Source organism: Pipistrellus kuhlii, unplaced genomic scaffold (genome assembly GCF_014108245.1).
Source record: "Pipistrellus kuhlii isolate mPipKuh1 unplaced genomic scaffold, mPipKuh1.p scaffold_m20_p_1, whole genome shotgun sequence".
Classification (NCBI taxonomy): domain Eukaryota; kingdom Metazoa; phylum Chordata; class Mammalia; order Chiroptera; family Vespertilionidae; genus Pipistrellus; species Pipistrellus kuhlii.
The window spans coordinates 102,942,557-103,014,645 of record NW_023425404.1 but is presented as its reverse complement, the minus strand read 5'-3'; the positions used below and the strand labels follow the sequence as shown (position 1 = coordinate 103,014,645).

The window sequence follows — 72,089 nt, the reverse complement described above, 5'->3', positions numbered from 1 at the left end:
GGGGAGCAGGCCTGCAGGGGAGGGTAGTTAGGGTGACTGGGACTGCAGAGGAAGGCATTTGGGGGTGGCTGGGCTGGCAGGGGAGGGCAGGTGGGGACAACCAGGCCTGAAGGGGGTGAGGGGTAGTTGGGGGACCAGGCCTGCAGAGGAGGGTAAGTTAGGGGTGACTGGGACTGTAGGGGAAGGCAGATGAGGGCAGCTAGGCTGGCAGGGAAGGGCAGTTGGGGACAATTGGGCCATCAGGTGAGCATTAGGTGTCAATTAGGCTAGCAGAGGAGTGGTTAGGAGTTATCAAGTGGCAGGGGAGTGGTTAGCAGTTATCAAGCTGGCAGGTAGAAACTGTTAGGGGCAATCTGGTAGGCAGGCAGGTGAGTGTTTGGGAGCCAGCAGTCCTGGATGGTGTGAGGGATCTAGCAGACCGGAATCAGGCCTAAACATGCAGTCAAACATCCCTTGAGGGGTCCTAGATTGAAGAGGGTACAGGCTGCACTGAGGAACACCCACCATGGATGAATTTTGTACACTGGGCCTCTAGTCAATATATACTTGTTTCTCTTTCTCCCGTAACTTCAAACTTTGGTATAATCACACTTTTTAAAATTTGCCAATCTAGTGGGTAAAAATAGTTTCCATTTGCATTTCTTTGAGTACTAGTGAGATTGGGCAGTATCTTCTTGTTTCACCCAAGAAATGTTTCACTCCTCAAGCCTCTGCCCATATTTTCTACACTTATAATTTTCTATTGTGTGAATATATATATTCATGTTTATTTGTTTTCTCTCACTACTAATCTTTTGTTATATTTTCAAATACAAAATGGTTTTTTTACCTTTGGTATTTTTCTCTACCTTATAAAGTTAATCAAACTAGCTCCTTTAATTTCTTTAGCCCTCTAAATTTTTCTGTAAGTACATTTTAGTTTCTCCCAACAGATTTTGTTTTGTAATGCTTTCAGTGAAGTTCTTTTCCAAAACTTTCATACATTTTCTCTGTATCTCTACATTACTCAGGGGTGACTCAGTGAAATATGGGTGGGTATTTTTTTTCTTCTTACAGAGTTTTCAAAATATCTTTATACTATTGATTTTTAATTACATTGCATTGTAAACTAAGAATTTATCCTGTAAAATGAAAATTCTTAGTACCCTGTTTCCCCCAAAATAAAAGAGTGTCTTATATTAATTTTTGCTCCCAAAGATGTGCTAGGTCTTATTTTCAGGGGATGTCTTATTTTTCCATGAAGAAGAATACGGTACACATTTATTGTTAAATGAAAATAAAGGAAATTTATTACCTGTTTACGGTACGGTAGTACAGTAGTTGTCAACACAAACCAGACAAACTGAATCCTACAGTATCAAGAATTTACTCATTTATTCAATGACAATCATTTTATCATCTTCTGGAACATCATCATAACAATTCAATTTCTGAATTTCCTGGTGAATTTCTTGTGACTCCATTTCTTTCAGAATCAGTGGACCAAATCTCTCATGTTTAGCTTAGGGGATGCCTTATATTTCACTCAGAAGGAAACCTGTAAGTAGGTCTTATTTTTGGAGGATGTCTTATTTTCGGGGAAACATGGTATTTCTGGAGAAAGCCACTATTTTCTAATATATGGCTTATATTTCTCAATATTTTATTATGTAATAAAACATTTTGTTTTCTATTCCTGGGTATAAATTTTATAGAATAACAAATCAAAGGTCATGTTACTATATAATTTCTAATTTTTGGTCTGTTTGATATTAGCTTATGGGTCAAGTATGTTAATATGAAACTAACCAAGGTTCCCTTTATGATACCTCAGGTGCTGCTGCTTCTTCTTCTTCTTCTTCTTCTTCTTCTTCTTCTTCTTCTTCTTCTTCTCTTCTTCTTTCTTCTTCTTCTTCTCTCTCTTTTATTGGATAATATTTACCTCATTTATTTTTTTATTATTTTATTTTCAAATTCTAAAAACATTTTAACTATAGACTATCTCTTACCATATTTTTCTATTTGTGCTTATTTTAAATACTAGAGGCCTGGTGCACAAAATTCATGTATGGGGGAGAAGGGGTGTCCCTCAGCCCAGCCTGCACCCTCTCCAATCTGGGACCCTTCGAGGGATGTACAACTGCCTGTTTAGGCCCAATCCCACCAGGCAGTTGGATATCCCTCTCACCATCCAGGAGTGCTAGCTCCCAACTGCTCACCTGCCTGCCTTCCTGATTGCCCTTAATTGCTTCTGCTTGCTGGCCTGATTAATGCCTAACTGCTCCCCTGCCAGCCTAATTAATGCCTAACTGCTCCCCTGACAGCTTGTTTGCCCCTAACTGTCCTCCCCTGCAGGCCTGGATCCCCCCTAACTTCCCTCCTCTGCCAGCTTGGTCACCCCTAACTGCCCTCCCCTGCAGGCTTGATCTCCCCCAACTGCCCTCCCTTGCAGGCCTGGTCACTCTCAACTGCCCTCCCTGCTGGCCATCTTGTGGTGGCCATCTTGTGTCCAAATGGAGGCAGCTATTTTTATGATGGAGTGATGGTCAATCTGCACATTACTCTTTTATTAGATAGGATTAGTTCTCTTCTCTTTGGTCCCTTACACCTCTTACTTTTATCTTTTTCCTTTCCCAATATAAATCCATTTTTTAACTTCTGGCATTTTAGTTTTGAACTTTTATGGACAAATACTATTACTATTGTATAATCAGTAAACAAATTTTAGTAATTTATTTGCTCTTCATATGTGTTAATTTTACTCGTGGGTTCATTTTCTTTGTATGTTTTTTGTTTTGTTTTTTTCTTGGATAGCATCATTTAACAGTCATTTAAGAAAGGGTCTCTCAGAGACAAACTCCCTGAAAATAACTACTTATACTTAAACTAGAGGCCTGATGCATGAAATTCACACAAGAGAAGGCCTTCCGTCCCCTGGCTGCCAGCACTGGCTTTCCTCTGACACCCGGAACCTGGGCTTCCTCCAGGCTCCCAGCAGGCCTGTGACCCTGGCTTTCCTCGCAGACCTGGCATCATCCAGAAGGTCCTCTGGAAGGATGGCTAGTCTAATTAGCATAATGTGCTTTTATTATTATAGATTATTATAGATAATATTCTGAATGGAAATATACTTGTGTTTTCAAAGTTTCCCCCCCCAACTTTTATGCCATTGTTTAATTGCCTACAATGTTGTTAAAAAGAAATCATATCAATCTTATGCTAATTAACTCCAAGTATCTTAGCAATTTCTTTGATAACTTTTATGCCATCTGTGGTAAATATAGAGTAAATATAAAATTTCTGTTTACAAAAGTGGAAAAAATCATGATGACTTATATGATTTGCCACATATGCCAGTTAGAAACAGGAAGAATCATTTTTTCTGGCACTGTAATGATTCACTCATCAAATATCTAGTTGGTTATTGTCCTGTACACTAGAAGATTTTTTCGTTTCTGGGTGACACCACTTTATCACTGTACTTCTTATTTCACAATTATGGGTCCTGAAAATTGTCATTGAAACTATGCAATAATAGTTTAGCAATAATATCTGCTTAATTTCTGAAAGGATTATGATATATTTTGGTTTGTTTTTTACTTATTTGTTTAGGAAATTCTGTGGACTGGTGACTAAATTTTGAAATTTCTCTTAATGTAGTAGTCAGTGCTAGAGTTAATATATGTAAAGATGCTTACCTTTAAATGTCTTTATTTTTTATATTTATTTTTGTTTTATTTTTTTTACATTTTTAGGTGGGAATATAAAAATATATATGCTTAAAATTATAATTTTATAGTTTCAAAATTAGTTTCCAAAATAATGAACATTGCATATGTTTTTTACATTTTAAATTGTCTATATTCATAGTTAAAATATTAATTCCTTCTAAGTCTGTACATTTTTGTTTTTGCCTTTGCTTTTTGGATTAGACTGGCTGAAATACATCATATATACAGTATGTAAAATAAAAAAAATCTTAAATTCAATTATGCTACCTTTATTGTTTTTTTATTTAAAAAAATACACCTGTGTCTGTTAGCTGACAGCTCCATAAGTCCGAGGGGTGGCTACCCCTCCTCAGCTCTTGTCAATATCATAAGAAAGATTTCAGATTACAAACATCAGCATTGAAGCAAAGTAAGTAAATGTATTAAGGAAGTGAGCCAAGTAAATTTATTAAAAATACACTTGGCATTGCCTGGCCGGTGTGGCTCTGTTTGTTGAGTATTATTCCATGCACCAACAAGTTGCTGGTTCAATTCCTGGTCAGGGCACATGCCCAAGATGCAGGCTCCATACTTAGTAGGGGGTGTGCAGAAGGCAGCCAAACAATGTTTCTTTGAGTCAGTGTTTCTATCCCTTCTTCTCTCTCTAAAAAAATCAATGAAAACACAATGTTAAAAAATACACTTGGTTGTAGAGTACATGGGCAACCCGCCTAGTCTAAGCACACTGCTTGGTGGGGCTTAAGGTTTTAAACTCTTCTGTCTACAGATTTCAACATTCCTCTGCTGGATATTTTGGGCAACAGACTAGATTTCAAGGCTCCCCTCCTACTTTGTTGTGGCTTTTCCCAGAATTTATGAAAATATCTTCACAAGTCCCAATACTGTTGACTTCTATGTTCAGTGTGTGAGATAACCCCGTTTTCTGTCCCCCTCCTCCCTTTCCTGTTGACTCTGGTTAGGGAGGAGAGGTATTAACTATTTACTCTCAAGCATCAGTCAGGGAGGATAAATTCTTGTGAGTCACAAGCTGGTGGCAAACTGCACAAACTATTTGGCCCTAAGTTTCTTGTCTGTTTCCCCATTCCACTTGTCTAGGAATTTTCCTAATTTCTCACTATCCTGCCACATATCTATATATCTTTTAATATTGCTCAATTCTACTTCAGTTACGTATGTTTAATTATAAATATTAAAACTAAGTTCAATTTTAGTTATGGTTATTATTATTTTTAACAATAGAAATGAATAAAGACCAAATTTGTCTCTGAATATAGTTATGGGGAAAGTCTCTAAGCTTTGGCAGTTTTTATTATTATATTCTTAAAATTGTAATTTACATCAGGATTTATACTTTTAATTTGAATCTTAATGCACTATCATAATTTCTTATTTTATAGCACAAATCATTAAATATTACATATTTTTATCAGAGTACAGTTTTGGAAAAAATCTGTACATTTTGATGCTTTGTTTCCATTACTGTTTATCTAAAAATTCTATAATTAGTATTCAGATTAAAATAAATAAATTATTGATCTGGGAGAGAGGGAAAGAAGGGAGAAAGAGAGGAGAGGGGGAGAGAGAAAGAGACATCACTATGTTGTCTTGACAGGCAGATATTGAACCTATAACATTGGCCTATGGGATTGACACTCTAACCAACTCAGCTACCCAGCAGGGTAATTAATATTAAGATTTAACTCATTAATCCAGACATTAGATGGATTTTTTTTCTTTAAAATATTTTTTCTCTGTTTATATTTTCGTTATTAACTTTTATTTTTGCCCTACTTTTTTTTTATTTCTTAAGCCAGTAAACTCTATATCAATATTCTACATGTACAAGATTAACTTTGTGTCTTGGACACAGAGTTTGATGTATTTTTATTTAATAAGACATATTTTCTTACTCATATGACCTAAATTCTTAGTAGATTTTGCTGCTTAATATGTACAGTAATATACTGAATGAGTATGTTATCTTCAATATTTTGCTTTCCTACTTTGTTTTCTATCTGTAGAGAAGTACATATGCATTGATGGACTGACTGGTTGCTTGGCTATTTTGAAGCCCAATGGTTCCCAGCAGTAATAACTTCATTATGGACTAACTGCTTTATAGAATTTTACACGTGCAAATAGTAATACTGCAATTCTTGATTTTTTCTTTTTAATATCCCATGGAATTTCTTAGCTGTTTTTTAAAATACTGCCCTTAAATTAGTGACTAAGATTTATATGATTATCAAAGTAGCACATTAATAAATTAGTGAAATTTTCTTTACTGCGGAACAATAGGAAAACGAGGTTAGGAGACTCAAAAGTTCTTAAACTGAGTTTTCAAGGCTTTAGGGAACTTTGAGTGGAAGACACATGTAGTTAATGATAAATAATATTCAATGTAACTAGTTTAGAAGGGCATATGAATTCTCAACATACATGGATTTATTCAATAATTTAAAAACAAACAAAACACAGATGCATCTCTTGTGATTCCACAATGAGTAGGTCCCAGGGCAGACACAGGAGGCTGCACAAACACGATGCTAGGGCATCTTCTCTAGACAGAATCTGTAAAATGTAATTAGAAATATAAATAAGAAAACACACAAAACAGAATTTTTCCTGGTGCAAGAAGAAAAGAAGATTTCCCTTTTCTTAGAGCACTTACTTTATTTTTTTTAATTTAACTTTATTTTTATTGTTAACTTTATTTTTATTGACAATAGATATCTCCCTTGTCCTCACTTTGCCCACCTCCATCCTGCTGTCTCTTCCCTCTGGCCATCTCCACCTTGTAGAATACTAATAATTATAACTCCTTCTCTGCCCAAATGAGATGCACTGTATATGCAAGCATAATTTTACTTCACTTTATTGCATATCATAGGGGTTATAATCTTTTTGCTGGTGGAGGATCTTGCCTTCAATTTATAAAAAACACAAACCTGCTTTATTGTGATATTCTTTATTATGGTGGCCTGGAACCAAACCTACAATATCTCTCATGTAAAAACCTTTTAAAATGCTAAATGAAAGCCTCTTGTTAGACTAACAATTGAAATGGCTTTCTCAAGGACCTGGGAGCCATCATTTGAAAATGTAATTTTTAAGGAAGATAATGTCCCCATCTCCCCATCCCCATGAGAACTTAACATAGGTCATCTGCTCCAAATTATACTTTACTTTATGGAGATGTGACTGAAAAGTTTTATTATTCCTTCGTATTGCCTTGTTTTTAAATCTTTATTGTTGAGAGTATTACCAATGTTTCCCCCCACCCCCACTGCCCCTTTCCACTAGATTTCTACTCTGCCCCAAGCCTTTACTACCCTATTGTCTGTGTCCATAGGTAATGCATATCCTATATAGTAAATAGGTAATATGCAAATTGACCATCACACACTCATAAGATGGCTCCCTACTACTAGGCTGGCAGGGGGGTTAGTGAGGGACAAGCAAATGGCTGAACATCAGACTGCAGGGGGCAACCAGGCTGGCAGAGGGGTAGTTAGGGATGACCAGGCCAGTGGGAGGTGGGGGGGGGTATTTGGGGGAAATCAGGTCAGCAGGGGAGGTAGTTGGGGGCGACTAGGCTGTCAGGGGGGCAGTTAGGGGTGATCAGATTGGCATGCAGAGGCAGTAAAGGGTGATCAGGCCAGCGGGGGGGGGGGGGGGGGGAGGCAGTTAGGGGTGACCAGGCAGGCAGGCAAGTGAGCGATTAAGAGCCAGCAGTCCAGGATTGTGAGGGGGATGTCCAATTGCTGGTTTAGGCCTGATCCTGAGGGGTTCCAGATTGGAGAGGGTTTAGGCTGGGCTGAGGGGACTTCACCCCACCCCCTGTGCACATATTTTGTGCACAGGCCCTCTAGTATGCATATAAGATCTTTGGTTAATCTCTTCCCATTCCCTTCCCACTCTCTTCCCTCTAAGGCCCTATCTTATTTGGTTCAGTGGATAGAGCATTGCCCTGTGAACTGAAGGGTCCTGGGTTCAATTCTGGTTGAGGGCACATATCTTGGTTGCAGGCTCTATTCTCAGTTGCAGGCTGAGCCAGAGGCAACCAATCAATGTTTATCTTACATTAATGTTTCTGTCTTTCTCTGTCCATTCAACTCTCTCTAAAAGTAATCAATAGAAAAATATCCTCAGGTTAGGATTACAAAATATTTACATTTACATTATTATTATTATTCCTATTCTTATTTAATTCATTTGGATACAAGCAATTAGCAAACAAATGGCCAGCCCAATTGCCTGGTAAATTTAAGGTAAACTCTGTGTGATAAATGGTGCTGTCAAATCTTCTTGAGGACTAATGTTTACCTTGGCAACATGTGTGTAATGAATTATATCTGGTTAAAAGAATGAGATTTTTGTTTCTTTGTTTATAAACTCTTCAGATGGACATCATATTCTGATTCAATGCTTATTCAATAATAAAATGGTTTCTCTCTCTTCTATTGTGGAGAGGTTTTCTGAAATGGAGGATTTTGTTTTTAATTATATTCCCCACCCCCAACAATTCCCACGCAGTATTTACCAGGTAGTGAGTGATAGGTGATCAACAATTTCCAACAAGGTGCTGAGAGCCAGTTTGAAATCAATAATTGATTTGACTCCATAATGGCTAAGAGCATTTAACTTGACTAATAGATTCATTTGGTCATTTGCCTATGATGTTCTACCAACCTCCTTACGTAGAGATTAATGAGTTTTAGAGGATGAGAGAGTCTAGTGCTTACTTCAGAGATGGAAAAGAGGGCTCGTCGGTGTCCACTGGCTTTAAGTAACTTTTTCCCCCAATTAAAGATGTAAATCTTGTGCTTGCTCATTGAGAAGCCACCCATTCTCCAGTTTAAAAGTGTATGAAAAAGGACTGCATTGCAGTAAAACTCTGAGTTGCAATGCTTACAAATCTCCAAAAGAGAATGTTTAGCCTGTTTAAAGGAAGGAAAGACAGATGTTGGGCTATCAGTGGAAGGAATACTTGGGAGTAAAGTACTCGCATAAAGTATATTTTTAGGATCTGCCAATCTTTTTCCCTGCTTAGCCAAACATGGAGAGAGATAAGTCTTTCTAGAAGAGCAATAAGAAAGAAAAATATGTTTTCTACTTTGGAGATATGTGCATGGTGAGGAGCTTTCAGGACTGGGAGCAAAACATGCAACTAGAGGAGAAGAAAAAGTGGTAGGATTCAGTAAAGGGTGGTGACTTCCCAGGTTCAGCAGAGGTTTAGCTGGGATGCAAGAATGAGCATAATACTATAAAATAAAAGGCTAGTATGCAAATAAACCGCACAATGGAACAACTGAACAACAAAATAACCCATCTCTATGATGTGCACTGACCACCAGGGAATGCACGCAGGACACGGCAGGTGTCGGCTGTGGCAGGATGGGCAGGATGGGCAGGATGGTGGAGCAGGTGAGCGGGGCTACCAGACCAAAGTGGGGTGCCGATCACTGTCATCAGGGTGGTTACTGAAAATTCTTTGCTCCCTCACGGGTGCTGTGGTCCTGCCCAGCGCTCACACCTGCTTCCAGTGCCAGAGCTGCTGCTCTTAACCCCTGCTGGCACCCAGCACTGACCCAATCACTCAATTCCGTCAGCAGGTATGAACAGTGGCTGCCAGCCCCAATTGCCCTTCAGGACTTTTCCAACTCCCCCTATTTTTGAAGGGTGATGAGGGCAGCAGCCGCAATTCACACCCACTGCCAGCGCCCAGCACCAACCCCAATTGCTCAGTGCCGGCAGGTGGTGTAAGCGGTGTGTGTGTGGGGGGAGGGACGGGGGGGGGGGGGGAGAGTTCAGGCTGCTGGCAGATAGGAGTCTGGGGGCCTTGGTGGGAAGGGTCTGGTGGGGGCCTGGAGAATGGGGTCTGGTGGGGGCCTGGAGAATGGGGTCTGATGGGGGCCTGGAGAATGGGGTCTGGTGGGGGCCTGGAGAATGGGTGGAGACCTGCCCCTGTGCCCACTGCAGTCTTGAGGCCCACAGTTCCTTTCAAGGTGCATGGATTTATGCAGTGGGCCCCTAGTATAGTATAAAACCTTTCCATACTAATCCCACTTACTGTGAATTGTTAACTTAAAAACATTCAAACCTATAAATAATTTTTTTGTAAGTTTACTTGAGTCAAACTGTGAACAATTGCCAGGAAGCAGAATCTCAATGTATTAGGATAATGCTCCAGAGAATGGCGGTTTTTCACCTTGTTTTACATATTACAATCAAAGGAGGAGAGATAAGTGGGTTACATGAAATCCATTGGTGATAGATTAGGGAGTGGAGAGATGAAAGCAAAGTGGGGAAACTTTGAGATTGGATAAAAAGCAAAATGATAGACACACATTTCTTTTACTTAGGGTGCAGGATAGTTAAAAGTCAACAATTAACATCTATACTAATATAAGGATAATATGCTAATGTGAAAGAAAAGAGGCACAAGCTCACCTGACAAGCTCAGGGAAGGCCTGCGTGGCAGTCTTGCAAACCCAGAGACCTAAGATAACCACAAAAGATGGTTTGAAAATTAAATATCTAACAGGTTATAGTAGGTAACAATGTCCCAGATATTTTCCCAGACAAAGATCAACTTTGATCTTTTTTACTGAGCCCATTTGCCTTTTTGCCTCTAAGATAACATATCTATGAGGTGTCTGGGTAACTTGTAACCTCCCTTTTTCCGGAGCCCCTGGGGAACAACCAAATGTGGTGGGCGCCAGGACAGATGCCTCAAATTCCTTCTTTATCATGTTAATTGTTCCTGCACTCACCTGAGTACATGTCCATCATTTTACTTTTTATCCAATCCCAGGAGTTTCCCACCACTTTGCTTTCTCCCGCCTCCTTACTCCATCGCCAATGAATTTCATGTAACTCACCTATGTCCCTCCTTTGATTTCAGTGTATAAATAGAGAAATGTAATCCACCATTCTTTGGAGCTTTATCTCAATCCGTTGAGGTTTTGCTTCCCGGCAATTGTCGACAGTTTTGGCTCAAATAAACTCATTAAAAAATTCTTTACAGGTTTCAATGGTTTTTTGTAAACACTAATTAGAGTGGACATCCACCTGAACAAAGACACAGTGGTGGATTGGGGGGGTGGGGGCACTGAGGCAGAGTTAGTTAGGAGTAATTAGGCAGGCAGGGGGGGCAGGTAGGGGAGATCAGTCTGGCAAGGAAGCAATTAGGGCAATCAGGCCAACAGGCAGAGGCAGTTAGGGACAATCAGGTTGGCAAAGGAGCAGTTAGGGGCATCAGGTCAGCAGACATAGTGGTTAGGTGTGATAAGGCAGGCAGGTGAGCAGTTAGGAGCCAGTGGTCCCAGATTGTGAGAGGGATCCCGGATTGAAGAGGGTGCAGTACAGACTGAGGGACACCTCCTTACCCTGTGCATGAATTTCATATACTGGGCCTTTAGTCTATAATAATAAAAGGGTAATATGCTATTTAGACCAGGGATCTTATGGATGTCATTCTGGACATCCTTCCTGACGAAGCTGGGGCCAGAAGGAAGCCAGCTGGAACCTGGGTACCTGAGGGCAGCCCAAGGGAGCCAGGACCCACCAGCCTGAGTCCTGGGTGCCTGTGGGTGGACTGGGGGAAGCCAGCCGTGGTCCTGGGCGAGTGCCCCTGGCTAGAGGAGGGAAGCCCAGCTCCTGGGTGCCTGGGGGAAGCCAATGCTGGCAGCCAGGGAAGAAAGGCTATTCTTGCACACATTTTCCTGCAGCAGGCCTCAGTGATAACAGGAACAGTGAAGGAATAGATGGTCTCCATGGTGCTGGCCTGGTGCCAGGCACCTTTGGTTGTGCCCTCAGGAGTCCAGAAAAGGGGAAGTTGCAAGTTACCCTGACAGTTCAGGCATGTTATCTTAGATGAAAGAAGACAATAGGCTCAGTTAAAGATTGATCTTTATCAGGGAAGTACTGCCCCAGGACATGATTATCCACTATAAACTGCTTTTAGTTCAAGTTTTAATTTGAGACCATCCCTTGTGGTTACTTTAGGTCTTTGAGTTTGCAAAACTGCCTTGCAGGCCTTGCCTGAGCTAGTCAGGTCAGCATGTGGCCTTTTTGTCATCCACAGAACTGAGCCTCTTTTCTGTGAAGGCTGCAGTTTGCAGCACCTGAAGGCAGGCCCCTTTTCTGAACTTTAGAGGGCAGGACTACAATATAGCATAAAACTTTCTGCACATGCCCTTCTTTGTTCTGAGAAAAATAGAAAGAGCTTACTATATATATAATGTTCTCTTTTGTGTGGTACCATCAAATCTAGACACCCGTGCATTTCAAATGACTTGATTTTTATTTTTTATCCTGGACTCAGCATAAATTTCTGTTTAGAGATTTCAAGCTCCATTGTGTGAGTCTCAACTGGTTGTCAGTTATCTCCTTCTGGGCATATCATAATCTTTCCATAAATATCTTCACCGGCTTTGCCAGACAAAGCAGCAACAACACTGTAGTACAAAACACCCCAAGGGCTAAACATGAAAATAAGAGGATGTAGAATTTCCTTATCTCTTTGTCTTGTCAGTTTTATCAAGCTGGTAGGCAATAGCCAGCCCCACCATTTCCCATCTGCGTCTGAAAGTGTACCAGAGCATTCTGAATAGAAATTAAGGTCATTTTATCAGTGACCCTACTGAATGCAATGCACAACCTTTTCATCTTAGTGTAGCAAATATTTTTTTAAAAATCATACTTCACAATGCATTTATCTTCTTACTTTAGTTATAAGCATCAAGGAATTAAAACTGAAATAAGTATATTTTTCAGATAGACAACCTGAAAAAAAGTGTGGATGCATTGCCGCAAGGGTCAGTGTGGGAAACCTTCATATTTCTATTCCGTATAATGGATCTAGATCATGAAACGGGTTTATAATTCTATTAAATTAACTTGTTTAAACAAAACAAAACAAAACTGGGAAAACCATTTGTCCTCAGGGGGTATACAGTTATTAATGGTTTAGACTTATTACTGGTGTTGAGAGAGGTGCTTATTCCCACCTATTGAGAGTAGGAATGGAATTCTTGAGTTATTCTAAGAAAAAGAACTTTTTCAGACTCTAATGGTAGGATGAGATATGATAGAAAGCTTTATGTATGTGGAATCAAACTCCTGAGTTCCTTCAGGGGTCCTTTAGTCTACACTGGTCCAAGGTTTCATTTCCCTTAGTCCTGCCAAGGAATTAGTCTAAGTTTGCCTTTAGCAGGGCTACCATCGGAGCCAGTGTCCAGAGTTTCCATTCCATATTTGCACACTCTAGTCCAGCATCAGGCTAGCCTAGCTTGTGTTCTCAACTGCAGTCCATTACTTTGTTGCATGTGGGTCCCACATGACTGTGGGCCAAATGGGTGAATGCCAGGGAGCCAAGAGCCAAGATAAATAAGAGAGTTCCAAGAACAACCAGAGAGAGAATCCCTTTGTTTAGGGTTTTATGTATTCCCATATTTTCCAGTGCTTACAGTGGCCATGCCCATTCTGGCCAATGATCTCTGTTCCTAGGTGTAACTGACAGATATCTTCCCTATGCCACCCCAATTTCACTGCATCGTGTATCTATCTCCCCTTTGTCCAATCCCTTCCCCTGGTGTTTTGCAGGGAATAGGCTGGTGGTTCCCTGGGGGAGTGTGACATTCTAGTTTCCCAATGAAGTTGCCCAAATGATTTATAATTTGCTACAACATATTCAGCATTTTAATTTATTGACATGTAAATTATAATGTGGCAAAATTGTACAAATAGGTAACATGGAAATAGACATGAATAAAAGCAGATAAGTCTAGATTATTTTAGAACACATTTGTTGACCAAATAAGATCTGTATGCTAAATATGGCTAGTTACTTGTTTTTGTAAATAAAGTTTTATTGGAACTCAGCCACATTGATTCTTTAGGCACTATGGCTGATCTCAATAAAAAACAACAGTGCTGAATAGTTGCTACAAAGACCTTATTGCTCACAAAATCTAAATATAGTCCTTTATAGAAAAAGTTGGCCAGCTTTTGCTTTAGGGTATCTTTTAAAGCCAGATAAAGAAATTCAGTAATAGTTAAGTGCTTAAGGAGTGTTTGCTTCAATAAATATGAAACTCATATACTGAAAACTTCTTCATTATGACACAGAACTTTCATAGGTGCTGAATTATATTAAAATATAATTCTATGAAGAGAAAAATACAGCATGTCAAAGCCATTTTAAAATGGGAATTAGATAATTATAAAAGTAACATATGATACAATATTCAAACAGCAAATAGAGTAAAATTAAAAGGGAAGTGGCAGCTCCTCTTACCTAGAGATCCATCCCTTAAAACAACTATTATTAATTTCTTCTTTATCTATGTGGCTGTACCCTGTAGTAACTTTAAATATTCTTATTTTTATATCCCTTTAATATCAATGTAAACAGCTTTTATTTCCCCCTTTTGACGTATTCTATAATAGACCAGTTCTTCCCTTCAGGTCCTACCCCATTGTCTCTTTAATTGTATATTAATTGTATTTGTTTTGCACTTTTTAGTTACCTATGATATTTTTAAATGTACTAATTGAGGTATAAATGACAAATAGTATTTTGATTATTTGCTAGAAAATATAATTTTTAGCCTGTATTTTGCTTCTAGGTTAGTGACAAAATTTAGAAACAACAAGTAGAATGAAAAATTAAAATTATGTAAATATTTTTCATTAAAGAAGAATCTTCAGTTTCAGCAATCAACACATATTCTAAAACCTGCTAAGTAACTCTGTGTTTTTTTTTTGTTTGTTTTTTTAATAAATTTTATTGATTTTTTACAGAGAGGAAGGGAGAAGGATGGAGAGCCAGAAACATCGATGAGAGAACATCGATCAGTCACCTCCTGCACACCCCCCAATGGAGATGTGCCCGCAACCATGGTACATGCCCTTGACCAGAATCAAACCCGGGACCCTTCAGTCTGCAGGCCGACACTCTATCCACCGAGCCAAACTGGTCTTGGCTAATTTGTTTTTTTTAATCCTAGGTTCTCAAAATTCTTGGTTTTCCAGCTTTTTAAAACATTGTTTCTAGTAATTTAAAATTTATATAAATCTAGACGTTTTTCTTTCAAAATTTGTAAAAAGATTGATCAGGCAAGAAATTCTGGTTTTAATATAATTTTGTGTCAGAACTAGCTTTCAGTTCTGCTAAATAAAATTCTGGTGCTTATTTGAACCATTCATTTAAGAAATTTTGTTTGTGTTTTCCCCCCCATTAAAAGTGTTGTTCTCTCTGAATGTTTAGAATGAAAGTTTCATAGCATTTTATCTGTGTTGTGCTCTGCTCATTGATCCTGCTGGTCTATGTGAGCCCAATCTTGTTACCTTTTTCCTACCTTTGAGGACTTTCTTCTCTTAAATCTTCTCCTGAGTTTGCTGAAACTCTGAGTTTGTAGGTGTTGGACTCAATGACTCGATGCTGGACTCCTTGAATATTAGCTTTCCTCTTATATTTTCTATTTATATCTTTTTCTCTATGTTCTAGTAGTGACTTTTGATATTACTCATATCACCAACTTGTTTCTCATTTGTGACCATTTAATTATCTTAGTTAAACTATTATATATATATATTAATTTCTTGTGTATTTTGTTTGTTATCTGATTGCTATTTTTCCTTAGTAGTCTGTGATTATTTTATGGATACATTATTGTTTTAAATATCTTGGACATTAATAATTTAAATGAATTAAAAGTTTTTTTATAGAGGATGTTAGCTCTGTTTGTTCACATTAATCTTTGTCTCTTTTAAAATGTTCAAATAACTATTGATTAATAGAAATGGCTGGTACTATCTATAATAATAAATGTATACAATGATAATTAGACAGGATGTCCTCCTGGACCACCTTCCAGATGAAGCTGGGGCTATGAGGGAAGCCGGTGCCGGCAGCCGGGGGAAGGAAGACCTACACTTGCATGAATTTTGTTCACTCGGCCTCTAGTTTCATCTATAAAACATTATGAATGATTTCTCTGCAGGTCTCCTTGAATGAGATAGTGACTGCACAATTGCCTAAATGAACAAATGGTGATATTAAGTGGTTAGATTCTCTGGAGAATTTTGTAAGATATATTGTATATACAGTGGTGCCTCGCATAAAGAACACCTCGCACAGCGAACGCTGCACACAACGAACTTCATTTCATGATTCATACAACGAACTTCGTTTCACACAACGAAGTCGCCCGAGCTTCCACGACCGCTTTGCCCGAGCTTCCACGACTGCTTCGACCGAGTTTCCACGATCGCTGCCGATGTATTGCATCCTTCCGCGCAGGCACTGCAGGCAGTCCTTAGTCACTGCGCTTAACTTAAGCACGTATCGCGGCAATCGTTCTTCATTACGAATTAAATCACGCACGTATCACGGCAGTCGTCCTTTTAAGTTAAACTCAATATTTTTTTTATATCATGATGTATCTAAATAAAAATAATAACAAAAAATTTATCTTTTTTTATGTCATCTTAGCATATTTTATGCTACAGAACGAATTATTTTTTTTAACATGTATTGTTATGGGAAAACACGTTTCACATAACGAACATTTCGCATAACAAACTTGCTCCTGGAACGAATTAAGTTCGTTGTGTGAGGCACCACTGTATAGGCAGATTTTTTTTTCCTACAGCTAGTGTAGAAGTAAGAAATGTTTTTACTTCAGCTGAAACCGGTTTGGCTCAATGGATAGAGCATCAGCTTATATCTTTTTCTCTATGTTCTAGTAGTGACTTTTGATATTACTCATATCACCAACTTGTTTCTCATTTGTGACCATTTAATTATTTTAGTTAAACTATTTTATATATATATATATATATATATATATATATATATATATATATATGTATATATATTAATTTCTTGTGTATTTTGTTTGTTTGAAGGGTCCCAGGTTTGATTCCGGTCAAGAGCATGTACCTTGGTTGCGGACATATCCCAGTAAGGGGTATGCAAGAGGCAGCTGATCAATAACTCTCTCTCATCAATGTTTCTAACTCTCTATCTCTCTCCCTTCCTCTCTGTACAAAATCAATAAAATATATTAAAAAAAGAAAAAGAAATGTTTTTACTTGGATAGTGGAGATATCTGAAGTTTTCACCCTTAGCTAGAGCTGCATTTTCTTTCTTCTTTCTATTCTATTTTTCCCTCTTTCCCAAATATCCATAATAGGAATATCAGGTTGATTTCTTATACTCTCTAGAGGCCTGATATTGGCAGTTCAGACGAGATCGGGCGCGTTCAGGGTGGTATGGCCGTAGACCTGATATTGGCAGTTCAAAGAGAGAATGGCCTGAGTGACTCAAGTTTTTTTTTGCTCAGTTTTTCTGTTACTTATCTTCTTATTTCATCACTGATGCACAACTGCCTTTCAACATGTTGATTCTGACCTGAAGCATTTTCTAGGGATTGCTGAAAGAATTTATATGAGACTGTGGGTGCAGCTCTAATATACTAACTTATTTGATTTTTACAGCAACTTTTAATACTAGTACAGTATTAACCTTTTTTAAAAAATTAGTTGACTGAAAACACTATGCACCTATGATTTGTCACAAAGAAAGTAAATAGCAGAGACATGATTGATATATTAGTGCATGGTGTGAATATAAGTGTTTGCAATTATTATTATTAAGTTGCTCTAAAAACATACAATATTCTTAGCTAGAAATTATAAAATTTTCTTAAATATTGTTTTTAAGTAACTATTTCTTAAGAAATTGTGTCAATAGAGGTAATTTCTGATGTCTGTTGTCTTCGTTGTATATGTTGAACTATACAGTATGGCAGCAACTAGCTACATATGCCTATTTCAATGCATAGTTAAGTAAAATGAAATGAAATTAAAAGCTCACTGTTGATTAAGAGAGACCTCCTTGCTACAAATCTTGCTCATATAGGCCTGGTCAGTGTGAACATCAGAATAAGTATGCAGAGAGGGTAATCAAGAGAGAAATGGGAACGGTAAAGATATTAGAAATAGATCCTTTATTTTATAGATTTACCCAGGACAAGCTTAACCCTGCATGGACTTTATACTCATTGTTTGTATCATTATATTCCAAGGCACCAGATAATATTCAGATTTCTATACCCAATATTAGACCTATGATGCTAAAATTATTATTTTTAAATATATTTTCATTGATTTCAGAGAGAGAGGGAGAAGGAGAGAGAGAGGCAGAAACATCAATGATGAGAGAGAATCACTGATAGGCTGTCTCCTGCACTCCCCCGACTGGGGATCGAGGCCACAGCCCAAGCATGTGCCCTTGACCGTAATTGAACCCAGGACACTTCTGTCTGCAGGCAGATGCTCTATTCACTGAGCCAATCTGGCCAGGGCAAGCTGAAATCATTAAGTGTTGGACTTGGGGATCTGTGTTTTTAACCAGCTCCCTTAGATTTTTTATGTACTCTTCAGTTTTGAGAGCCATTGGACTAAATAGTTACTGTGATAAATAGATGAGACATTTGGAATTAGTCATTGTTTATGAGAATTTTGTGTACCACTCACATTCTCAATACTTCACCATTTTTCAGGTAATTAGTCTTAGTTCTGTCACAGTGATCAATATTAGCTATTAATTTATGCCATTGTTTGGATGCTAGCAAAATAAAACAAATTATACATGTGTAATTACTATTAATTTTATCAGTCATAAATTTGTTTTGGCATGTTATTAATTTAGTAGATTTTTAGTTAAATAATAATGTCTATTTAACATGTGTAATGGCATTACTTCTGATTTTAGAAGACATTGAATAGTAATGTTATAGTAGAAATTAAGCTATTGTAAATATTGCTCACAATATTTACATTCTAGAAATAACATTCTAGAAAATAACATTCTAGAAAAGGCAAATAATTTCTAATAGTTGAGTTCTCATATAATATATGATTGCTTATATTATTTAAGCTATGTTTGACTATACACAATTTGAAAAGTCACAGTCATTAAAATTAAAATTATGAAACTTCATTTTCTAAATATAGCTTGAGAAAAAAATAATTCAATACAAATACCTGTTATAAAAACATAGCTTCTCTGTGAAAATTTATGTAAAGTACTAGGAAAGGTTGATAATATTGAAAACTATACTTAAAAACCAATTAATACAAGATTAAAATATATTTGTCAATATAGGGTATGATTTACTTAAAAGAGTATAGTAGAATTTTTTTTGTAAACTTTGGATAAGGAAATATTCTTAGAACACAAATATGTGTTAATTGGAGAGAGAGATTGGAACTAAGATCTCATATTCATCTATTGACACACAGCATGATGGTGGTAAAACTGCAAGAAACTAAACATAGTTGCAAAATATGTAAGCAACTTTATTGCTTCGAGAAAAAAAAACTATATAAATTTAAAAGTAGAAACAAGCCATCCCACAAAATAACTCAACAGTTACTTCATGAAAACAGATAGATACCAATAGCCAATAAATATATGAAGACATTTTTAACCCTTGAGTCATCAGGAAAATTAATACTAAAACTACAATAAATATCACTACACACACATCTGGATGACTAAATTATGGACATAAACAATTAATTACATGAAAAATTAAAAGAGACAACAGTGAATGTTGACAAGAAGATGAAATAATGAAAATTTTCATACACTAGAAGTGATACTATAAGGTGGTGCAAAATTCTACCAAATTCTGATAATGTAAACTGGTTCGACTTCTTTGGAAAACTGTCACTGTCTTCTAAAAATGAAAATATAAATAATTTGTTACTAAAGTATTTCACTTCCAGGCATACATACTACTCTACCACAGAAGCACACACAAATATGCCACATGACACATACTTGAGAATGTTTATGGCAGATTTATTTGTATTAGTTTCACATTAAAAAACATCCAGATTTCCATTATCTACAAAATAAATTATGCATTCATGGAATGAATACCATGAATTCAGCTATGAAAAAAATTTAAAAAACACAGATGAATTACACAAGTACAATATTGGACAAAAGAAGCAAATACAAAATAATATAATATTGTATAATCTCACTTATATAAAATCCAAAAACAGCTTTTTTACAATGGGTTTGATGACAGACACAGGTGTGAAGAACACCACTAAATTTAAGCCAAAATGGGAATGGAAAAAGTCCATATCAATATAATCGTCATTGGACACATAAATTTGGGCAAGTTTAACACTACTGGCTTTCTGATCTACAAATGTGGTGGGATCAAAAAATCTGAGGAGTCTGCTGAGATAGAAAAAGGATCCTTCAAGTATACCTGGTTGAAAGCTGAACATGAGCATGGTATATGAAAATTCAAGATCAGTATTATGTGACCATCACTGATGCCTCAGGACAGAGATTTCATAAGAAACATGATTACAGGCACATTGCAGGCTGACGGTGATGTCCTGGTTGTTGATACAGGTGTTGGTGAATTTGTAGCAGGCATCTCCAACACTGGGCAGACCTGTGAGCATTGCCTTCTGGCTTACATATTGTGTGTGAAACAACTAATTGTTGTTAACAAAATGGATTCCACTGAGCTGCATTGTAACCAGGTGAGATAAGAGAAAATCGTTAAGGAAGTCAGCCCATACATCAAGAAAACTGCCTAAAACCCTGTCCATAGCATGTAGCATTTGTGCAAATTTTGGGATGGAATGGTGATATGCTGGAGCCAAATGCTAGCATGCCTCGGTTCAAGGGATGGACTGTCACCCATAAATATGGAAATGCCAGTGCAACCATGCTGCTTGAAGCTCTGGATTTCATTCTGCAACCAACTTATTCAATCCACAAACCCTTGCACCTGCCCCTCCAGGATGTCCACAAAATTGATGGCATTGTACTGTCCCTGTGAGCCCAGTGGAGATTGGTGTTCTCAAACCTGGCATAGTTGTCACCTTTGCTGCAGTCAACGTTACAGCAGAGGTAAAGTCTGTTGAGATGCACCATGAAGCATTGAGAGAAGCTTTTCTGGGACCTTGTGGGCTTTAATCTCAAAAGTGTGTCTGTCAAAGATGTTTCTCCTGACAATGTGGCTGGTGACAGCAACAATGACCCACCACTAGAAGCAGCTGGCTTCATGGCTCAGATGATTATCCTGAACCAGGCCATATCAGTGCCGGACAGCAGCTGTTTGGGGCTGTCACACAGTTTGCAGTGCTCTCAAATTTGCTGAGCTGATGGAGAAGATTGATCATCATTCTGGGAGAAAGCAGGAAGATGGCCCCAAATTTGTGAAATATGCTGCTGCTGCCATCGTTGATATTCCTGGCAAGTCCATGTGTGTTGTGAGCCTCTCTGACTATCTTCCTCTGGGCTGTTTTGTTGTTTGTGACATGAGGCAGACAGTTGGTGTGGGTGTTGTCAAATAATGGACAAGATGCAATTGGAGCTGGCAAAGTCACCAAATCTGCCCAGAAAGCTCAGCAGGCTAAATGAATCGTATCCCAATATCTGCCACCTAGTCCTAATCAGTGATATAAAGATGGTCTCAGAACTCTTTCTCTCAATTGACCATTTACGTTAAATGGTGAAACATTGGCTAATGGTTACAACGTGTCATGAAACCTTCAGAAGGAAAGGAGAATGTTTGTGGACCACTTGGGTGTTTGTGCATGCACATGTGTGTGTATGTGTGTGCGTATGGCAGTTAAGTCATTCGTTCTTAAAATCAGTACTTTTTAATGAAAACAGAATTTTGAGACCCATTAAAACAGTTTGATGAAGAAAAACAAAGTAAAAAAAGACAAATGTGTATTTTGAAGGAAGTCAGAATCACGGTTTCCTGAGGAAAAAAGCATGAGTCTGGCGTTTGGGACGGAGCAGGAGGTGAGGTCCTCTGAAGAAACTTGTTTCAATTCATTTAACTAGTTAGTGACCTCATAATTTTATTCACTTTGTGATGACTCACAAATAATAGACTTATTATTTGCACCTTTATTATGGAGCATATGCTTCAATGAAAAGTTAAATAATTTAGCTTATGCTATTATTATTGTGCAACTCAAAAACTATACTTCAAATACCCCCCACCCCCCCCCCCAAAAAAAAATCAACAAATTGTACCAAACAAAATTTATACTGTGGGACATTTAATGAAAATGATTTCCTTATTGCCTGAGATAGTTTCACTTATACGTTTAAAACAACATAAAATAAGGTAATATTAAATTAAGTAAAAAAGATAATAGTATAAAAGAATCTCTAAATTTTGTCATTTAACTGAATATATAGAGTTCTTCTCAATGATTATGTTCTACTTTAGTAAAAAAAAACATTTAATTCACAAAATGTTTATTAAAGTCTTAAATGTGATTGAGAAAAATATAGTACAGCCCTTACATTTACCTCAAGGAAGTAGTCACCTGTATGGATATATAAAGAACATTCACTCTTTTATATTTAATATAATATTAGAGGCCCAGTGCACAAAATTCGTGCGGGGTAGGGGAAGAGGGGACTTTCAGCCCAGCTTGTGCCCTCTCGCTATCGGGACCCCTCAGGTAGGTCCCTAGGCCTGGTTGGTGATCAGGCCCTACTAGGCTTTCCTTTCTCTGGCTGCTGGCAGCTGGCCCCACCCCCATTGCTGCCATTGCTTGCCATTTGTGCAGCACTGCAGCCCTCTCCTCTGATACTGGTCGCCTCCCTCTGTGGGTGACAGGCGTGGGGTGTGATCTCTTGGCTGGCCTGGGCTTCCCTCTGCAGGGCTATTGATTGCTGGCCGACATGCACACCCGCTGCAGAGTCATGGCCAGTGGCCTGGACTCCCTCTCTGGGGCGATCAATCACAGGGCCCCCAAATCAATTGCCCTGCAGAGGGAGGCCCCGCCCACCCATTGCAGTGCTGCCAGCCAGGTAGCCTGGGCCTCCCTCTTTAGGGCAATTGCAGAAACCACATCTCTCCTAGATCAATCATTTTTCTGGCTGGTGGCCTGGCCCTCCCTCTTCGGAGTAATCAATCATGGAGCCCCCCTATCAATCACCCTGCATAGGGTGGCCTGGGCCTCCTCTGTGGGGAGATTGTGGGGCAATGGCAGGGCCCCCTAACCAATTGCATGACACCCACCTATGCTGGCCTGGTGTCAGTGTGTGTCACAGCCTGTTAGTCTGGAAAGTCGTCTGGAAGGTGGTTCTGCTGTTCAGTTGTTCGGTTGATTTGCATGTTACGTTTTTATTATTATAGATATTTTCACATTTTGATATATAATTTCAATACAAGGCACAAAGTAATCATTATTACAAGGGTCCAATATCTGTGTCCTTCTTATATTTAAAGGAAAGGAAAATCTCTTTAATCTAAAGGTGAAATTCATACTGGTTTAAAAATTATATCAGTGTGAAAGCTATTGGAAAGGATTTTAAGGGATTGGGGAATGTCTGTACTTGTTACAGGAAATAATTAAGGATAAGAGTGAAACAAGGGCTCTCTAGGAAAAGATGATTACTTGAGCTGAAAAGGAACTGTTGAAAACTGTTGGATATTTCCAAATAACAGCTGTTCATACTGTTTGCCAGCTTAGTGAAATAAAAATCTGAAAAAAATGTAGGACAAGATTTAGAATTTAGTGGGGCTAGTTTATAAGGATTTTTTTAAAGTAGGATAAAGATTATGTATTTAATTTGTTAAGCTCTTATAAAGGTGTCTCTGAAAAGTTTTGATTTAAGATATCCTGTTTAGAGGTAGTAAACTACTACTGACATTTTAGGGATTAGAAAAGAAGGCTTATATAGTAAATTGCCATTTTAGTAGGATATAACAATATCTTATACATGAGAGTAAATAAGCAAATCACTTTGAACAGCAAAATAAAGAATAGAAAAAAGAACCCATTGTAGAATATGTTGGTCTTGGTGTTTTTTATAAATTGAGGTATAATTGATATATAAATTCATATTAATGTAAAGCATACAACAAAATGATTCAATATTTGATATATTTTGATGTGATCACCACATAATTATATTCCAATAGTTTTTATTCATCACCATCTATAGTTTGTTTTTTTTCTTGTGTGAACTTTTAAGACCTACTCTTAGCAGCTGTCAAATATGCAATACAGTATTATTAGCTTTACATTATATCCTGTGACTTATTTTATAACTGGAAGCTTGTATCTTTAACCCTTTACCCATTTTGGTCAACCACCATGCACCTCCTCAACTGTCACCAATCTGTATCTATGAGCTTGTTGTTTTGTTGTTGTTGTTATTGTTTTTCTTTTCTTTCAAGATTCCACATATAGGAGAGATCATATGGTATTTGTATTTCTTTGTCTTATTTCACTTACATAATGCCCTCAAAATTCAAGGTCCATAATATTTCATTGTGTGTGTGTGTGTATGTGTGTGTGTGTGTGTATGTGTCTGTGTGTATCACATTTTCTTTACTTATCAATGGGCACTTTATCCATCAATGGACACTTAGGTTGTTCCCATGTTTTGAATATTGTAAATAATGCTGCAATAAACAAGGGGGTGGTGCATAATCTTTTTGAGCTAGTGTTTTTGCTTTCTTTGGATACTCAGAGGTTTTAGAGTTTGACTGAAAATCAGAGAAGAGAAACTGGGGTCTAAAATGGCTTCACAGTTTGAGATATATTTGATTAGGCATCAGGTATAGAAAAGGATAGACCTAGCCAAGTCAGCAAAATGATTTTTCTTCTCATTCATAGGAGCTCGCTAAAGAATGGAGAGAAATCAGAGGATAAATGAAATTGAAGGCAGAGAAAGGTCAAAGTAAAATATTTTATTTTAGAGTTAAATCAATGCTTTTCTTTTTATCACAATTTTTAAAACATTCTTTATTTTGTTGAGAAACAAGTTAATACTCGGTATGTTTTCAAATACTTTTCTGGAAAGCATCATTCAATTTTACTTGCATTACAATTACATATTTTTGTGAAGCTAGGGTTTAATAAATCTAAAAGAATCTAAATAGATTTTCATATTGCTTGAGTTAATTATTTAATTTAAATTACTCAATTACTTTTAAATGTACTTCAAATATCATTATAACCAAATATGATTGCCTCTTATTTTTTTCTTGTGAAATCTTTTTTTTTTTAATTTTACCCATTCTAATTTTTTGCCATTTACCTCAGAGAAAGCTAAATAACATCTCATTTTCAAGGTAAAGCGTTCTTACCCACTTCTGTGTTGAGTGCTACTCATCATCGAGTAGTTCCAGGAACATGGTGTCTTGTAACCAGCTTAGTTGCTTGTGCTTTTGATTTTTTTCTCTATTTTAGTGCTTTTCCTTTAGATGGCAAAGAAGCTTATATTTTCCAAAGTCTCTGTTTGCCTTGCCACATTTCTGTTCATTCAGTGAAGAATTTTGCAAAGGCCAGAATTTATATAATTTTACTTTCTTATAATTTTTTTACTCTTGAAAATTTTGTAATATGACTTATTTTCTTGTCACTTTTAGGAAACTATTAGTTATTTTAGTCTTTGAATGGGAGGATTTTGTAATTCTTCCTTCTTTGACCCCTTTTAACATGTGTACCTGTTGATTTACCCTCTCCTTCTTGAAAACCAGTTTTATGTAGGCTTAGGTCTTCTTCATATTCTCTGATGATTCTCTTATTTCAGATTCTATGTTGGGTCTTTTCTTTCTAAAGTTTTCCATTGATAATTAGGTTACTAACTATTATTTTGTGTGACAATCTGGCACATTTCATTCTATTAAATTCCAATATGAATGCAAATTTGCAGTTGTATTAACAGCTTTATGTGAATAACCTACTCACTTTCTGAACTTAATAAGTCTGTAACCAAACTTATTTTTTCAATCTCTGTTATTCCTCTAGTTTACTTTTATTTTCTAAAGGACATCACTCTTTGTCTTGCTTTTATTTGTTAATTTTTTCCAAAATATTTTGAGATCATTATGTCTGAAAGATTGGCAGGAGAGACAGCTGTATCAATTCTCAGCCAGAATGAAAGCAGATTAGAGTTGGTGTTGGAGACTATCTATGATCATGTGATTGGAGGACTTCTGAGAAACTGTATGGTATGTAGCTAAACTTCATCAACTGGAAGAATGGAGAGATAAACATTTAGCCAAATTTCATGCTCTATTTGATAAGGATTGCTTTACTTGTAAACTCTTCCAGGCTCTGAGCTGTATGCATCTGAATGCCAAGGAATTCTGAAGTTATCTGACTTTCATGTCTCTGAGGAACCTCATGGCAGAAAGAAAGAGACTCACAGTAGGCAACCAAGGCAGGCACACTTGAGTTACACTTACAAGATGGTCAAACATGCTTAGAGTTAGTTGCTGCAATCATTGCTAAAATAAGAGATGAGTGGAGAGAATATAAAGCAGTGAGTAAGAAATGTCTGGCCAAATCTGGTTTGGCTCAGTGGATAGAGCATTGATTTGTGGACTGAAAGGTCCCAGGTTCTATTCCAGTAAAGGGCATGTACCTTGGTTGCAGGCACATCCTCGATGCGAGGTGTGCGGTAAACAGCTGGTCTATGTTTCTCTCTTATCAATGTTTCTGCCTCTATCCTTCTCCCTTCTTCTCTGTAAAAAAATCAACAAAATATATATTTTTTAAAAATGTCTAGTTCATTGTAATTATCCTACATTTTAACAGGCCAGATTACTTTCATACTTGCCTATTTTAATCAAGCTAATCTTTCCTTTCAGGTACTTTCTTCCCAGCTCTGCCTATCTTAATCCCACGTACTCTTTAATTCCAAACTCATATTATCCTTCCTTGATTTTGTCCCATTAATAAGAAGCTATTTCCTCTTCCTAACTCTTATATCCCAATACACTCATCTCTGTATTGGGATATAAGAGTTTGCCCTAATGAAATGAATTTTAGCTAAAGACAAGGATATTTTTCTCTTCCTTGTAATGTTTGATTCTATCCAAACAAATAAGTTGGTAAAAGTGAGTCATGATGATGATATCATATCTATGACAAGTTATTAATCCCATTTGAACTACAGTTTCCTTACCTATATAATCTAGGTTAATATTTATTCTGCTGGGTTATTTGAAACCGTATTGGGCTAACATCTAAGCCTCATCTTGACTAAAAGAACTGCATCTTAGAGGTTTGAGGGTGACTCATTGGTTTCAGAAAAATTTCAGTTGAAATGAACCTAACCACAAAGACAGTATGACAATAACATCCTTTCTTATCATGTTCTGCAAAAATAGTTGTTTTGTCAGTTTAACTAGAATATTTGTGCGAGCATTGTTTTATAGGTCCTTGGAGTGGCCCACTGACCCTGGGAAACATCTTATGAGTGCCCTGGGATCAGCCACCAGCAGGTGGCAATGGATCATAATGGTGAGTCAACTGAATGAGTCAACCTGGTTCATGAGCCCTGCACCCACCCTATGGCCCCCATATGCCTCCACAAAACTCCTCTGGGAGCTCTACTTCTCTTTTCTGCTTGGCTCCCCTGTGCCCAAGCTCTTTTCAGTGAACTTTATCTGCTTGATCGTGTACCAAGTTCCATTCCTATAACACTGAAACTCAAGAACCTGACATTCAAGGTCCAGTTTTAAATAATAAATGATAAGCAATATGCCTTCACAAAACAAATGATATCTGAAAGTTATCATCCTACTTGCAAGACCACACTAGAGATTAGGCAATTGATTGTTTTTTTCTTTTTTTCTTTGTGTTCTTCTGAAGTGATTCATTGCAGTTTAGTTGCTCACAGTTAAAGAATAATTTTTCTCCAGTGAAGATGACAATTTCTTTCAGTTTACCCAATTCCCTAATTGCCACGGAGATCTTATGGTAAGCCCTGTGGGGAGGGGTGGTGCAGACTTGGGATACAGCTGATGAAGAGGCAGACAGGAGCAGAAAGATACCACTGACTGTCCTGCTTCAGGAGCCTGCTCTACTGGACTCCTAATGAAATAATGCACTTCGTCATTGTTCAGGCCTATTCGAGTTGGGTTTTCTGGTTCTCACTGTTTAAAGCTTCTAAAATAACACATACTTTGATTTAACTTTACTGATGCTTAGTCTTTCCATTTATCTCAGATTCTGTTGCTGCTCCCTCATTAAGTCAGGTGTTGGAAAACATTAAACTTCAGGAAACACAACAGCCATAGGGAAATATGGTTCATCCTCCAGGATGGAGCAGTTCTGGGCCCCTCCACTGAGCACAGCATTTGTTCTGCTTTCAAGACTCCCCACAACATCTGAAGCTTTACATCCCTCGAGGCCACTGCCCATATGTTCACCTTTCTTACCAACCTGCAGTTTCCAGGCAGCTGCTAAATTACGATTTTGAGTGCTCAAATGTGATTTCACTTGTGGAGAAAAAGAAGATGTTTGCCCCTCATTAAGTTAGAATGGCATTGCACCACAGTGTAGACTTTACATATAAGTATGTTGAAGGACTCCATAGAGCTAAAAGGATTAGATAATGTGTGCAGTTAGAGGTGAGGAGTCAGGTTGTGTTCATTTGTGCTTATTGTTGTTGTTGTTTTTCTCACAACAATAAAGTAAATAGATTCTCTCCTCTCAGAAAAGAAAGTTTCAATACTGTAGAGTTATCTTTGCTTCTGTCTAGAATCTATATATATATATATATATATATATATATATATATATATATATATATATATATTTTAACTCCAAGGAACATATCACAGAATATATAGAACACTGGCAACATATAAAAGGCTATGAAGGCCACAGAGCTACAGATGTTCCTTTATCCATTGCAAGTTGGTCCTTCAAGGTAGCTTCATTTTTGCAAAGCTGCTAGCTTGTTCTGTTGCAACCTGATTCGACAGCAGTGCCAGCAACCTTGTTGGCTGTCCTTTCTTTCCTTGGTTAACTTCTCTTGTCAGTGCAGTTGAGTTATCAAAGGGTGTAAGTGTTATGCCAATACCGTTTCAATGTTAAACACTAGCCATGCAAAGGCTAAGGCAAATTGCTTTCCAGCTAACTGTTGGCAGCTTGCTCTTATAGATTAAGACCAGGTCTCTCCACAAAGCATTGAAGCAGCAAATTCAAAAGGAGTCAAGTAGAATATAGGGTATTTGGCATCAGAGATAAAACAGTTCATTACCTGGTTAATGTTTGCATTTTCCTGGTATAAAGCAAGCATAAAATTACAGTAAACGAAGTGACATTTAATGAGCACTGGACATTTCAAGAGAATTGTAGCCTTTAAAAATGTTTCTTTCCCATTGCTAGGAAAAATTAAGAATATGGGGCTAGGGATTGTATTAGGTTCACATCTCAAAGCCAGAAAAAATAGGGAAGAGAACTAAATTCTAGCCCCAATTCTATTAGTTATAAATTATGGAAATGCGGGAAAGCCACTTTCCCCCTTGTGGGGATTTAATTTTCAACTGTTATACAAAAAATAAAACAGCTGTCATTTCCACCTCACAGGTTGGGGCAACATTGAAATGAAATCACATGCGTAGAAATGTGTTAAAAATTCTGAAGCATGGTAGCAAAATGTAAGCCTTTCATTTAGGTGAGTTTGCAATCTCAGTGCAATACCCTGATAGCTACAATGGCTTAGAACATGCAACTGAGACTGACATAGTCATGATTTACAAAAACATTACGTTTAATGTAACTAAGCCTCTCAGAGTTAAGAGGTTCTTTTTTTAAAAAAATAATCTTTCTTATTGAATGAGGAGCCCACTATGCAATTCAAAATTGCGAGGTACTGCCTGCCCTCGAGTCCCCGGTCTGGCTCTGCCTCGCTCTCCGGCCCTTGAAGCAGCCTGTGATGGGGGAGGGCCAAATCCACAAGCTTCTCCTGTTCAGTTGACCCGTTATGGTGAGCCAGTTAATTGGCATATTTTTCTTTATTATATATATATATATATATATATATATATATATATATATATATATATATTACAGATGTCCTCTTACCCCACTATTAACCTACCCTGCTCACATCCCCTCTCCAGGTCTTCCTTACACTACTGTCTGTCCATATATGCATATAAATTCATTGGTTAATCTCTATTCAACTGCCCCCCCTTCCCTTTGGAATACATTCTTTCTGTTCAATGCTTCCATGTCTCTGGATCTATTTTGTTCATCAATTTATTTTGCTCATTAAATTCCACATATAAGTGAGACCATGTGATACTTATCTTTCTCTGACTGTCTTATTTCACTTAGCATAATACTCTCCAGGTCCCTCAATGCTGTTAAATGGTAAGAGAGCCTTCTTTTTAATAGCTACATAGTATTACATTGTATAAATGTGCCACAGTTTTCTGTTTTGTTTTTTAATCCATCCATCTACTGGTGGGCATTTGGGCTGTTTCCAAATCTTAGCTATTGTAAATAAAATAACAATGTTATGAGAATAGGGGTAGATATATATTCTTTCTGATTGCTGTTTCTGGTTTCTTATGATATAATTCTGGAAGTAGGATCATTGGGTCAAATGGCAGTTCCATTTTTATTTTTTTGAGGGAACTCTACACAGTTTTTCACAGTGACTAGACCAGTCTGCATTGCTACAATAGGGTTCCTTTGTCTCAAATCCTCTCCAGTACATGTTATTTGTTCATTTATTAATCAATGGTAGCCTTTCTTGAAGGTATGATGTGGATATAAACAAATGGAAGAATATACCATGATCACAAATTGGTAGAATTAACATAATTAAAATGTCCATACTACTCAAAGCAATCTATAGGGATTCAATGTAACCCTCAACAAAATACAAACAGCATATTTCATAGTTCTAGAACAAATGCTCCAAAAATTTATATGGAACAAAAAAATGACCCTGAATAGCTGTGGCGATCTTGAGAAAGAACAGAGATGTAGGGATCACAATACTAGATACCAAGTTATACTGCAAAGTGACTATAATCAAAACAGCCTGGTACTGGCATGAGAACAGGCAAATAAATCAATGAAACAGAACAGAGAACCTAGAAATTAACCAAAGCCATTATGTTCAATTAATATTTGACCAAGGAGGCAAGAGCTCACAGTGGAGTAAATTCAGTCTCTTTAATAAATGATGCTGGGGAAATTGGACAGATACATGCCCCTGACTCAATCAATAGGTATTTCATGTTTCAACAATTCTTCTGGCACATCAGTGTGTTGTGGCACACAGTTTGAAAATCACTGTTCTAGAAGTTTATTATAGGAAAACAGGTCGCCACCTGCTATAACCAAAATAAAGGTGCTTTGATTTTCAAGTTTCCTCAACGTGTCCCCTTCTACATACACACAAACAAAATCCATGGGCAGGAGCTTTAACCTAGCCTTAGCTAGTTAGAAATACTAATCCAAAATATTGAATTAGGAGCTACTGATGCAGAGAAATAAGAACGCTAACAAATTCATCTGGCATGCCATTAATGATGATCTCAACACCCAGCCACACAAAATAGATCCACAGAATAGACCTCCTCTTCCACTTATTACAAGGATTTTACCTATGTTTAATGATTTATATAGATTTTATCACATTCTAATATTTATTTTCAACTCTAAGATTTCCCGTTTTATTTATTTTGATCTGAACATTATTTTACTTTTATAAGTGTCTTGACAAATTTTTTATCTTGAAAAAAATTAAGCTCACCTTTACGTACTGCCAGTTTCCTTATCAGTATTTGCCTATTAATTAACATAATGCTTAGCAGGGCAGGTATGATTAGTAAAAGATCCCAAACTGATGAAATAATTGACCCTGTCTCATTGGGATTCCTATCATTGCAGTAGTTGTTTAGTATGTTAAGGTCCTATTTAATGCCCATGTGGCTTGAGTCATAAAATCATGGTTGTTTACCTGATTATAAGACCTGAGTTTCTGTACTAAGTAATTGGCCTTGAAATAATGACCAGCTATTCTTGAAACTGTAACATTAAAGATACATACTGTAAATAATTTTCTCCAAAGACTCCTGTGAATATTCTTTTAGTTTCTGGATATACAACATATCTATATATATAAAAGATTAACATGCAAAGTGTCCCCTCGGGAGTTCAACCAAAAGACTGGGAGTTTGATCACTCCCTATGACATGTGCTGACCACCAGGGGATTGGCCCTGTCACTGGCCAGGCCTAGGGACCCTACCCATGTTCGAATTTTGTGCACCGGACTTCTAGTGAGCATATATCATTAAAGAAAAAACAGCCTTTGCATTTTCACCGTATAAGCGTCCTAACAACATTTTCCTGAGCTTCATTCCACTTTTGATTTGAGAGCTCTCAGTTCACCAATTGTTCTTTTATACACAATTAATTATTATTACATACTGTTTTATTGACCTGGTTTTTTAATATTTGTATTTCTGTGGTTTTTTTTTTATTAAATATAGAGTAAAAAATCTAGAAATAGGATATTGATATACAGGAGTGGGCAAAAGTAGGTTTACAAGTGTTCATAGGGAAAAAGACACATGGGTTATAATTATTACAAAAGCTTTATTAACTCTGTGATTTGTATACTCACAACTACAAACCTAATTCTGACCATCCTTGTATAACACCATAACATGGCAAAATCAGTATTATTTCACTGCTTGTTTAGGAAAAAAAAAAAAAGAATAAAAGTAAATAAAGTAAGGTTAGAAGATCCTAGAAGTCCCTAGATTTCACCTTTTAATAAATAATAAATAAAAAAGTATTATCACATTTCTGAAGGAATGACAGAAATTAGTGTAACCATCAAAGACTTGAGAGATTCAGATGTGATTGTTTGTATCTCATTGACATTTAATTCTTCTCTCTGCTAATTATAGAAGGTAAGTAACAATAATGATGGACAGTTTTAAGCCTAATCTGGTGGTGACTTTCATTACAGACCTGCCAAATGTGGTATTTTTGGTGGAACAAATCTTACCGTATTTTTCGGACCATAAGACGCTCCGGACCATAAGACGCACCAGTTTTTAGAGAAGGGAAATGAAGAAAAAAAGATTCTGAAACAAATAGTGTCCTAAAATATTTTATGTGCATTAAAACCCAACATCACAGTCATAAACACATATAATCAACCCTGTAAAGTAAACAGCAGCATTTAGAACCATTTTAGAGCTGGGCAAGCACACAGAGACCACACAGAGCCGGGCAAGTAAAAAAACTTTTTTTTTAAAGTATATGTGTAGGCTATATTTGGACCATAAGACGCAGGGACTTTTTCCCCCCACTTCTGGGGGGAAAAAAGTGTGTCTTATGGTCCGAAAAATATGGTATATAATAAAGAGGTAATATGCAAATATACCATCACTCCAATGCACAAGAGGGCCTCCCCCATGTGGTCAAAGATGGCTGCCCCCATGAGAACACTAGATGGCTGCCCCAAGATGGCCAGAAGGGGATAGCAGTTGTGGGTGATTAGGCCAGCAAGGGAGGGCAGATGAGAGGAACTAGGTCTGTAGGGAAGGGAAGTTAGGGGTGACCAGGCCAGCAGGGACCAGTTAGGTGTTAATCAGGCTGGTAAGTAGGGGAGTGGGTAGGGGTGATCAGGCTGCAGGCAGGTGAGTGATTGGAAGCCAACAGTCCTGAATGGTGAGAGGGATCCCAGATTGGAGAGGGTGCAGTCTGGGCTGAGTGACACCCCCTCCCACGTGCATGAATTTTGTGTACCAGGACTCTAATCAATATTATATTAGACACCTGAAATGGAAGCACTGATCTCACCTTTTTTTGTTTTTCCTATTCCAGCTTGAACTGTAAAAGTAGTTTGTTTTCACCCAATGGGATTAGCAATACACCGTCACCATGATGTGTTAGAGCGTGGCTACAACATATTTCTGTTTAGACTCATGCCAAGGCTTTGTGCAGTTTCACTATTTTAATAATATACTGATTATGGGAAATGGAGAGCAAGAAGTAGCAGGAATAAAGTTTTCTTGGTAAGACATAGTTAGTAAAGTTTCTGTTGATCACTATAATGGGCATATAAGGATATCACCACTAAAGTCAGTGACCAGTTCTTCGAAAGAAGAAAAATAATATTATCCTATATTAAAAGGGTAATATGCAAATAGATTGAATGGCGGGACAACTGAACAACGAAACAAAGGGTAATATGCTAATGACATGCTAAGGTTGCTCAACCGCTCACTATGATGTGCACTGACCACCAGAGGGTCCCTTCATACTGGCTTGTGCTCTCTCCCAATCTGAGATCCCTTGGGGATGTCAGAGAGCCAGTTTCAACCCATTCCCGCAACCACTCCCATTGGGAGGGTGCCAGACACAGGGCTCATGGCTGGCAAGTGCTGGTGTGGCAGCATGAGCCTCTCCCAATCAGGACTGATTGAGTGCGAGCCCATGGCAGGCACAGTGGGGCCAGGATGAGCAGGAGTAGCAGGAAGGAGCTGCAAGCCCATTCCCCGCAGGCCACCCAGAGGGACCCCACCCATGCATGGATTCATGCACTGGGCCTCTACTCCTAATAATAAATAGCTAATATGCAAATTGTCCCCTAGACTAGGAGTTCAACTGGGAGTCCAACTGCCTGTGGCCCCTACCCCTGGCTGGCCCAACTCAATTGGCCTTGATAGGGCAGGCCAGATGGACCCCATCCATGCACAGATTTGTGTACCAGGCCTCTAGTATTGATATATTTGATTTTGTGTGTAGCATATACTAGGTTTAAGAGTGTTGCTGACAGTAACTTACCTAGTGTTCTAAATGTTACTGGCTTTGATAGATTAAGAAGAGTTCTTAATTGCTCTAGGCTGCACTATAATCTATACTAATTTATCCTTCATGATCCACTGGATCTTATGGTGATTGATGGTTTTGGCTAATTCTGCTGTTGTAGAGAATTGGTAGCAAACATAATAGGAAAAAATCACATTGGAATGACCTGGTGTTTTGAAATGATGCCAAGTTTTCTTGAGTAAATAACCATTCTGCTCTTCAGAAATATACCTTGGCTTACTGCTGCTACCTCACATATACTAAAGAGTTAACTATAGCATAGCAGATAAGCCTATTATTCTTGTATCACATCCATCTAGTCATAAATAAGCATCCCTACTTTAGGACTTCAGTATGTGTAAGTAGTTTGCATAATAAGCAGGCTCTTCCAAACATTCCTTCCGTCATAGTGCTGGCTCTACCTTAGTGCACAGGTATGTTTTCATGGAGCTGTTTATTTGTTTGCTGTGACTATTTGACTAAGATGGGGAAGAACCTTAGCCTGTATATCATGACTCTGCATGATATACTGGCACCAGCACAGGTAACTCTGACAATGATGGAAAGGAAAAGTTACACCGAAAACAGACCTCTGAGCATTCCATCCGACTGTTCATCTTTGCTTGCTGTAATAGAATGACTTCAGGATTTAAAGTACAGGTCAGATGAACCAATGTGAGCTACCCCAAATTCAATAATATTATATTCATTACTCTTATTGATAGCAGATCTATGGAAAAATGTAATATTTTGTGATATTTGGTAGTGTTTATTTTTGAGTTGAAAATTAACCTTAGAATCACATCAACCCTATAAGGGTCATTAAAGATAAATGGGTAAATCTGAGCATAGATTTTAAGGATAACATATTATGAAATTCAATTCCACTGATAAACCGAGGTAGGAGTTATTTGTGTCTCTGATTATCCTTATACTAGATGCCCAATGCACAAAATTTGTGCACTGGGGGGAGGGGGTTGCCCCTCAGCCCAGCCTGCACCCTCTCCAACTAGACTGTTAGCTCACAACTGCTTGCTTGCCTGCCTAATTGCCCCTTACTGCTTCTTCCTGCCAGCCTGATCATCCTCTAACCCACATGTATCAAACACAAGGCCCGCGGGCCAAATCCGTCCCACCAGGCCTTGCAATATGGCCCGCACTGCGCTGTCATCACTGCACTCCGCTGCGTTTCCATCACAATGACAGTTTATGACTGTTCAGTAAACCATTCGGCCCGCGATTTAGGCTGGATTTTAGATTTTGGCCCCTTCTCTGATTGAGTTCGACACCCCTACTCTAACCACTTTTCTGACAAGCCCTATCTACCTGCCCTCCCCTGAGGGCTCAATCACTCCCAACTGCCCTCCCCTACTGACCTGATCAACCCCAACTATCCTCTTCTGCTGGCCTGATCATCCCTAACTGCAATCTCCTGCAGGCCTGGTCACCCCAAAATTCCCTCCCCTGACATCCTGGTACCCCCCCCCCCCAACTGCCCTCCCCTGCTTGCCTGATCACACACAACTGCCTTCCCCTGCCAGCCATATTGTGGTGGCCATCTTGTGACCACAAGGGTGTGGTCATCTTGTGACCACATGGGCATAGCCATCTTGTGGCCACATGGTGGCAGCCATCTTGTGCAATGGTGTGATGGTCAATTTGCTTATTACCTCTTTATTATATAGGATATAATTAGAGGCCCTGTGCATGAAATTTGTGCACAAGGAAGGGGTCCCTCAGCCTGGCCTGCACCTTCTCCCAATTTGGGACCTTTTGGGGGATGTCTGGCTGCCAATTTAGGCCTGATCCTGCAAAAATTAGGCTTAACCTGGCAGTCAGACATCCTCTCTCAATCTGGGATTGCTAGGTTCTAACCACTTGCCTGATCACTTGCCTGCCTGATCATCTGCCTGATCACCATTTCTGTCTCAGCCACTGCCATGGCAGCTTCATCCAGAAGGACATCAGGTTGTTTGGCTGTCCAGTCTAATTAGTATATTATGCTTTTAACATTATAGATTTTTTTGAAATGACTCATTGAAAATACTTGGAATGCATGTCTGCAGCTTCAGGTCTTATATTTGACTGAAACTCTATTGTAAATAACTTCTTTTAACTGGGATGGTGTACAGGTTCTTCCTGGGTGGCAAACTCATCTAAATGTTGTGAGACAATTGAAGGTCTTTCTCTAATATTATAAAATGGATCCAAAGTCCTTAGAAAGTGATTTTTTAAAAATAAACAGAAAAACAACAACAATGTTCTGGTTGAATATAACAGCCTAAAGAACTCATTTTTAAAATTTTTAACTTTCATACGTTGACAACTAATTGTTTAAATACAAACAATACTTGTAAATATTTGAGCATAAAGCTAACCCGAGGTTGTTATCTATGCACACAATAATGGTTTTGGTAGTTGATGTTAGACTTAGAACGAACAAGATTAGAGTATAAATGTCACAGAAGTTTGGGCCTGAAGTGTGAGTTTCTATGGATACTTTATGTAAATGCATTTAACATTGCCACTATATTAGGAATTTTAATGCTCTACTGCAGATGTTGGCATCTACAGTCTGCAGGTAAAGTCTGAGCACCTGTATTCAGGGGTGAGTTTCTGACAAACAGATTATGTGAAATTCAAATTTCAGTGTCAAATATAAAGTTTTATTAGCCCACAGCCACACCCATCCATTTATGTATTGCCTATGGCTACTTTTTCACTTTAAAGACAATTAAGTAGTTGTGACAGAGTCAAATATAACCTTACAAAGTCAAAATATTGTCCATCTGATCTTTACAGAGAAAGCTTGCTCTGACCCCTGACCTGGTGAATAACATAACATGTTCTGTGGGTTTCATTCCTTACTACACATTCTCCAGAATAATAGGACATTTATTCTGGATTTGCACATGTACAACTTAATCCCCTTTAGTTTTTCCATGCCTTCTCTCAGGCTCTTCCCCTTTGGCAGTCATTAGATTATTCTGTGTCTATCTCTGAGTCAGTTTCTATGTTGTGTCTTCGTTTCATTTGTCTTTTAGATTTTACCATAGAAGTGAAATAATACTGTTCGTTTTTGTTTTCCTTGTCTAACTTATTTCATTTAGCATAATACCTTTCAGGCCATTTGTGTTGTCATAAATGACAAGATTTCATTCATTTTTTGGAGGAATATGCCAATGTATATATGTACCACGTTTTCATTCATTCATTTATCAATGACATTTAATTTGCTTTCATAGCTTGGTTATTCTATTTAATAAAGAGGAACTGTGCTAATTGACTCTCATGCCATTGCAAAGATGGTACCACCCACAGCCAATAAGGAGGGAATATGTTAATTGACTGCCTCACCCTCAAATATGTCAGCACCCACAGTGGTCGAGGTGCAGGAAAGCATTGGATGGAAGCTGCCCAGCCAATGCCCGAGGCACAGGCCACAGGCAAGCCTCAAATGGCAGCTGCCTAGTTGCCCAGGGCTGCCCAAAGCTCAGGTAACCAGGGCTGGCAGAGGTTTGCACTGCCAGCAGCAGAGGTATGATGGGGGCATCACCTTCCCCTGATTGCCAGGTCAACTCCCACCCCTGAGGGCTCCAGGACTGTGAGAGGGGGCAGGCTGGGCTGAGGGACCGCTCCCTGGGCCTCTAGTTATAAATCAAGAAAAATGAGCATAAAGGTGCATTTATTGTTTTGGATTAGTGTTTTCGCTTTCTTCAGATAAAAACCCAGCAGTGGAATTGTTGTCTTATAGTACTTAATTTATTAGTCTTAATAGCCAATTAAACTAATTGTAATTACTAAAATAAATTACATGTTTGGCCAGTATTCAAAAACTTTCTTATGAAAAATATATTAACTTAAGGAACAGTAAGAAAATTTTAACCTATTTTTTTTGACATCTATAATAATAAAAGCATAATATGCAAATTGACTGAACAGCCAAACAGCAGAACAACCTTCCAGAAGACCATGTTATGACATTCACTGGTGCCAGGCTAGCCAAGGCAGGTGAGATGGGATTGGCCTGGGGTCCCTGCCATTGCCCCATGATCATCCCACAGAGGGAGGCCCAGGCCACCAGCTGACAGGGCAATCAATTGGGGGAGAAAGGTGGTTCTGTGGTCACCCCAACAAGAGAGGCCCAGGCCAGCCTCTGCAGGGTGATCAATTGAAGACCTCCATGGAACCAGGAAACTGAGGTGTGTGGCAGCAGATATGGGCAGTGCCAGACATGGGCAGCTCCAGCTAAGGAGGGTGAGGGCAGGGGGTGGGGCCACAAATCCAGGGTGGTGAAAAGGTAGCTGGGGATGTGAAGCCAGCAGCTGGGGGAAGGAAGGCCTGCCCTTGCATGAATATCTTGCATCAGGCCCTGGTAGAAAATAAAGGGCCAAATGACAGTAATAGAAAAGAACTCCCAATTGTGGAACAATAAAACCAAGTCTGAGAGTGGAGGAACTTAGAGTATCTGAGAAATAAACTATTGAAGAAGGCAAAGGCATGTGTAGAACAAAGATTTACTTTTTTACTATTAATTTAAGAAGTGAGAAATTTTTACTCGATAAATTGCTTTACATTTCTGATGGAACACCTCCACACCTTTTTGAAATGCGATTTGAAAACTTGTAAAATATTGATATACTTATAAGATGGTCTTAAAGTTTTCCTACTTAAGGAGGCACTCCACTTGCATAGCTAAGCAAAGAAACACCATAAAGAAACCATTCTGTATTTCTGATTCAACAAATGGAAAAGATTTAAAAAATGCAACAAGATTGGTTAATCTCTCTTTCTGCACCACCCACCTTCCCTCTGAGATACTTCAGACTGTTGCCTGCTTCCCAGGTGCAGGAAAGCATTGGATGGAAGCTGCCCAGCCAATGCCCGAGGCACAGGCCACAGGCAAGCCTCGGATGGCAGCTGCCTAGTTGCCCAGGGCTGCAGTGGTGTGATGGTCAATTTGTGATGTCTTTGAAGTGGTTTTCTATCCTGATTTTGTATTAGAATCATTTAGGTATTGAGAGCTTTGAAATCATACTTATGGCCAGGACTAATCCTTGCCCAATTATAATCAGAATCTCTGGCATGGGCCTATGGTTTGGTAATTTTGAAATGTTCCTTGCCTATTTGAATGTGCAGTCAGGTTGAAGAACCTCTGTTCCTTGTGTATTTGGAAAATGAAAAAAAAAAAATCTATCCTCCCCCGCCCCCCGCTTCTGCATTTACCCACAATGCTATTGCTTTTCTTTGGAGAATAATTTTGAAATATCAATTGAAATTGAAAATGCACATAACATACAAGTTAGCAATTGTATTTTGAAATATAACCATATAAACATCTTACATGTCCACAAAGTAATCTGAAAAAGGATGTTTATTTCATCACTGTTTGCAATTGAAAAGAGTAAATATGATACAGTTTTCAGCTGAGGAATGGCTAAATTGTAGGATATTTATAAAATACTACTCATACTTGTGTTTAAAGTAAACAATATATCCCTGGTCAGCGTATCGCAGTTTGTTGGAGTGTCCTCTTGTGCACTGAAAGGTGAAAGGTTGCCAGTTTGATTCCAGGTCAGGGCACATAGCTAGGTTTTAGGTTCATCCCCAGTGGAGGTGGGAATGGGAGACAACTGATAGATGTTTCTCTCCTACATGAACATGCTCTCTCTCTCTCTATTTCTCTCTCTCTCTCCCCTCTCAAATCAGTAAAGCATATCATTGCTTAAGGATTAATAATAATAATAATAATAATAATAAAAATAATATAAACTAAATCAAAATGAGCTACTATAATGATGAATAGACACAGCCACTTGAAAAACATCATAATAATTTTAGTAAATCTTAAAAACACACGAAATAACTCTACATCTACTTTATATTTTAGTGAATTGCATAGTTAAAATTTAAAAGCAACCAGCACAGAATGATTTGTACAACTTCAGCAGGTGAGTTATTTCTGTGGGAACTAGAATAGGGCTAGAAATTGAGAAGCTTAGGGATATCTCTACTATTTTATTTCTTCAAAGAATCAGTAAAGCAAGTATTAAAAATGTGGTATTTTAAAATCAGGCTAGAGATTGCCACTTGGAATTGGGACTACTGTCCTTCAATTCCTTCAATTCAGTGCAGATGCCACTAAGCTGGCTTCATTTCCGTTAGAGCACTATCTTAGGCTTCACAGCAGCAGTTCTCAACCTGTGGATCATGACCCACAGGTTGAGAACCGCTAGCAGTATCACCTAAGACCATCAAAAAACACGGATATTTACATTAAGATTCATAACAATAGCAAAATTACAGTTACAAAGTAGCAATGAAAATAATCTTATGGTTAGGGTCACCACACATGAGGAACTATATTAAAGGGTTGTGGCATTAGAAAGGTTGAGAACCACTGCTCTAGGTGGAGTGAGAAGAATGGTGTTTTTCATGTGGCATGACCAATGCCTGATCTGTAAGATAGAGTTGCAGTGAGGAAAGGGGCATAAGGGAAATCATTCTTTAAAAAAAAAAAAAAAAATTAATATATTTTATTGATTTTTTACAGAGAGGAAGGGAGAGAGACAGAGAGCTAAAAACGTCGATGAGAGAGAAACATCAACCAGCTGCCTCTTGCACACCCCCCACCGGGGATGTGCCCACAACCAACGTATTGGGTCGGCAACTAGGTAATTGCGGGTTTCACACATATATGGCTTCAGTTGAATTTTTAGGTTTGCAGACGTAGTACAAATGTAAAACACATTTTGTTATTTGATAGTTGGCTATTCAGCTGTTAATCAGTAAAAAAAGTTTTTTGATATGTTTTGCAGTTTTCGTTTGGCGTTCGTTGAAAAATGGAAAATCAAAAGGAACATTTTCGTCATATTTTGTTTTTTTATTTCCGCAAAGGGAAAAATGCATCGCAAGCTCATAAAAAGTTATGTGCTGTTTATGGTGACAAAGCTTTAAAAGAACGACAGTGTCAAAATTGGTTTGCCAAATTTCGTTCTGGTGATTTTTCACTCAAAGATGAAAAACGCTCTGGTCGTCCAGTTGAAGTTGATGACGCCCTAATCAAAGCAATAATCAATTCAGACTGTCACAGTACAACACGTGAGATTGCAGAGAAGCTTCATGTACCACATACATGCATTGAAAATTACTTAAAACAACTTGGCTATGTTCAAAAACTCGATACATGGGTTCCTCGCGAACTGAAAGAATCACAGTTAACGCAACGCATTAGCAGCTGCGATTTGCTAAAGAAACGTAATGAAAATGATCCATTTTTAAAACGACTGATAACTGGCGATGAAAAATGGGTTGTTTACAACAATATCAAGCGGAAAAGATCGTGGAGCAGGCCAGGTGAACCAACTCAAACAACATCAAAAGCTGATATTCATCAAAAGAAGGTTTTGTTATCAGTTTGGTGGGATTACAAAGGAATTGTCTACTTTGAACTCTTACCACCCAACCGAACGATCAATTCTGATGTCTACATTGAACAACTAAGGAAATTAAACAATGCAGTTGAAGAAAAGCGGCCCGAATTGACAAATCGAAAAGGTGTTGTATTCCATCATGACAATGCAAGGCCACACACATCTTTGGTCACTCGGCAAAAATTAATGGAGCTTGGTTGGGATGTTTTGCCACATCCACCATATAGTCCTGACCTTGCACCATCTGATTACTTTTTGTTTCGATCTTTACAAAACTCCTTGAATGGTAAAAATTTCAATAATGATGATGATGTCAAATCGTACCTGATTCAGTTTTTTGCTAATAAAAACCAGAAGTTTTTTGAACGTGGGATTATGATGCTGCCTGAAAGATGGCAAAAGGTCATTGATCAAAATGGGCAATACATTACAGAATAAAGTTATTTAGTTCCATGAAAAAATTGTCTTTGATTTTCTTTAAAAAATCCGCAATTACTTACCTGCCGACCCAATACATGCCCTTGACCTTTCAGTCCGCAGACCGACGCTCTACCGCTGAGCCAAACCAGTTTCGGCAGGGAAATGATTCTTGATGCTTCTCCTGCTACCCTGTGTGCTGTAGACTGGAGGTGGACAGGAGGAAGCTGCTTCATGGGATTGCACACATGGTTAAGCCTAATGGTTATGTTGACTGCATCTAAGGCTTAGGGTTCTGACCTCACCATAAATAAAATGTGAGTAGGAATCACCAAAGCCAGTATGTCAGCAACTAATCCCATGAAAGAAATATCACACATATCAGTTGGAGAAATGTTCTTGAGAACTACTGTCCCAGCTGACTCAGAAGCATAAATTCCAAAGATCCTAATTGACCCCAGGTGGTGTGATGTGTGAAGGGAGGGGAAGGGACAAGGGTGGAGCTGAAGGTAGAGAACCAGTTGGGCAATAGGTCAGTCTCTGGACACCCTGCTAGATGGCACTATTAGCCTTATTAGTCCCAGCTACCAGAGGAAGACTTAAATTTTTTTAGGAAAGACTTCAAAGCACAGAGTCCTTAAGGCATAAGACCCAAGATAGGGCCTCACTTGCCCATTCTAATGGTAGTAGTGACCACTTAACTAGATCAAAGAAGTGGTGATATTGACCTTATGGAGATATAACATATACAAGATTTATAATTTATAGTTCTCACATGAAATGAGACGGTGGGAAAAGTCTATAATTACATGGTTTCTGACTTTGTTAAATTATATTTGAGGAATCATTAGTCTGGATAGAAAGAAAATTGTCACTTGATCTGGAAGACAGATTTATGTACTATCAAGTGTGACTTCATTTTATCAGATTACTTATTCTTACATCTATGTGAAAACTAATCATACAGGGATCCTGCTAAAATGCAAATTGTAACTTAGCAAGTCTTTGTGGGCTGAAATGCTGTATTTGTAACAAGTTTCCAGGTCACACTAATTATTGAAAAGTATAATTTAGGGGAGAAACCAAGATGGTGGTCTAGGTAAGCACCTAAACTGCCGCCTCACACAACAATTTCTAAACAACAACTAAAAGACAGAATGGACATCATCCAAAACCACAGGAAAGCTGGCAGAGTGGGAAATCTACAACCAGAAAGAAGGAGAGAGGCTCACAGGTCAGGGGAGCTGCAAAGCGCCGAGGAAGGGTAGCTGAGTGCCTAGCTGGCAGGAGGGGAAAGGAAGCCCCCAACTGCACTGAACACCAATTCTGACTGCACTGAACCCCGTCTCCAGCCAAAACTCCATGGGCCCAGGCTCATATGGGTGGAGTCTGGGCTGTAGAGAAAGGCAAGTGGAGACTCAGAGACTTGGAGATTCAGGGGAGCTGGGAGTCGCAACGGACAGGGTCTAAAGTTGTGAATGTGAGAGTGCGCGCAGAGAGACCTGACTGCAGAGGTTGCCAAAGCTTCTCCATAGCAAAAGGAGTCAGAAGCACTGAATCCCAGTTCCGAATGCACTGGGATTAAAAATATTATACAGAGACCCAACCCAGTTCTGGGCGAGCCCTTGCTCTTACAGGGGAACTCTGGACTGTCAGGTGGAAACTCAGGGGATCCGTGGAAGGCAGAGATCTGAAGTGTGTGCATAAGGGCAGGGCTGATGGGAAGCCAAGACTGTCGGCTCAGCCCAGAGACTCCGCCCATCCAAGCTGAGCACAGAGGCTTTTGCAATTTTGCAAGTCTGATTCTATAAGACTGTCTCCAATACAGAAGGTATGCTGGCTTAGACACAGCTGATACTCATATCCAATTGGCCTGGAGGTCAATTCCTTCCAGTGATTGACCAACACCAATCAAGACTTAACTACAACAAGGCTGTATACACAGTCCACAAAGGGGATCACCAAGAGTGTCTACCTCAGGTAGTGTAAAACAAACCATTCCAAAATGTAGTGTGTTAAAATAGAAATTTGTTATCCTCTCATGTTTCTGTAGGTTTGTTCTGTTCTGGTCCATGTAGTGTCAGCTAGGGTGTTGGGGTTCCGACAGTCATCTGCAGGCTCAACTGGGATCTCAGCTGGGTAGATCAGTCAGGAGCTATGGTTCTCCTCCACATGGCTGCTTGGGCTGCCTCGTAGCATGGTGGATGGATTTCAAGCAGGGGCTTTTTTAGAGAAAGCATTCTAAAGAGGAGAAAATGGAAAGTTGTCAGGTTAATTAAGGGTTAGATATAGATCTGGCACACTGTCACTTCTACTGCTTTTTTTTCTGTGTCAAAACAGTCAGCAGTAAGAGGAGTGTTACATAGGCTAGAAATCTGAGTAGCATGATTCATTGAAGAATCATCAAAGTAACAGTCCACCACAGGTGTTCAGATAAATGAGGGTAGTTACTGAGAAGTTGAGTTTGATTTTTAGTTAATCATAATTTTTTTTAACATTTATTATTTTTATCTACTATTTAATATTAGAAAACAAAATATGGTCCTCTTACTTGAAATCCTATATAATAAAAGCGTAATATGCTAAGTGTCTGACCATTTATTTGAATGTTCGATCAGTTGCTATGATGCACACTGACCACCAGGGGACAGATGCCCTGGCTGGTAGATTAGCTTGCTGCTGAGGTCCAGCTGATCAGGACTGAGCAAGACAGGCTGGACATGTCCTAGAGCCCTCCCACAATCCCCTCCTGGCCCCAATTGTGCACCAGTGGGTCCTTCAGCCTGGCCTGCACCTCTTGCAATCTGGGATCCCTTGGGGGATGTCAGAGAGCCGATTTTGGCCCAATCCCTGCAGGACAGCCTGAGGGACTCCACCAGTGCACAAATCCATACATTGGATTCTAATAGATATATAAAACAACACAAGAGAATGAATGAAAAGAAAAAGAATGTGATAGAGGTGTGAAAGCACACAAGCATATATACACTGAAATAGCAAAATAAAAATTAGGACTGTATTTGTTCCATTTATTAAGTATATATAACACTTAATTTATTATAATTATATGCATCTGTGACATTTTAGGGTTATGTCTTGCTTTAAATTATGAAAGAGTTCATTTAGTTGACTCTTAATACTTAGATCTTGACTATCAAAGACAAATTTTATGCAGCATTCTTTTACACAATCTGTAGGTCCAAATCTGTGGTTTAGTAGAATTAACACTTAAAGTGAAAATGTAATTTCTGGAACATTTTGTAACCCAATAAGATTATAAGACATAAGTAAAATTTCATAGAAACAATACATGCTGAAACAGTGGCAATATTAAGCTAAACTCTTTTTCTAAAGAAATAAAATTGCAGAACTGAAATAGGTTTCAAGAAATGTTGAGAGAAATAAAATTCCATTTATTAAATTTGTAATAAAACAAATAATTTAGACAACTGACTTCCTTCCTTTGCTTCACTTAGACTCTCAGATACACAGAATAGTAAAAACAAACAAAACTCTCCAAAGGAATGTTTATGTAAATGGGTTTTAGTTTCCATGCTTAATGTATACCCAAAACAAGCATCATACATGTCCTTAGGTAGCTGCTTTGGGAATAGTATAAAATACAATTTTACTTATTGGTGAAAAGCAATTGGGTTTTAATGGCTTTCACATTTCCTTCTTTTTAAATTATACTTTTTAATAGTGGAAAAAGAAGAAATCTCTGTGGTGCCTGTAATAGTTAAATGTGTTTATCCTTGTTTTTTATACTAAGAGGAATGTATTTTCAATTACATAGATTTTTAAATGACCTTTTATTTCAGAATAATTTTTGACTTTCAGAAAAACAGCAAAGAGTACACAGAGGTCCTGAGTATTCCTTGTCCAGTTTCCCATTGCTAACATTTTACATTTCCATGGTACATTTGTAAAATCTGAGAAACTGACTTTGGCACATTAATTTTTAACTTAACTACAGCTTTAGTTTCAATTTTACCAATTTTTCTATAATGTTCTCTTTTTTGTTCTAGGACCCCCTGTAGAGCACCACATTGTGTTTAGTCCTCATGTCTCCTCAGACTCTGCTCAGCAGCAATTTCTCCATCTTTCCTTTTTTTTTTTTAAATGACTTTTAATGTCTAGAAGGTACTGACCGAATATTCTGTAGAACATCCTCTAATTTGAGATTTTGTGATGTTTTTCTGATGATTAGACTGAGTTTATGGGAGGAATACCAATGAGATGAAACACTTCTTTCATTATAGAATATCAGAGGGTTCATGATATGTACTAGACATCACTGGGGCTATTATTTTAATATTATTTGGTTAAAGATTGTTTGCCATATTTCTTTAACATGAAGTTATTTCTCTCCTTACCTATTCTGTTCTTTGGAAGCAAGTTACTAAGTCAAGATCACTCTAGAGGGGTGTGTGTGTGTGTGTGTGTGTGTGTGTGTGTGTGTGTCCAAATTCTGAAAGCACAAGTATCTACATATATGGAATGGAATTATTCTGTAAGAAAGATTCACCTGTTTTCCACCATTTATCTATTCAATTCAAAGGAGTTTTTGGGTTAAAATAGGAGGTTTGGGGTGAAATAAGATTAGGAAATTTAAAAGAAAATTAAGGGGTTAAAAAAATTAAGGGGTCCATGGAAAAAGCACAAGTCAACGGAGCTGCAAAAGGTACATTTCCATAGAATAAGAGGACTGGGGGCTGCAAAAGGGTGTGCATTTATAGAATAAAGGGAAGGAATCCCCTCATTCAAAGAGAAGAAATCCCAGAGGGAATAGGGCAACAATGAGGGATGAGGGAAGGAGAGCCTCATGTGTATCATGTGAGGTTCCATCTTTGAGCTCTGAGTTGCAATAGTGACCAATCAGAGGGGATATCAAGGCACTAAGATCCGCAGCCTTTATAAACTGTAGGGAAAAGGGACTCAGTGGGAATCCTTCCCTCTTCCCACGTGGGAGTCTATGCTCATTTTTTAATAATTTCCACCTTTTGCTATATCACCTTTCATCCATGATTTCATTCTTTGACTCCACCAGACAAGAGCCCAGGAACCACCCTGCCCAGGGGAACACCGCACATTTCCAGTCCAAAATTCCTGTATCACGACCATTATTTATATCACCATAGACTCATGTATACTATGCCTTGGGTTATAATTTAACATTATGTTATTCCTTTTTCTGCTTATACTGTTCCAGTTTTGGTTAGTGGTGGTTTTTTATGCTTGGCTTTTACTAAAACATGCTCTCAACCTTTTGTACTTGAGCACTTCCTTTATATAAATAACAGCAGTGTACCATATATATCCAAAGGGTTGAGAGCATAAATCTTAAAGTTCACCTTATATTTTGCCTGCCTCAGCACTAGAACCAGCTATTTCTCCAAGGGGCCTAGCTCCTTTTATTAGAGAACTAGAAATTTATGTACTGGGGATGGAGGGTCCCTCAGCCCGGCTTAGGACCTCTCAAGTCTGGGACCCCTTGAGCCTTACCTCTGCTACGTAGTGCTGCTCCTTAGTGCTGCCACAGAGGCGGAAGAGGCTCCCCCCATGGCCACTGCACTCGCCATCCATGATCATGACTTCTCACTGAGTGGTGCTCCCCCTATAGAGTGCATTGACCACAAGGGGGCAGCTCCTGCACTGAATATCTGCCCCCTGGTGGTCAGTGTACATCATAGTGACTGGTTGTTCTGGTCATTCCATTCTAACAGTCACTTAGGTTTTTATTATATAAACTAGAGACCTGGTGCATGAAATTTGTCCTCTGGTTGGGGGGTCTCAGCCTGGCCTGTGCTCTCTCACAGCCTGGTAGCCCTTTGGGTACCAGGCCTAAGCTGTCAGTCAGACATCTTTAGCGCTACTGCCACCTCCACTGAGCTCACCATCTGTAAGCCCAGTTTCTGGCTGAGTGGTACTCACCGTGTGGGAGTGCACGGATCACCAGGAGGCAGCTCCTGCATTGAGCATCTGCCCCCTGGTGGTCAGTGCACATCATAGCAATTGGCCCTTCCTCCATCTAGCTGAAACTGGCTCTCCAAAATCCCCTGAGGGGTCCCAGATTGCGAGAGGGCAGAGGCCCAGAACAAGGGACCCCACTGGTGCACCATCAGAACTGGGGAGAGACCACAGGAGGACTTGAGGGAGTGTCCAGCCCATCTCACTCAGTCCTGATTGGCTGGACCTCAGCAGCATACTTACCTACCGGTCAGAGTGTCTGCTCCCTGGTGGTCAGTGCACATCATAGAATGCAGTTGAGCTGCTTTAGCATATCATTAGCATATTACATTTTGATTGGTTAAACAGCTGACTGAATTACCAGACACTTAGCATTGTAGGCTTTTATTATATAGCTTGGAATTTAGAAACTAAGATCTGGGCACTGGGTGTGCTTGTTGCTGGAGTATCCTTGTTTCAAAGTCTTATATGCAGACATTATAAACATATGGAGGTGTACAGTAATGCACTGTATAATGTTTATGTCAATGATGGAGTATATATAACAGTAGTTTACCATTTAATATAGCTTAGTGTATTGTAGGTTATACCATCTAGGTTTGTGTAAGTATACTATATAATGTCTTCATAATGTCAAATGGCCCAACAACACGTTCCTCAGAACATAGCCCTGATGCTAAGCAGCACATGACTGTAATAACATATGTGAAAAAAGTTATTTGTAATTGTTTTGACACCTATCTGTTTATATATTAATTAAATATTTGCTTATTCTGTTGTTCCTAACTCTAATTTAGTACCACATGGTTTATTTTAACCTTAATTTTAATGTATATGTATAACTTTTCTCTCTGAAAGTGAGAAACTTAGCTTTATTTTAAAAGTTTGATTTCAATTTTTTTGTATTTAATATTTTTTCATACCACCTATTATGAGTGGGACAAACGTTAGTTATATAAAGTACGTGATTACAAATTAATAAAACACATTTATCCTTTGAATTGTATCATATTCATATGTAGGCTTTTAATATTTTATCATTAAGTACCAGCTGTGCTTTGTTTGCAAAGAAAGGAGTATAGCGTGAATCTAAAAATAATGCTGAGTGAATAATCAGACTTAAGAAAATTATTCTCATGTGAACTGCATGTGATTTGAAGCTTTAGATCAGTGGTTCTCTGTCTCAGCTGCATATAGGAATTACCTGAGGAGTTTTTAAAAGATGCTGATGCCTGGTTCTCACCTCCAGATTCCGGTTTAATTTGTGTGGACTTCGGAATGAGCACAGGGACTCTAACAGCTCCCCAGGTGATTCTGATTCGCAGCGGAGGTTGAACCAGGGTTCAGAACCTCTGCTGCGCTTGGCCAGCTTAATGCTGATTGCAGCACCTTCTGTGATGTCTTGTTCTCTAAACGGACATATTCCAAGCTAAGCAAACTGTGAACAGTAATATATGTTTGAGTTTGAACAATGGGGCACATTGTGCTGCTGTGTAAGTGTGGTCATGAGAGCACCGCTGTGGCTGTTATAACAGGGCTAACAAATGTATATGGTGAGCTGTGTCTGAAGAGTAGTGTGATCCGTTGCTTTTTATTTTGAATTATAAAACACAGGACCGGCACTATAATAAAAAATCTTCAAAATAAAGTACAGCAGAAATTATAGTCTCATAAAATTATGGGCATGTAAAGGTTTATGCCGTCCTTAACCCAAAAGCCCCAAGCAATTTTCAGATATCCCTTTTCATCAAAAAGCATAGAGACCATGACCCAGTGTTACAGACTGTCACCCCTTATTCGAATGTTGAAGCCATAACACCCTTCATGACTGTATTTGGAGATAGGACATTTAAGGAGGTGTTTAAGGTTAAAGGAAGTAATAGAATAGAGCCCTAGTTAATAGGACTAGTGTTGAGTGATTCACAAATTTATAAGAAGAGGAAGACATACGAGGAATGGACACACAGAGAAAAAATCTATATAAACTCACAGCAAAAAGGTAGATGGATGTTTGCAAGCCAAGGAAAGAGGCTTCCCCAGAAACCAACTTTGCTAGCACCTTGATATTAGACTTCCAAACCCCAAAACTGTGAGAAAGTACATTTCTGTAAGTCACCCAGTCTTTGGTACTCTGTTATGGAGGTCCTAGCAGACTAATACACTCAGCAGTTTCACTTCTCCATATATAATCAATAGATATGTAAGCATATATTTAAAGAAATGCTAAAAAATATCCATTATAGCTATTTTAATAACAGACAAATTGAAAACATCCCAAATATTTCATCTTAAGTGTACAATTCAATAAGTTTGACATATACACATAGCCATGTTATCCACACGTTTTTCACAAAATAGATAATTTCTTCTGCATGTGTCTTTCTAGTTAATCCTTCACACCCAGAAAAACTTAGTTTTTATTTTTTTCCCATTATGGGTTAGTTTTACCTGTTGTAAATCATAATGTAAAGGAAATTATAAAAATATGGAGACCAGAACTACAAAGTTGTTTGTCAGAATACAGATTTCTAGTGTTTCAACAATACTTTTACTAAAAAAAATTCAATATTTTTACATATCATAGTCTATAAATATTCAAGAGTACAAATCTAACTGAACAATTTTGATAAAGTTGATACTTTTCCCATAGTTATTTATTTTTATACTTCAGGGTACATCCTTACCTTGAAAGTATAGTATTTATCATGGACTACCTTATAAATCTTATAAATACCTCCACAATTCACTCAGAATTAAAATAATGCATCATTCTAACATGAATCAGTGATTTACAGCAGGGAATAAAAATAATTTGGAATTGATGATTTATTCTATTTAATAATAGTCATGATGTACATAAGTGGTTGATGATTTCTGTGTTTTTAACTGTTTGTTTGTGACAAATATGGATGTTCATAATATATGAAATCAATATGTTTTAATGTTATAACCTTGAGGCATTGATATGTCACTGAATTTACTGTGATTCTTACAACATTAGAAGAAAATAGTGCAATACTAAGTATACATTTTTTTTTCAAGCATGGTGACTTTTTAGAAGATGAACTTCCAGTTTAAACAGCTTACCTTTAAAATCAACCAGTTTTTATTTAAATAAATCCTATTATTAAATAATAAATAATAAAAATTAGGATGCCAGCTACTTTCTGGCTATATGCTAAAGATCAATGTTTTGCATTATTTTTACTTGAGGGGGAAAAATGACTATTTGATGACAATTATAGCCTCACCAAACAACATTTTTCTCTGAAATATTGTATTTTTGTTGTTGTTAATCTTTACTGCCAATATTTTTTCCATTGATTTTTAGAGAGAGCGCAAATAGGGGGAGAGACACACAGAGAGAAATGTTGATGTGAGAGAGACACATCGGGTTGCATCCCACACATGTCCCAACCAGAGTAGGGGATTAAGCCTGCAGCTGAGGTACAGCCCTTGACTGGAATTAAAGCTGCGACCCTTCAATCCTTAGGCGATGTTCTAACCACTGAGAAAACTAGCTAGGGCTGAAATCCTATATTTATTACGTATATCCTGAAGCACAGATTCAGATTTATTATTGGGTCTTAAAAATAATTTTCAAGTATGGACATGTCTTTAAAATAAAATATACTTTTACTATGGCATGTACAAATAAGTTTTAAATTGAATTCTATAATTAATTATAACATATTTCTTATGATATTTATAACTATTTAGGTTACTGTTCAGCAAATGTTTGCTTTTCATGCTTTTATTTGGCAAAGTGGAGCAGGGAGTACTTGGGCAAAGTGCCCCTCCTGAGCACAGTGATGTCATGGACCATGTGCTCACTTTGGCCTGTGGAATGTGCACAGGTGGGATTTAAGCAACAGATTCAACTTTCTGCAAGAAGAAAATGCCCTCAGCAGCTGCTTCACTTCAGGCTTGGTCTCAGAAGAAATATATACAGGGTAGATTTAAACTCAACCCACAGGTTGAATGCAAGTCCAGATAAACCATATCCTGATGCAGAGCTAAATAGTTAGTCCTGGCCTTGATTATGAATTGCAGTCAACCTGACTCAGGAATGTGAAATTTTGAGTTTATTTGCTATGCAGCAGTAACTGACTAATATGTTCTCACACCTAGTTAATAATTGGTTTTCAAGTGGGAGATACAGAAGTAAAGTAGGACAAATGTTTATAATCTACTTGCAGAGCTAAGGAAAATTGCAGAAAACTGGTGATGAAAACAAGGTTATTGATAAACACAGCCCTAGTTGGATGACAGAGATAAGTTTATTTGGTAGGCCACAACTCACTAATAAAAAGTCTTTGGGAAATTAAATAGGTAGGCTGTTCTAGTTCTGTATGTCGTATCATTAAACTTTCTAAAACTTAGTGGCTCAACATTACAATGTATTATTATCTTTCATATGTGCTATTGTGGCCTAGGTGAGCAGTTCTCATTTGGGACTCTCATGTGGTGGTAACTTAAAAAAAAATCTTTATTGTTCATATTATTACAAATGTGTTCCTCTTCCCCCCTTCAATTGTTCCCCTCCACCAGGTTCCCACTCCACCCTCTGTCCTTTCCCCATTGTCCTCATTCATAGGTGCACAGTTTATGTTCAGTCTCTTCCCACACCCCCACTCCCCTTTCTCCTGAGAATAGTCAGTCCACTGTCTTCCATACCTCTGATTCTATTATATTCACCAGTTAATATTGTTCATCAGATTTTTTAATTCCCTTGGTTTTTAGTTTTACTTGTTGATAGTTATGTATTTGTTGTTCATAATTTTTATCTTTATCTTCTTCCTCTTCCTAAAGAACCCCCTTTAGCAATTCATATAATTCTGGTTTGGTGGTGATAAACTACTTTAGTTTTTTTGTTTGTTTGTTTGTTTTGTTTTTTTTGTGAAGTTCTTTATCTTGCCTTCGATTCTGAGTGATAGTTTTACTGGGTAGAATATTTTTGGCTGTAGGTTCTTGCTATTCATCACCTTGAATATTTCCTGCCATTCTTGTCTGGCCTGCATGGTTTCTGTTGAGAAATCAGCTGACAATCCTATGGATGCTCCTTTATAGATAACTACCTGCTTTTCTCTTGCTGCTTTTAATATTCTCTCTTTGTCTTTTGCTCTTGGAATTTTAATTATGATGTGTCTTGGTGTGGTCCTCTTTAGATTCCTTTTGTTTGGGGTTCTGTGTGCTTCCTGGACTTGTAAATCTATTTCTTTCCCCAGGTGGGGGAAGTTTTCTGTCACTATTTCTTTCAGTATGTTTTTGGTATCTTGCTCTCTCTCTTTTTCTGGGATCCCCATAATTCTGATGTTGGTTTGCTTGAAATTGTCCCAGAGGCTTCTTATACTATCTTCAACTTTCTGGATTCTCTTATCTTCTTGCTTCTGCAGAGGAGTGTCCTCTGGTTCTTTGTGTTTTAAATCTTTGTCTTGATTCTTGCGATCTTCCAGTCTGTTTTTAGGACTCTGTGTAATATTTTTTTATTTCAGACAATGTTTTCTTTATTTCTAGTTGATCCCTTTTTATTTCTAGTTGATCCTTTTTCATATCCTCATAGGTCTCATTTATTTTATCAGCCTTTTTTAGGATATTCTTGAAAAGCCTTATAACTGTAGTTTTGAACTCAATGTCCATTCTTTTCTTTTCCTCAATCTTCTTCCTTTGTGTCCTGCCTCTTGTATGCACTTTACTTGTTTTTCTGGTTTGATGGAATAGTTTTGTGAGCTAGGTGTTCTGGTAAAGCCCAGTAGCACAGCCTTCCCAGTTACCTGCGGTGGACAGTCTTGGTGTAGCCCTTTGTGGGCTGTGTGTGCAGTCTTGTTGTTAAGCCTTGCTTATTGTTGGTATCACTGGGAAGTGTTGATCTCCAAGCCAATTGGCTGTGAGGATCAGCAGTGTCTCAGCTAAGAAGGCTTCTGTATTCCACTTGGATGATGTGGAGTCTCAGGGTGGCACAGACAATCTTTGGTTCCCTGTCAGTCTCCTCATAGAAAAGTTCTGTTTGCGGTGAGTCTCGCAAAATTGGTTGCAGGCGCAAGCACCTCTTTGGTAAAGGTGCAGACAAGCTTTGGATTCCTACTAGTTCCTCCTTAGAGAAAGCCAGACTCTGGGAGAGCTTCTGTGCTCAGCTTCGATGGGGTGGAGTCTTAGGGTGGTGCAGACAAGCTTTGTTTTCCCATGGGCTCCTCCTCAAGTCTCGCAGTAATGGCCTCTGGCTTCACACACCTCTGAGAGATCTCTGCCCACTGCCTGACAGTCTGGCCTCTCCCTGACTGGGACCATCTATCAGAGCAATAGGGTGATTCTGTTTTCCTCTGAACAAGAAAGCCAGCTGCACATTAGCTGTCTGCCCTCTTTGTGCATTGGGAGTAAGTCAGTAGGGAACTCACCCTCTCAGTGCACCAGGAGTCGCCAGCAGCAATCTTGGTCTGGCCCTCCCTCTCCATGCGCTGGGAGTAAGCCAGCGCCTTTTCGCGTGCACAGTTCTCCGTACCTTCACAGCTTCTGAAGCTCAGCGTGCCTTCTCTCTCCTTCCCAGATGGCAGAGCCTCCTCTCAGCTAGCCGTCCGGTGCTTCAGGGCAATGCCTCCCCTGTTTTCCAGTTCTAAGTTCAAATTTGTTGTGGTAGGCTGCATTCAGGTGTCTACCCTATGCCACCATCTTGGTTTCTCCTGGTGGTCATTTTTTAAAGAATTTTTATTGATTTTTAGAGAGATAGAAAGGGAGAGGGAGAGAAAGAGATAAACATTGATGTGAGAGCAAAACACTGATAGGCTGTTAAGCCCAAAACCCAGGCATCTATTGTGATTTGGAATTGAACTGGAAACCTTTCAGTGCTCAGGATGACACTCAAATAACTGAGCCACACCAACCAGGGCTCATCTGGTGGTACTTTGAAGTCAGGTGGAGCTGCCATTATTTGGAGGCTTACAATTGCTATAAGTGTGAGAAGGTTGCTGTGGTTACTGGATGCTGACTGTAAGCTGAGACTTTAGTTGGGCAGCCCACTGTAGGTCCTCTACAACATGGTGTCTTTATGTGACTTGGGCATCTCACAGTATGGTGGCTTGGGTCCTGGGTTGTATCCCAAGAGTAAGCATTTCAAGGGAACAGGAAGATACTGCAAGGCTTTCTACAATGAAACCTCAGAACTTCCAGAATGTTACATTAATGCATTCTTTTCATCAAGCAAATCACATCAGCTTGATTCAAGGTGAGTGGATGCAGACCCACAACTCTTCAGGTGGTAAGTAGTAACCACAAAACAGAGTGAATAAATCGATGGTGTCCATCTTGAGAACCTATTTACTTCAGAGGCTTTATCTGATTCAATTGAGATAAACAGCTTTATGTACAGAGTGCTCACATGATTTGTCATACACATCACCAAATCACCACATGTTTAAAAGTAAAATGGATAGTTCATACGAATACAATGGAATTTCTTATAAACTCTGGAACTTCTAACATTGTTTCTTACTAAACTATTATGTATTAGTATGAATTCATCCTTTTATATTCTGATGCTGAGTTAATTCTGCAAACCATATATTTCTCCTTTACCAACTGAATTTCTCTTAAACTCTGCCACTAGGAGGCAGTAGAAGACTTAAAAGCAAGTGGAATAGTCATGTCAATTCCTCTCTGTTGCCAGAATCCACATGGTCTAGGACACATGTGTCAAACACAAGGCCCACGGGCCAAATCCGTCCCGCCAGGCCTTGCAATGTGGCCCGCACCGCGCTGTCATCACTGCACTCGGCTGCGTTTCCATCACAATGACAGTTTATGACTGTTCAGTAAACCATTCGGCCAGTGATTTAGGCTGGATTTTAGATTTTGGCCCTTCTCTGATTGAGTTCGACACCCCTAGTCTAGATGTTTTCTGAAAATATACAAACATATTCTTGACCAAAAGTTAATAAAGCAATATTTTCTATAAATTTGACTTGGGATCCTTTTTCATTTTTTGCTCAAATGAATTTTCCTCTGCCTTGTTTTGACATCATGTGTGTTTTTCATGGGTGTCTTGTTAGCATTACAATTAATTTTCTAAAGAACAAATTTTCTAGATGTAATTTACTTACAAAATATTTTTCCTTACATGATATTATTCTACTACCCCCCCTTTTTTGATTTAAATATTAGGAGGCTTTTGAAAATTTTATAATGTAATCTTGATAGCTTTTAAATTTTAATTTTTTGCACTATAATGACTGCTTTAGGTTCATTTCCTGTTGTGAATTTTTTTCCTGAGATGAAATACCAATAAAAATTTTAATTAACACTTTAGGAATAGCTTTTTGTCCAGTGCAATTAGTTTTTCTAGAATATTCACTTATTTCAATTAGCCAATTTCAATTAGCCTCAAAACTTGTCTACTATTTTTACTTTCAAATTTATTACTATAACACAATCTTATTTTACCCTGTAAATATTAGTGGAAAGGATTATTTGCCTTCTTGAGTAGGCCTTGAACATTTCTGGTGATAGGCTGGATTTAGATATCAAAAACCCACTTCCCCACACCATGGGTACAAGACAACTCAGACAAGTCTTATTGCAGTGAGAGGGCAGCTGCTGTTGGCTAAGTCTCTGTCACCTGGGTCCCAATTTGAGCTGCACATAGGAAGTGAAGCAGCCATGGGAGCAGGAAACTTCCCTCAGAAGGAGTGAGGGTTCAGGCCTCTGCAAATTTGGGGGAGGTGAGGGTCTGTGCCCCACCTCTGTTGACCCCCAAGTTCTCTCCTGATGGCCCCTCTGCATCTGTGCCTGTCTTAGGTTGTTCCTTCCCTGAGGAATCTTACCTATCTCTGGCTAACCTGCCATCCTCTGGGGCCAAGCAGGGTGATGTGAGGTTGAGTTCTATCTCCTTGGTAGTTTTTGCTTCCATGGCCTCCATACCCAGCACCTGCCTTGGGAGCCCCTCGCCTGCTGGCAGGGTCCCAGCTCTGATAAAACATTTTGGGAAATTGAGTTTCTTCCCCATAAGGGTAGGGATAACACCCTAAATGGAAAACAGTAGCAAAATGAGTTAGTAAATTACAGTATATCAACTTGATGGAAAACTATGTCATTATTAAAATGGTAATTAGCAAGTAAATGTAGAAATGTAAAAAATGTTTATAGTTTATAGTTTGAGTGGGAAAAAATAAAGGACTTCTATCCTATGATTGTAACTGTAGGAGAATGCATTTATGCAAACAAATACCAAATTTTCTCATTCTAAAAGGCATATTTTTAGTATTTCAACAGCTGTGGAATCAAGATGCATTTTACAATAATACTGTCTTGTGTTTTAACTGGAAGTACTTTTTCTTTCTTAGTGGTATGTGAAATAATGATACATCTTAGATTAAATGAAATGTGTTACTATTAGAAACTATACAAATCTATCAAGGGATTCTAGGTGTTTGATTTTACTTATGTTCAAATTAAACTTTATTAGTAATAATAATAATAAAAAGCAAATGGAAGAAGAGACTTGCCCTTCCTATTCCTATTAACATTGTTTCAGTACAGTCTTGGTAGCAGTAGTAGACTCCGGTTCCCAAGTTTGATTTTTCCATGTTCTCCAAACCAGCCTCAATGCACTCCAGATATATCATCAACAGAGACACTCTTTTTAGTGAAGTGAGAGCCCATTAAGCTTTTAGATTCTAGTAACCTCAATCTCTTCCCTTTTTTCTTTCTGCCCTAGAGATGTGAGCTATTCTTGTTGGTTTTTCAATTCCTGTCTAACTAATTCCTTACATTAAACTTGCAACCAAAAAAAAGTGTAGTTTTTCTTTTCCTGAACTTGACAGATATCATCTTATCAACCTGGCTTTTCTCATGACTTAAATAGATCATATGAATCCAAAAGTTTTACTAAGTAATCATAATTTACATTGGCCATGCTCAGGGCACTAAAAAATATAAATGACAATGATTGGGCTCAAATAAATAAATTCTTCTCTTACTATTATATAATGTAGTTTATTTAGTTTTGTTAAATATTGAAAATATCTGCAAATTATCAATTAATTTTATGATGTTTTTACTACTGGCATCTTTAATGCACAGCAAACTGCTTATATTATCAAGTAATCTTTTACTGACTAATACCTATGTAAACATGGCACTATGCTATTGTGTATGTAAAATCATTTTTATTCTATCTTATAAGCATACAGTAAAATATATTTAATGTTTTGTACTGATGTGTAATCTATAAGAGAATTGGAATGTATCAGCCAAAAATCCTAAGAATAACAAGCAAATATAAAGCTGGCAAATAGGTTTTAGGAATTTTTATTCCACATGGAAGTTTCTTAGTAGATAATAACAGTTATTCAAACCAACATATGACCTAAGTAGTGGATGTATTCTCCTACAAAGTTAATTACTTGTATTTTGAGAACCAAGGCAAAATACAAGAGGAACTTTTAGTGCTACCAATTAAAAAATTCCATAAAAATTACATTTGTGTATGCATTTGTGTATGCACTATTTGAAAAACAATGGAAATGCAGCACCTCTTTATTCTCCTATAATTTTTAGTAGTACATTTGTTTGTCCTAGTGTGAGAATTATAAATTGTAAGGGCCTAAATCTTCCTCTTTGATTTTATTTTAATGTTACCTTTTGATTTCTGTTCTGCTTTATCTCTTCTAAGTAGAACAAGAAAACATACTGACCCAGGTGACTATATAATTCTCTTTGTCAGATAGGGCATCTTTTTCTCTACTTTGATGGAGCCAGAATAACACTACAAATATACAACAAACATGCGCTTTGATGGTTCTACTATGAAAAGTACTGTGTATCCTTCATATGCAATCTGTTTATTTAAAATCATTTTTAATTTTGTTATTCTTAGAGTTCCTGCTGCTAGAATCTGCCACTTAATTATGCTATATGGCAGCAGGATCTACTTATATTCATAAGATATTCTACCATTAAAAGGCACAGTAACATATTTTTAAAAACAAAATTTAATGATTTTGTGTATGTGCTTTTTGTTAGCAGGATGGGGGCTCCCTAGATATATGCAACCTGTGCCTCTGGAGGCACAAGTGAGTTGCAGCTTTATCACTGTAAAACTTTGGGGATTTGGGTAAAGATATGAGGCTACAAATAACATGAAGGGATAGAGAAAAGATATTATAGGCAAAGAAAGGAAGATACATGCTTGAAAAGTGGGGAAGATAAAATGTTTAATAAAGGAAGGCCAGCATCTTGGAGCTGGGAACTGAAAATGATATGTCCATATTTGCTTACCCTACTTGTTGTTGTTGAGGTGAATCATTTTCTTTTTTTCCCCTTTTAATATGTTTTTTTTTTATTTCAGAGATGAAAAGAGAGGGAGAGACAGAAAGAAACATCAATGATGAGAGATAATAATTGATCAATTGCCTTCTGCCTGCCCTCTACTGAGATTGAACCTACAACCCTGGCATGTGCCATTGACTGGAATCTAACCCAGAACCCTTCAGTCTATAAGCTGATGCTCTATCCTCTGAGCCAAACCAGTTAGGACAAGGTAGAACATTTTCATGTGTGCCATTTTAATTTGGGTTAATTGTAAATAAGATCAAATTAGTTTAAATTGAATAGCTATTATTTATCATAACTTTAGTAAAATAATACTGGGAAATTATATTTTTAGACTGTACAATATTTATTTTACATGATTTTAGCAATCAAAGGAACATTGTATATTTACCACTAAATTCTAATTATTGTAAAATTCTGTATTCTGTAATAATTCAGAAGGCTTTAAGAATCTTGTAGATTGGTAAGTCAGTCAAAGTAAAGGTTACAAGGGGATCAATGTCAGAGGATAGACTGAGGGTGTTATAACCCCATTCCTCTGAGTTTTGCATCATAATCATTAGGAGGTAATCAGGAAACTTAACTGAAGGAGTCCCCCTCAAGAAGCATCCCTGTCTAATACTATTCAAATAATGCAGAACTCTCACTGTTTCTATAGACAGTTTATTTCCTGGTGGCCTTGGGCATTAAGCTTGGCTCACTTTATTTGTTTGTAGCTTACCTATGACTACTAATTACAGATTCAGGTTTAAAAACAAACAAACAAAAATCAAAAGAGTCTAACTCAAGCTTAGCAAACTTGGAACTTCATGGAAACACTATTAGAATATATTTATAAATAATATCTACTTGCAAAAACAGGCTAAAAGAGTTACCACCAAATCAGCACTTTAAGAAATGTTAAAGGGACTGATGTAAGAAGAAATAAAGAGAAAGAAAAGAACACAGTCATACAGAATAAAAAATGGAAATAAATAAGTACCCATTATTAATAACCTTAAATGTAAATGGCTTAAGTATTGTAATAAAAAATCATAGGATAGTTAAATGGATAAGAATATATATATATATATATATATATATATATAGTCTAAAAGAGATCTATCTCAGAAACACAGGAATCACACACAATAAAAGTGAAGAGATGGGAAAAAAATTTCCAGGCAAATGGAAATGAAAAAAAATAAAATCTGGGGTTGAAATACTCATATCCAACAAAATAGACTTCAAAGTGATGACCACACAGAAATATGGAGAACCACTTCATAAAACTAAAGAGATTGATATAACTCTGATAAACATATATGTACTCAATACAGGATCATAAATATATATATAAAACTTCTGGAGTGTTTTAAGGAAAGATCAACAGCAATACAATCACAATAGGGGATTTAACATTCATTGATATCACTGGATAGATCTAGACAAAAAAGTCAACAAGGAGACAGTGATCCTACATGGCACACTACTTCAGATGGAATTAATTGACTTTTTCAGAACAGTTTACCTCAAAGCTACAAAATAAACAATCTTCTCAAGTGCACATAGAACATTTTCAAAGATAGACCACATGTTAGGACACAAACCAAGTCTCTATAAATTCAAGAAGATTGAAATCATATCAAGCATTTTCTCATATCACAATGGCATAAAATAAAAAAAACAACTGCAATTAAAAAAAGCTCAAAAACATTCAAACACATGGAGGCTAAAAAGCATGCTATTAAACAATGAATGGGTTATCAAAGAGATCAAAAAAGTAATAAAGATATATCCTGGAAACAAATGAAAATGAACACACAACAATCCAAAATCAGTGGGACACAGTTCTGAGAAAGAAGTCATAGCACTTCAGGTCTACCTAAAAAATGAAAGAAAAAAAAGAAAAGAAAAACTTTAATAATTTATCTAATTCTACAAATTAATAAATTAGACAGAGAACAACAAGAAAAGCCCTAAGAAGAAAGAAGGGAATAATAAAAATCAGAGTGGAAATAAATGTCATAGAAACTAAAAAACAAAAAAAGTCAATAAAACAAGAGTGGGTTGTTTGAAAAGATAAATACGATTGATGAACCTCTAGTGAGACTCATCAAGAACCAAAGATAGAGGACTCAAATAAACAAAATCAGAGAAAAAGAAGTGAAGTAACAACTGATACCACAAAAATACAAATGATCATTAAAGGATATGAATGGCCGAAACCGGTTTGGCTCAATGGATAGAGCGTCGGCTTGGGGACTAAAGGGTCCCAGGTTCGATTCCGGTCAAGGGCATGTACCTTGGTTGTGGGCATATCCCCAATAGGGGGTGTGCAAGAGGCAGCTGATCGGTGACTCTCTCTCATTGATGTTTCTAACTCTCTGTCTCTCTTCCTTTCTCTCTGTACAAAATCAATTAAAAAAAAAAAGATATGAATGACTGTATCTTAACAAACTGGACAACCTGGATGAAATGGACATATTTCTAGAAAAATACAATAATCTAAAATACAATCAGGATGAATCAGAAAACCTGAATAGGCCAATAACAATTGATAAAATTGAAGCAGTAGTAATAGTAAAAAAAAATTCTAGCGAACAAAAGCCTTGGTCTATTAATAGATGGCTTCACAGTGGAGTTTTACCAAACATCAAAGAAAAGCTAACACATATCCTCCTCAAACTATTCCAAAAAATTCAAGCTCTTTTTGTGAGGCCAGTATTACCGTAAATCCAGACCCAGATAAATACACTACAAAGAGAGAGAATTACAGGCCAATATCCTGGTTGAATAGAGGTGCTAAAATATTAACAAAAGATTAAAAATTCAGATCCAGAAATACATTAAAAACATCATAGCCCTAGCTAGTTTGGTTCAGTAGCTAGAGTGTCAGACTGTGGACTGAAGGGTCCCAGGTCAATTTCAGTCAAGGGGACATGACCAGGTATTGGGCTCAATACTAGTTGGGGGCCTGTAGGAGGCAGCCGACCACTGATTCTCTCTCATCATTGATGTTTCTATCTCTTTCTCCCTCTCTCTTTCTCCCTGAAATCAATAAAAAATATATGGAAAAAACACAAACAAACATAATATACCATGACCAAGTGGGATTTATTCCAGGGATGCAAGGCTGGTACAATATTCGCAAATTAATAAATGTGATACAGTACATAAACAGATTGCAAGACAAAAATCACATGATCATATCAATTGATGCAGAAAAAGCATTCAAGAAAATTCAACACCCATTTTTGATAAAAACTTTCAGCTGAATGGGAATAGAGGGATCATACCTCAACACAATAAATGCCTTATATGATAAACCTACAGTGAACAATGGTCAAAACTAAAACCATTTCTTCTAAGAACAGGAACATAATAGGGATGTCTGCTTTCACAACTCTTATTCAGCATAGTCCTAGCCATAGTGACAAGGAGAATACATAAAATGCACCCAAATTGGAAAGGAAGACGTAAAACTGTCATTATTCTCAGATATGATATTGTACATAGAAAACTCTAAATAATCCATAAGAAAACTACTAGATTTTTAAAAAAAATTACTTTGCAAAGTAACAGGATACAAAATTAACACTCAGCAATCTATGGCATTTTTATACATAAATAATGAACTATCAGAAAGAGAAACTAAAGAAACAATCTCATTTACCATTGAGACAAAAAAAATTTAAGATACTTAGGAATAAACATAACCAAGGAGATAAAAGACCTGTACTCAAAAAACTAAAGAATGTTGAAAAAAGAGATAGAGGAAGATATAAACAAGTGGAAGAATATACTTTGTTCATGGATTGGTAGAATCAACATCATTAAAATGTCCATGCTACCCAAGGAAATCTACAGATTCAATGCAATCCCTATTAAAATACCAACAGCATGTTTTTCAGATCTGGATCAAATACTCCTAAAATTAATATGGAACCAAAAATGACCTGAATAGCTGCAAGCAATCTTGAAAAAGAAGAACAAAGTTGGATAAGTCACAATGCCAGATGTCAAGTTATGCTATAGAGCCACTGTGGGAACTCAAAGCAGTCTGCTTCTGACATAAGAACAGGCATATAGATCAATGGAACAGAATAGAGAGTGTAGCAATCAACCCAAGCCATTACACTCAATTAATATCTGACAAAGGAGTCAAGAACACACAATGGAGTAAAGAAAGACTCTTCAATAAATGGTGTTGAGAAAATTGGACAGGTTCATGCAAAAAAATGAAACTAGATCACCAACTTACACCATACACAAGAAAAAACTCAATATGGATAAAAAAAACAAAACAAAACAAAAAAACTTAAATGTAAGTCATGAATCTATAAAAATCCAGGCAGAAAAATCTCAAACATTTCTCATAGCAATATGTTTACTGATACATATCCTAGAGCACAGGAAACTAAAGAGGAAATAAATAAAGGGACTACATCAAAATAAAAAGCTCTGCACAGCAAAAGAAGCCATCAACAAAATGAAAAGAGAGCCGACTGCATGGGAATACATATCTGCTAATGATACACCTGATAAAGTTTTAATATCCAAAATATATAAGGTACTCGTGCAACTTTTAAAAAGGAACCCAAGCAATCCAATTAAAAATGAGCAAAAGATTTAAATAGACACTTCTTCAAAGTGGACAAAGAGAAGGCCAAGAGACATAAAAAGATGCTCAAAGTCACTAATCATTCTAAATATGCAAATTAAAATGTCAGTCAAGTATCACCTCTCTTCTTTCAGAATGGCTATCATCAACAAATCAATAAATGATAAATATTGGTGAGAATGTGGAGAAAAGGGAACTCTAGTAAATTGCTGGTGGGAATGCAGAGTAGTGCAGCCACTGTTGAAATCAGTATGCAGTTTCCTAAAAAAATTGAACTGCCATTTGACCCAGTGATCCCACATCTAGGAATATATCCTAAGAAACCCGAAACACCAATCAGAAAGAATATATGCACCCCTATGTTCATAGTAGGACAATTTACAATAGCTAAGATCTGGCAATAGCCCAAGTGCCCACCAGTAGATTAATTGATAAAAAAAACAACTGTATTACCTTTACAGAATGGAACAGTAAACAAAGAAGGAACTCTTAACATTTTCAGTAGCATGAATGGACAAAAGAGTATTATACTAAGTTAAATAAGCCAGTCAGAGAAAGGTAAATATCACATCATTTCACTCATATGTGAAATCTAATTAAAAAAATAAACTGATGAATAAAATAGAACCAAAAACTGACAAATTTCAGAGGGAAAGCAGGGGTGGGGGATGGAAGGAGAATGATAGCAGTGGAACTTATCTATAGATATAAAAGCCTAAGTGACCATTATAACCAGATGACTGAATGACTGGCTGGTAGCTATGACGTGCACTGACGACCAGAAGGCAGATGCTCAATGCAGAAACTGCCCACTGGTGGTCATGTGCTCCCACAGCCAATATCCCATGGTCCTTCCCACAGTCAGCCTGCCAGCCCCAATCAGGACAGATTGGCCAGGAGAGACCCCAGCTATGCACAGATCCATGCACCAGGCCTCTAGTATGCATATATGCATAACCCATGAACACAGATGATGGAGTGGTGAAGGGCTGGAAGGAGCAGGTACTTGGTGGAGGGGGCTAATGAAAAAGTACACATACTCACAACACACACACACACACACACACACACACACACACACACACAAGGGACCTGTGTAATACTTTTAACAATGATAAATTTCCCCCCAAAATAATGTCTGTTTGTAGAGCAAATACTTTTCAATATAATTATTAGTTAAACTACAGGCCCAGTGCATGAAATCCATGCACAAGTAGGGTCCCTAGTGGCTTCTGGCTGCAGGATGGGGCCTACCTTCCACTCCCTGGGGCAGGGCCAGCCAGGGGGAGTGGTTGTGGGCAGTCATCCCACGGTCCCACCCTCTGGTCTAACTCCTGGTTGAGGGCACAATTTGCATATTAGGCTTTTATTATACAGGATAGTTCTCATGGATATTTTGTTTTTAATCCTGTTCAACTGACTCCAGTAGATGGAATAACTTTTATAATTATTTTTTATGACTACATTTGAGAGGAATGTCTGAGTTTGCCTAAGATTTACATAATTCTAGAATTACATTTTATTTAAGATCTTTCTCTCTGTAGAAAGGAATGAATGATATTGAATGGGAGTAAATGAATTTGACTTGTAATTTTAGAGGAATGTTTAGTAAATGTATATCCCAATGCACTATAAAAATCTAAACATGTCTTCCCTATAAATTGGTTGGTTTAAAGTTGAAATTAAATTAAATTTAAAGTTCTTTTGCTCATATGTAGGCCTTTGGCCTGATTCACAGTGTCTCTTTTTCTCAAAAATATAATCAATTTTATAAAATTATTTTAGAATTGTGGGAATATTTGAGTATGGGTCCACATTCTACTAAAATATGGGGTAATCTGAGAAAAAAATAATTAAAATAAGAATGTTATCAGAAGTTAAAATGTTGCTGGGACCAGTTTGGCTCAGTGGACAGAGCATTGGCCTGCAGACTGAAAGGTCCCGGGTTCGATTCTGGTCTAGGGCATGTACCTTTGTTGCCGGCACATCCCCAGGAGGGGGTGTGCAAGAGGCAGCTGATCGATGATTCTGTCTCATGGATGTTTCTAACTCTCTATCCCTCTCTCTTCCTCTCTGTAAAAAATCAATAAAATATATATTTTTAAAAATGTAACCAATGGAATTAACTTAATTGACAGGAAAATTTCCAACCCTCTGTAGGTACCGTGTTTCCCCGAAAATAAGACATCCTCCGAAAATAAGACCTAGCGCATGGAAAGATAAGCCATCCCCTGAAAATAAGACCTAGCGCAACTTCGGGAGAAAAAAATAATATAAGACACTGTCTTATTTTTGGGGAAACAGGGTAGATACCGGGGATTTTCATGCTGTGCTGGTTAATATTCAAGAGATGGTATTAATATTTATCCCTCTGTCTTTGGCCTTATCACCTGATTTTTGTATTCTTCTTCTTCTTCTTTTTTTTTTAATATCTTATTGGTTTTTTTACAGAGAGGAAGGGAGAGGGATAGAGAGCTAGAAACATCAATCAGCCACCTCCTGCACACTCCCCACAGGGAATGTGCCCACAACCAAGGTACATACCCTTGACTAGAATAAAACCTGGGACTCTTGAGTCCAACGCTCTATCCACTAAGCCAAACCAGTTTTGGTGATTTCTGTATTCTTTAACTTAGGAGAGTGCCTCTAGCGAGGGTGAGTTTTATGTGTCTAATATGCTAGCTAGGCTATATATGGGACCCAGTTATTCAATCAAATACTATTCTGAGTGATCCATTGAAGATATTTTGTAAATGTGGTAAGTTTCTATAGTTGATTTTAGTAAGATTTTTCTTACTAGTATAGCTGAAAGGCCTTAAGAGCAAAACTGTTTTCCTGAATCAAAAATACCATGTTTCCCCAAAAATAAGACATCCTTCAAAAATAAGACCTACTTACAGGTTTCCTTCTGAGTGAAATATAAGGCATCCCCCCAAAATAAGGTCCCCCTAGGCTAAACATGAGAGATTTGGTCCACTGATTCTGAAAGAAATGGAGTCACAAGAAATTCACCAGGAAATTCAGGAATTGGATTGTTATGATGATGTTCCAGAAGATGATGACATGATTGTCATTGAATAAATGAGTAAATTCTTGATACTGTAGGATTCACAGCTTGTCTGGTTTGTGTTGACAATTACCATACTACTGTACCATATACAGGTAATAAATTTCCTTTATTTTAATTTAACAATAAATGTGTACCGTATTCTTCTTCATGGAAAAATAAGACATCCCCTGAAAATAAGACCTAGCACATCTTTGGGAGCAAAAATTAATATAAGACACTGTCTTATTTTCGGGGAAACAGGGTAGTCTTCCTTAAGGCTACAGTATCAACACTAGGCTGCCAGCATGCCTTATGGATTTCATAAGCCAATCCTTGAACATAAGCTAATTCCTTGAAATAAATCATACATACGTGTGTGTGTGTGTGTGTGTGTGTGTGTGTGTGTTTTCCTATATATATTACTTGTTCTCTTTCTCTGGAGAATCTTAACTGATATGATAATTTGATACAGAGATACTTAGAAGTGCAAAGATATTAATCTACCCTAGAAATATATGCACGTTTAATTTTATTTTAGTTCAATAAATCTGGAATGTGACTAAATTTGCCATAATTTTATCTGGAAAAATGTATAGAAAGGGTGAATATACAAATGGACAGTGGCCAGATCATATATGACAATATATAACTTGTACTAAACAAAGTTAGTCAGTGATTCCGCAGTGATTGGTCCAGAATGAACAGGACTTGCTCAATGAGTACCAATTTTGCCCCTGTTTCCAACTCAGGACGAACCAGATATTGCCAAATATGCTCCCCAAACCAATCACATAAGATGTCCCACTTCTAATAAGCTCACTTATAGTTTTCCTAAATGAGAAATCTGCAACCAGAGTATACTGAAGTCCTCTCTCTCTCTCTCTCTCTCTCTCTCTCTCTCTCTCTCTCTCTCTCTCTCTCTCTCTCTCTCTCTCTCTCTCTCCTTCACCCTCCTCCCCATTCTGCCTCTGCCTGTCTTTGGGTTTATGCCAAATCTAAGTCATGGTGGCTGACAGCCTTGATATAGCAAGCTCTGCACAAGTAGTCTCATTTGGATGGCCTTTGTTTATTTTCATAGTTTTTCTGGAGGTTTCATGGAGATACAGTCTGCACTGCCCACTGATGTAGATTCCAGTCTTACACCAGGTGCATTATCCACAGAGATTGCTAGTGCCTTGGAGCTTGTGACTGGTGAAGTCCCTGCTGATATACGAAGTCAGCACTAGGTTTAAACGCCACATTGTTTGCATTAAATTCCTCAGCTAATGATTTTGGTATCCAGATTTCATTATTAGCTTCAATTTTCTTCATTCTTTTGTATTGTACTAACAGTGCTGCTTGTCATAAGAAGGAGAATTACAGGTTAGAATTAGGAATAGGTCGTATAGGTCTGTTGTTGGAACTGGCATTATAGACTGGTGACTTTGTGATTCTCATATCAGCATCTGTTTGAACAAACTTTGCTGTGGGTCACCCATATAAAATAATGAGGTTACCATTCTATCTCAAATCTTTGTCCTGAGAGTTCAGCTATGATCCAGACTGAATGTCTTTTTCAGTTAATTTTCAATTATTATTTGTATAAACTATATCCACAAATAGAAGGAACACAACTCCTTATCTCTAAAATTTTGGCTGTGTATATAGTGACTTCCTTCCACAGAGTACATACAGTATGAAAAAGGGAAGAAAAGAATAACTTTACATGAAAAAGCCTGTCAAATGCTACCTCAGCCAGGTGATTCAGATCAACCTGAAGAGTGATAAATCAGGTTGACAGGATAGCCCCTTGGATGATGTGGTGAAAATAACACCTTACCTCTGTGATCTTTCCTCCACCCCGCCCCTCCAAATGTAGCCTCAGTCTAATCACAAGAAAACCAGCAAGCAAAACCCAATTGAGAGACAGTCTACACTATATTTGAACATTACTCCTCAAAACTTTAAAGAAGATCAAAAACAAGAATAGCTTGGGAAAATGTCATAGCCAAGCGGAATTTAGGGAGACTGACAAGTAAACGTAACATAATATCCTGGATAGAATAACAGAAAATTGACATTAATAAAAACTTAAAAAATCGAATAAATTATGGAGTTTTACTTAATAATAATGTATCAATACTGATCCTTTAGTTGTGACATATATACCATGCTAATGTAAGATGTTTGAAATATGCAAACTAGATATGAGGTATATGATAACTATTTGTACTATCTTCTCAACTTTTTGGTCAGTCTGAAACTATTTTAAGATAAAAAAATTTTAGTCAAAACTCAGTTGGAGTACATTTTTTTGTAAAAACATTTTTAGAAAAATTGAATATATATATTTTTTCAATTTTCATATAACTACGGCTAGCTTAGTAATCATTCCCTTTTCAAGACACGGGACTTGGAAGGAATATGAAACGTAAAGTAGGGACTTAGCAAAATTATATTTGCATATTTGGCCATGGGATTCTGAAAAATATTTACTTATAAGAATAAATATATTTATTTTTGGTTTATTTAAATTTAGCTCTTTCTCTGTTTTTTTATTTATGGATTACTTTTGTTTATTGATCTTTCAATAAAATATGATCAAGGTTACAGGATAATTATAATCATAGTATTAGCTGGTGAAACACCACTTTTTGTGAAATGGAAATGAGATTTTATTTTTAAAACACTATCCATTTTATTTTCATTCTTTCTTATAAAGAGCTTTAAAGAATAGCTTGACGTTTTCTAGTCATGAGAATGAGATTAGGGGCATTTATCATGTACCTGCATCATACTTCTATTTAATTCTTACTAGTATGTCTTAGCTAAATCTTTTATAAGGACAGCTTGGCTATTAACATATAATGTAATGGATTCAGATTAGGAACATTTGGAATGTATAGTAATCTATGAAAGTTGTAATTAGGTTACCTTTTACCTGATTATTATTAAAAACTAGAAGCCCGGTGCACAAATTCATGCAAGGGTGGGGACCCTCAGCCTGGCCAGTGATCTGGGTTGATTGAGGCCAAAAGGCCAGAGTGGGGGGAGAGAAGGCAAGAGGTTGGCCAGCCATGGGAGGTTGGCCGTGGGAGCCCACTGACCATCAGGGGGAAGCTCCTGCATTGAGCATCTGCCCCCTGCTGTTCAGTGTGCATCATAGCTACCTACTGGTCATCCAGTCATCTGGTTGTTCCATTATAATGGTCACTTAGGCTTTTCTATATATGGACCAGAGGCCTGGCGCATGATATTCGTGCATGGGTAGGGTCCCTAGGTCTGGCTGGCAATCAGCATTGATCTGTGGGGTGACTGGTGTGGTGATCAGGGCCCTCACTTGCATCTGCCCTGGCCTGGTGCTGCCCACTCACTGGCCCCATCCCCCACCACCACTGGTCACCATCTATGGGGTGAGTGGCAGGGCAATCAGGGCCACCACTCACACTTACCTTGGCCTGGTGCAATCAGCTCACCTGCTCCACCCTCCCGCTGCAGACCCACTCTCGGAGCCCATTGGGGCTGGCAGTGCCTCCACTGCTGCCTGCTGCCAGAGCCACATCACTGACATCCACTATGTTCTGTGCAACCCCCTGGTGGTCAGCGCACGTCTAACTCCCAGTCAGTCGAACTCCTACATGTGGGAATAATTTGCATATTAGCCTTTTATTATACAGATATCCTATTCTTGAATCAACAAATTTCTGTACCTTGAAAGGTACTGTGGGCTGTAAAGCTGTGGTGGGCACAGAAGTGAATCTCAGTCCATCCTCTGTGCCCTCGCCCAGTTCCTCCCAGCAGGGCCCCCAATTCTCTGTCTGCACACATCTACTGCTGGCACCAGCATCATCAGCAAGTGTGAGCAGAAGCTGCTGCCCCTAATCACCCCTCAGGAGTAGGGGGAGGTGGAAAAGCCCTCAGGGCTGATCTGGGCCAGCAGCCACCACTTGCAATGCTGGCAGTGCTGAGCGATTGGGACTGGCACTAGGCACCATCAGCAGGTGCGAGCAGTGGCACTGGTGCCAGCTACAGGTGTAAGCACTGGGTGTGATCGCAGCACATGGGAGCAAAGAATTTTCAGTAACCACCAGAGGCTTGTCCCAATAACAGCACCTGGTACCCTGCCTTGGTCTGCCCCCCCCCCCCCTGCTCCACCCTCCCGCCAGCACCTGCCATGTTCCACGCTCTGCCACCTGCTGCCGACGCCCACCATGTTCTGCAAGTGCGGGCCCCTTGGTGGTCAGCGAACATTATAGCAACTGGTTTGTTGATTGTTTGGTTGTTCAGTCTATTTGCACAATATATATATAATGGTAATCATATACATTTCATCTGTGATTCCTAATTCAGCAAAATATATTAGGCTGAAATTAAATAAGGTAAATATTGTGAACCTCAACATGATATAATAAGTTATCTTTAACAATTTCTGACTTTAGATTAATTTCTACAATACTATTATAAGGCTATGAAAAATGTTTCTAGAATCCAATGTTACATACAAAATGTTGTATAAGTTAGATCTTTATTCATAGGCTGAGTTTGACTATGCTCATTAGTTTCTCCATAAGGGTTGATGCAGTATTGTTCTTTGTCTTCAATAAACTTATTGTGGGAGAAGGGGCAAGTTCACTGACCAATGCAAAACTCTATGGTGGACCTCTGATAATGGAAGCACTGAGTCTGGGGGAGTGCCTGAGAGGTATCATTGACCAAGATTAGTTAGGAATTGAGATAAGAACTGGTTCATAAGAATTGCAATTCCTGAACCCAATCTAAAAAGACAATCAGCATTTAGGTAGAAACTAGTAAGTTTATCTTTATAGACAGAACACAAGGAATGAAATTGAGGCAGGACAAGCATTGCTTAATGGGAAAAATTATAAGTGTTCAGTGTGCTTCCAGGCCGTTGTTAGAGTTGAG

General features: G+C 37.9%; 1 pseudogene; it reads left to right on the top strand.

The window, feature by feature from the left end:
- Positions 1–19,865: 19,865 nt before the first annotated feature.
- Positions 19,866–21,186, top strand: LOC118706911 (annotated as a pseudogene).
- The last annotated feature ends 50,903 nt before the right edge of the window (positions 21,187–72,089 follow it).